The following is a 72089-nucleotide window of genomic DNA, read 5'->3' as shown; positions in this document are numbered from 1 at the left end:
ATTTAGATGATAATTTGCATGTCGGCGCTGTTCCGACCACGAGAATTCACAAAGACCACCCTTTGGAGAATATTATAGGTGATGTGTCCTCCGGTGTACAAACCAGAAGTAGCTTGAATGAGCACACCTGTGTTTATACAAGCATTAAGGAAACGGGTATAATGAACGAATGTTTGTACTCATGCTTTATTAGCCAGATTGAACCGAAAAATTATCAAATGGCTCTTAAGGACAGCTCGTGGGTCGAGGCCATGCAAGAAGAGTTGGCTCAATTTAAGAAGATGGAAGTTTGGACCTTGGTTGAAAAACCAAGGAATGTGCATGCGATAGGCACAAAATGGGTGTTTAAGTGCAAGAGAGATGAAAAGGGGATTATTATAAGAAACAAGGCGAGGCTGGTCGTTAAAGGTTTTAATCAGCAAGAAGGGATAGATTATAATGAAGTGTTCGCTCCGGTGGCCAGGTTGGAAGCGATAAGATTGTTTTTGGCATTTGCTGCTTTTAAGAAGATGAAAGTGTTTCAGTTGGACGTGAAGAGTGCGTTCCTCAATAGGAAAGTTGATGAGGTTGTGTATGTTGAGCAACCTCCGGGTTTTCCTGACCCAGACTTTCCTGATCACGTGTACAAGTTGAGCAAGGCGCTGTATGGATTACATCAGGCACCTCGTGCCTGGTATTCAACGTTATCGGACTACTTGCTAGAGAATGGTTTTGAAAGGGGTTTGATTGACAGCACACTGTTTGTGAAGAGAGATGGAAGTGACTTCCTGCTAGTTCAAGTCTACGTGGATGACATCATATTTGCTGCATCAAGAGTCTCCATGTGTCAGGAATTTGAGGCCGTTGGGATGTTCATTCATCAAACAAAATATATTCATGATGTCCTCAAGCGCTTCAAGATGGAGGACTCTTCTCCATTTGACACTCCAATTTGCGTCAACCACAAGTTGGGAGCTGAAATAGACGGTGACGCAGATGTGGACCCAACTCAATATCGGGCTCTGATAGGTTCTTTGATGTATTTGACTGCTTCTAGGCCTGATATAATGTTTGATGTTTGTCTTTGTGCTCGTTTTCAGGCAAACCCAAAGGAATCTCACATGAAGGGTGTGAAGAGGATTCTGCGGTATCTCAAAGGCAAGCCGAAGCTAGGGTTGTGGTACCCGAAGGGAGGAGACGTGGAACTGGTTGCTTATACGGATTCTGATTATGGAGGGTGCAATTAGAGTCGGAAGTCGACAACAGGAGGATGTCAGTTTCTCGGTGGAAGATTAGTTTCCTGGCAGTGCAAGAAACAGACATCAGTCGCAATCTCTACGTGTGAAGCTGAATATATGGCAGCATCCAACTGCTGCTCTCAGGTTTTGTGGATTCAGCAACAATTGCGCGACTATGGTCTGAATTTCTTACTCACTCCTATTTTTATTGATAACACTGCTGCCATCTCAGTAATTAACAATCCCGTGAAACATAGTAAAACTAAACATATTGACATTCGTCATCATTTCATACGGGATTGTGCTGAGAAGAAACTGATTAAGGTCGAAAAGGTCGATACGCTAGAAAATTTCGCTGATTTATTTACAAAAGCGTTTGATAAATCCAGATTTCAAAACCTAATTGAGCTGAACGGGATGATCAATCCCGAGTAACCATGTTTTTTTTTTGTTTATTCAAAAAAAAAAAAAAAAAAACGTCACTATTGCTTAAAATTAGTCGGTTACCTCAGTTTGATGGACATATCCTCGGATATGTTTTGGTCCTCGTTTCTACTTGTAGAGAATGAGGGTCGCCATTAACCAGATGACTGAAAGTGACCGGGGCGGTTATGATGTGTTTTCTTTCTGTCGCTGAAAATTAGTCGGTCATACTTAGTTAGAAGGACACATACTTGTATGTGGTCGGTCCAGTTGATCCATTGGATCTTCAGGATTGCCGTTTACCTGAAGACTTTGACGTGATCGGGGCGATTGAAGTCAAAATTTTACGGGAAATGAAATTACTTTTCAAGTCTGTTACTTCGTAAGAAGTTAGTTAGCTATGTTGAACTGAAAATTGATCCAACCATGGAAAATTATAGATATACTAACTTTGTGTGCTTAACTAGTGAAGTTATTAGGCTTAAAAGGCTTTAGGACAATCATTGTATGTCATGGTAACTTTTTATGGTGCGTAAAAGTAGAAGTGATACAAATTAAATTTTACTTGATTTTATGTGGAAACTCCTTAAGAGTTTTGCGTGTCTTCATGTATATCTTTCCGCATGATAGGCAGAAAAGTGATTACCCAGTCATACACGAGCCCGTAAGTGTTCTGATTCCCGTGAAGAAGGCGTTTCAAGACACTGCAGTGATCCAGATTCGGGACTTGCAGTTGTTTATTACTCTGAAGTCTATAAGTATGTTTGTTAAAAAAAAAAAAAAAAAATTTTGTACTTATGAGTTACTGTAACATTCGAGAGTTCAAGATATCGAGACTTCTCAATCATGGAGTAAGAATGAGTACGGGAAGCAGACAAAGAATACTTACAAGTTAATCAGACACTATGGGTCGAAGTCAATTCGGGGTGACTTGGGGAAAGCCAAATACGTTTTGAGGATAGATAGGAGGCATCAATATTTCTGAGTTGTTGCCCACTTAAATTTTAAGGATTAATTGAACCTAACTCGTATCACAGAAACGATGAAAACCATCTTAAGTATATTACCTGCTTACAACCTGTCTCTATATGTCATAATACAGCTAAACACGGATCTATGTGACAGTCACGTAGTTAGTATGATTCCTGTTCGGATCTTTTCTAAAACGTAGCAGTCCCTATCGAGACTGAAATTTGATCCCTTAAACTTTAAATTTTTTACGTTTTTGTACTTAGATAGCTTTATGATTTTTTAACTGGTTACTTAGAATTGATCATGTTATTTATTTCTTAAAGGACAATTTTTAATTTAATTGACAACTGTTAAAATCTTAAGGGTTAAATTTTGAAATTTTAGGCGATGTTGTGGATAACTTCGCCTAGGCGAAGTTATCCGTAACTTCGCCTGTATAACAGAGCCTCTATATAAAGGATATTAAGGGTCAAACTGTTCATCAGAAAAACAAGCGAACTTATTCGAGAAATCAAGCGAACATATATCTTTCCGGCGAACTTGATTCGTTTCTGATTTCGATCCTTTTTCTCAGTTTCGTTCATCGATTCAAGGTGTGTGTTATCGATTAACCGTATATCCAAAGACAGTGATGCTTTTCATAGGTCGTTTTGAACGGTTTCGTGACCTCGGTCCGGTGACCTTTCAAAACCGAGATTTACAAACTTGTATTACGTGTTCATGGACGATCTTTTCATCTAACCATCCGTAATATCATGTGTTAGAATCGCCTGGATCGTCAAACTTTGCCGAATCATCGGATTCCGGCTGTTAGAATCCTAACAGTCGCCGATTCAGTTCAGGCGAAGTTAGGGTTTCGGCGAAGTTATCCGCAACTTCGCCTGACGATTAAATTCGCCTGAGGCGAAGTTATCCGCAACTTCGCCTGAGGCTTAATTTCGCCTAACCCTTATCTTCGCCTGAGGCGATGTTGTGAAGAGGCGAAGTTATCATTAACTTCCAAAAGAAGAGAAGATCAAGACGATGATCCCAATGCACCGGAAGGTGCAGGTGGTGAGTTGCCAAGAACTTCTATAGCTCTTGGGGCTTCCACAGCTGAGGGGGAGTCTACAGCTGGTGATGATGTGGTTGTGGTTGAAGATGTTGAAGTTGTTGATGATATGATTGATGCGCTGAAAGAGATAGACGATATGTTAGAGGAGGATGAGTTGATAGATGAAGATGATGTTCTGCCAATCGATGAGATTGAAAAGATTGGTGCAAAAATTGTTGTTGAGAATGTGATAGAAGAAGGAGAGATTGTTGAAGAAAATGTAGAGCATGAGATCCCTGTGGTTGAACAGTCGACTATTTGTGAAGATGCTGCGGTTGACAACACTGAGTGGGAAGATCAGCCAAACTGGAAGGAAGGCTGCGCTCAGTGGTTTGTAAAGACGAAGAAGCCAGCGGTACCGACGATGTTCAAAAAGTCGTATAATATAAAGGGATATGCAGAATCAAAGAAGGGAATCATATGCTGGTTGTACGATGAAGAGTTGAAACTATTTGTGATCAAACGTTACGACGGCATTCAGTACTTCAAGAAGATGTTAAGATCCCTGAATACCTTACCGGCGTGTAAGGTGAAAGACTTAGCAAGACTGGGGCTGATAAACAGAAGCGATGATAACATGGCTAGAGTAATTGGGAAAATCGTTTGGAAGGAGGCCATTAAAGACAAAAAGTTTGAACTTCTGAAGCCTCAGAAAGGGAAGTTAGTAGAAGACAAAGATAGAGGGATGAGGGCAGACGGCAAACCATGGATGGTTATGAAGTATAAACCAGTCCGTCATTTAAAAGAAGTGCCGATGAAGGTGATGCCCAAGAATGTCTTGAAAGACTTGAAGTGGTGGTACGTGGATTGTGAAACTGCTGAAGCGGTCATGGAGGATGAGGATGAGCAAGAGATCATGAGAGTGTATGATCCTATGCACTTAGTCAATCTGTCTCAAGCTGACTTGCAGGTACTACATGCTAAGAAGATTTTCTACATTCTTGCTTGGAAAGAGGAAGCTAAGAAGTACCAGAAGTTGGTTTCTGTATGTGTTAGACAGGGAGTGCATGCTTGAAGAGATGAAGAGAGAAGACGAGAGATTACAAGACACAAGCTTTGAAGATCAAGATATGAAGCTACTGCCAAGGGGGAGTCTGTTGGTACATAAATGTCAGTAGTTCATAGTCTAGCGTTTGTAATCGAGTCTGTAATGTAATTATGTTTAAGTTTATGTTTATGTATGTAAGCGAAGTTGTCAACAAGTTCGCTTAGGCGAACTTGTTGAACAAGCGAAGTTGTCGACAAGTTCGCCTAGGCGAACTTGTTGAACGAGCGAAGTTATGGACAACTTCGCCTGAACATATCAAGCGAAGTTGTCGTGTCTTTATATACTGTAGCCGACGGTTTGTTAAAAAAACGAGAGAGGAGTCAGTTGTTGAGCTCAGTGAACGTGTCGAGAGTCTGTAATAGACGTGTTTCAAGTTATAATATATAACGTGTTCGTTTGTATCGCGTGTGTTTTGTCCTACGTATTCTACGCTCGTAACTACCTACGCAGGGATTCCGCACCTACGTAGATAGCGATATCCCGTGTAAGATCCGTCCGGGAACCTACAGAAAATCGCCTGGAAGGTGAAGAATGCCGTCTACGGTCGTCAAAACGAATATAACATGCAAACCCTAACTTTCCCGTCTGTGCGACGCGATGGTCCCCTCCTCTAGTCCATCGCGCTACGCGATGGACCAAAAGTCAAAGCATCATTAAATCAAGGGCATCGCGTAGCGCGATGCCCTGCCTCCCACACCCATCGCGCTACGCGATGGGTCACTTCAGTAAGCAAGTCCACATGAGTGCCTTGGTAAGCGTGTTGGACATCCCGGTCTTCATTCCATGCTCGTACAGGTCCAAATTAAGTGCGTTAAGTACCTGTGACCTGAAACACAATAAACATGTATGAAGTACCATAGTTCCTAAACTAAACGAGTAAAACGAGTAAGTTAACACACATAAATATGTACAAATAAACCGAACATCACATCCCCACACTTATCTTTTGCTTGCCCTCAAACAAAACTCTAAAGTAAACATTAACCGCCATCATAGGTCAACCAATTATCACCATTAATACTAGCAAGGTTTAAGGTCATACCTAGTCGGGTGATTGCAAAATCGGGGCTTCCACTAATTTCTGTTTCAAAATGTCAAAGGCCTTAGCACATTCCTTATTAAAATCGAATGGGGCATCTTTTAACAATAGGTTACATAAGGGTTTGGTGATGTCACTAAAACCTTTAATAAACCTTCTATAAAACCCAGCGCGCCCGAGGAAAGATCTAATGCCTTTGACATTTTTGGGACGAGGTAGAGTGGAAATAACTTGGACCTTAGCCCGGTCCAACTCGATCCCACGACTCGACACAACATGGCCCAATACAATCCCCTCCTGGACCATGAAATGGCTCTTTTCCCATCTAAGAACCAAATTTGTTTCGACACATCTTTCTAGAACTCTCTCAAGTTGATGTAAACAAGACTCGAAGGATGTGCCAAAGATTGAGAAATCATCCATGAAAATTTCTAAAGACTCCCCCACCATATCGGAAAAAATACTCATCATGCACCTTTGAAAGGTGGCGAGGGCGTTGCATAGTCCGAATGGCATTCGCCTGAATGCGAAGGTGCCATACGGGCATGTGAACGTAGTCTTTTCCTAATCTTCAGGATGAATCGCTATCTGGTTATGACCCGAATAACCATCTAAAAAACAATATAATTTTTGACCCGATAGCTTTTCTACAATCTGATCGATAAACGGAAGCGGAAAGTGATCTTTCGATGTTGCCGCGTTCAGTTTTCGATAATCAATACAAATACGCCAGCCGGTTACCGGCCGGGTGGCAACCTCGTTACCTGAGTCGTCCTTGACGACTTGGATGCCCGCCTTCTTTGGGACTGTCTGAGTCGGGCTCACCCATGTGCTATCTGAAATGGCAAAAATAATTCCAGCATCGAGCCACTTTAGTACCTCCTTTTTCACAACTTCCCGCATGTTCGGGTTCAACCGTCTCTGTGCATCATGCGCGGGTTTAACATCCGGATCTGTCAAAATTTTGTGCATCACTATCAAAGGACTAATCCCTTTCAGATCCGCGATGGTCCATCCGATCGCCTCCTTGTTCGCCACCAGCACCTTCAGCAAAGCAGATTCCTGTTCCAAAGACAAGTTAGAAGCTATAATAACAGGCAATGTGTCATTCTTACCCAAAAACGCGTATTTCAGATGCCTTGGTAGCTCCTTCAGCTCGACTTTCGGTGCTTCCAGTAACGATGGTTTCAACCCGGTATCAATCTTCTCGGGAAGCGGTTCCACCTGAACCGATCACGGGGGTCGATCTGCCCGTAAAGCTGCAACCTCCAGCTTCTTCTCCTCCTCTTCCAGCTGCTTAACAGTCTCCACCTGTAACCTGTCAAACATAAAGCACGTCTCCATTGTGCAGTTAGGATCCACGACAGATTCGTATAACGGAATGCACTAGTCAATAATGTCCGCTATAAAGCATTCATCATCGACCGGAGATTTATTTACATGTGTGAAAACATTAAGTCTAAGCTTATGGTTACCAAATGCCACGTCTACAGTACAGGTTCGACAATCGATTTTGGCATTTGCGGTGGCCAAAAATGGCCTACCGAGGATAACCGTGGGCTGTTTGGTTCTCTCACCCGAAACATAATCGAGAACCAAAAAGTCAACTGGATAGTAAAAATCTTCCACCTTAACAATCACGTCATGTAACATTCCCCGGGGAAGTTTCGGTGTCTGGTCCGCGAGAACAACCGTAGTCGCGGCTGCCCGAAGTGAACCGAAGTCATACTGATCGTATAAACTTCCCGGGAGGATGCTAATGCTAGCTCCAAGATCTAGGAGTGCCCGTGTCATTTTAAAATCACCCACCTAAATGGATATAATGGGCGTTCCTGGATCTTGTAGCTTAGGTGGAAGAGCACCCGAAAGAATTGCACTCACATTATCTGTTAAATCAATCTATTCAGGGATCTTTCGGTTCCGTTTCTGTGTGCACAAATCTTTCAAGTACTTTGCATAGGCGGGAACTTGTTTTATGGCATCTAAATGAGGAATATTAATTTTAACCTGTCTAAACGTTTCCCACATTTCTTCCTGTAGTGGGCCCCGTTTAGATGCCATCTTTGCCTTTGATGGCGACAACAAGGCATCGGGATAGGGGACGGTTTTGGTCTTTCCCGTGTCCTTAGACTTGTTTTTACCATCCTTCAGAACCGGTTCGTTTATTTTAGATTTGCTTTTATTAGTTTCAATTATAGCCGGTTTTGGCTCGTCATCACTGACGACTGTCTCATCGACATCTTCCACCACCCCATCAACCTGATATGGTGGACCCCCAACCTTATTATCATACTTTTTCCCATTTCTTAAAATACTTACCTGACTGACGTGCTTCATCGAATTCGAACTCGAACTGAGGTGTTGTGGGTTCATTGTGGTATCACTCGGTAATTGACCCGCGGTTTTCTGCAACTTTGCCATATCTGCTGCAAGCTGACCAATCTGCTTCGACATTGCTTCTGCTACTTGTCTCTCAACTCAAACTGTTTCTGCGTTTCCTTTGAATTATCAGTCACGACCTTCAACAACGCATCTAACTTTGAATGTATCGACTCGTCTGAATTTCCCGAACTACCCTTCTGCTGGTCCTGATTCTGATTATCCGACGAACTGTTACCCCGGTAACCATCTCTGTTATATCCCCGACTGTTATACTGACTGTTCGAACCACCCTGTCGGTAGCTGCTCTGCTGTCGGTTCTGACTGGACCCCCGAAAGTTCGGGTTCGACTGATTCAATGCGTTCCCGTACTTGAAATTCGGGTGATTCCTTAGGCCTGGGTGATAAGTGTTCGAATTGAACCCTTGGCCCTTGGACTCCCGTACGCGTAACTGACTTTCTCCTCATCGGTATACTCGTCATCATCTAACCCGGGGCAATCTTCAACCTTATGCCCCAATCCACCACAATCTGAACAAACCGGGAATTTCACTCCAACTTTACCAACCTCCTTCTTTTTCTCTTTCCGATAACCCGCGAGTTCCCGTTCCAACTCTGCAATTCTGTCTGACTCGCTCGAGGCTGATTTAACTGTTCGGGTGACCCCGACTTTTCGTCTTTGATATGTTGCTGCCTATGCCTTGGAATCTTCACACATAAATTCCAAAAATTCCTAATCATCTTCCTCGGGTTGATTCAATAACTGACTATTACACGAAGCCTTCAAATGCTTTCTGTCTTCATATGTCAACCCATCAACGAAACACTTAACCAACTCCCACAACTCGATCTGATGGTGCGGGCACTTCCGAATCATTTCCTTGTAACGAGTAAAAGCCTCGTGAAACAATTCACCCCGTAACTGTGAAAAGTGTCTAATCTCCATTCGGGCCTTGATAGTCTTCGACTGTGAATAGTACTCGTTAAGGAAAACCTGTTGCATCTCGGCCCAGCTCTCAATACTGTGCATCGGTAGCGAATTGAACCAGTGTTTTGCTTTGTCTTTTAATGAAAACTGGAACAACCGCAACCGAACCTCATCCTGATCGTATGTACCATCACCAATAGACCCGCAAATCGCTAAAAAATCTGACAAGTGTGAATACGGGTCTTCTGATCCCAGTCCGTGAAAATGGCGAACTATGTTGATGTAGGACGGACGGGATTTAAATGTCGGTTGTCCCTGCACACACACCTGTGGGACAATCGGTGATGCACCATCTGAAATAGCCGGTCTGAACCGACTGTTAACACCCTACCGGAGGCCTGTAATTCCTTTGTCTAGCCCTCGGTTCCTCAAAACCTCTCCGATTAACCTGAATCGGCTGTCTTTGTTCCTCCCGATACCTGCCTATACCACCTCGATCAAGATTTCTGTTCCTCCACCTGTTACCTCTCACCCTAACCGGTTCCTCAACCTCATCAACCTCTTCAACACGCAAACCCGCATTTTCATTTGTCGGGCCAAATTCCTTCTCATTTCCCTCTTATTCATCTTCAGTGTGAATACTGACATAGTCAAACTCTTGAATAATCGTCCGTCGATGACGAGGGGTATTGTTCGGGGCTGATGCCCCGGGTCTTTCAAGGTTTCGGTTTCGGTTTCTGGAGTGTCGGGCTGAATTCTGAGATTGTTGATTGGTGTTTATTGGTGGTGGTGGATCATTGTTTGGTGGATTCAATTCGGGTTGGAAAACTTTAATTTTGGGTGGTGGGTCTTGATTTTGGTTTTGGTTCTGACCTTCCATATCTGGCTGTCTGATCTGAGCTCGGTTTGCCGAGCTAACCGTTCGATTTCTGGCTCGTAAATCAGTGGAGAATTTCTTCCTGAATGGCGGGTGTGCATAAACCTGCTACCTGCACAAATAACACACCCCGCGTAAAATGGGAAAATAAAACTAAACTAAAATTAAAAACAAAAACTAAATTAAACTAAGAAATCAATTAACACAAAACACTAAGCGCACTAATTCCCCGGCAACGGCACCATTTTGATGATCGTCGTTTGAGTCATGCAAAAACCTAATTAACCTAAGCAGCTAGGGTAAGTCAGGTATCGTATCCACCAGGAGTATGTGGTCAGTGTGAAGTGAAATCAATTCCTAAACTTATGAAGTAATTCAATTAACTAAGTGCTGATCACACTAGCAAACAGTTTGTGTTTTATAATAAACGAACAATTAATCAAGTATTCAATCAATCAAACAAAGCAAATCACATCCGGGAATCCAAGTAAGCAATCAAACAGCAATCTCATGCAACTTAACAGATTAGCTATCTTGTGTCAACTACAGGCTGACTAACCGGTTAAACCTTAGGCATCCACGCTCGCTAACACACGGCACTGGTTATCAAACGGTCCCTGCCAGTGTGACTCAACTAAGGGCAAACGTATGCTTTATTGCAATTAACAGGTCAAACAATCCTATGAGCAATTATTATAGCAATCGACAAACTAATCGTTCTGATCGAAATAAACCTAAACCGACTGATTGTACAAACATACTAAACATCAATACTCATAGATTAACATCAAAACAATTACACTTAGTTGTTCTAGTACATGAGAAATAAACTGAAAGATTACAAACTATACATCCCGAGTATGACTCGAAGGAACTAGCCGCGCATCGGCATCTCTCGGGCCTCGGTTATGATCTGGTAGGCCATGTATGATGCTTAGAGATGATTGGAAGTGATGGGGGCTTTCTCTTATGCTCTGAAAATTTCCTGGAAGGTGAAGAATGTCGTCTACGGTCGTCAAAACGAATATAACATGCAAACCCTAACTTTCCCGTCTATGGTGACCATCGCGTAGCGCGATGGTCCCCTCCTCTAGTCCATCGCGCTACGCGATGGACCAAAAGTCAAAGCATCATTAAATCAAGGGCATCGCGCCCTGCCTCCCACACCCATCGCGCTACGCGATGGGTCACTTCAGTCAGCAACTCCACATGAGTGCCTCGGTAAGCGTGCTGGACATCCCGGTCTTCATTCCATGCTCGTACAGGTCCAAATTAAGCGCGTTAAGTACCTGTGACCTGAAATACAATAAACATGTATGAAGTACCATAGTTCCTAAACTAAACGAGTAAAACGGGTAAGTTAACACACATAAATATGTACAAATAAACCTGTCACACCCCGACCAATGAAGGCAGAAACATCGAGGCGCGACATGATTGTTCATTGCACAATGACACTATAAAGTTACAATATTTAAACAACTCATTTAAATCCATATCATCATAAATAACACAACAATTGTTCATACAAAATGCCAAATAGATAGATAAACAAATAACTTGTTCTTTTATTTTCTAATATCCTAAAGCCAAGATAATAAGTTTCTTCAAGTAATCCAATCAAGCTAACATCAAACCTGTAACATTGCATAAAATAGAGTTTGTCAACACGAAGATTGGTGAGCAATTTTCATAGTTTTGGACAATAAGTATATAGTATGAAATCCACAACTAGTATATGAAAACAATAAATAATAGCAACAATTTAGATAATAAAACCATCAATAAGAATACATTGACGACAATAATGAAATCGTCAATAAGAATACATTGACGACACCTTTCTATATGGGGATACCATATATACACGGAATTAACGTATGATCATACTTTGATGAGGCTACCCGCCTTAGCATTCAAGAGGCTACCCGCCTTAGCATTCAAGAATTTGCACATAATCATGTAAAGCATATAACACCAAATCGAGCATTTATTTAAGTAAACATATACAATACGTGTTGTGGTTTAAGACTCAAGTATAAATCATTTGAATTTGAATAAGTATGCAATGCCACCCCCAAAATGAAAGATGGAAAACGGGGGATGGAAAACGGGGGATGAAAAAGGTACTCACATTAACAAGTAACTTGAAAGATAGTGTCGTGAATAATCGGAGAGATCGGTTTAACGAGCAAGACCTGTATTAAACGGGTCTTGTGTTAGTAGGTAGTCTTGGAAGGGTTTAAAATAAAATACATGACAAATAAAATAAATAAATAAAGTTTAGGATTTAAAATGTAAATATTTGAGAAATTAAAGAAACGAGTTTTGTAAAATAAGTTTACTCGAAACCGGGTCTCGGTATTCTATTCATTAGTTTTTTTTTTACTCAACCTGTGACATCTGCCCCGATCCGACCCGACCTAGGTACCCGTTTCTCTGACCCGATCTCTTTCTTTTGTGATTTAATGTTTATTTATACTTATATTTTACTTTTAATAATAATAATATATTTTCCTTCCCGCCTCTTTTTCTCTCTTTCTTTCCGCCGTCCCGTCCCTCTTCTTCTCTCTTTCCGCCTTCTTTTCCCTCTTGTCGCCGTCCCGCCCTTAAGCCTTGAACCCCTAACTGTCCTGTTCCTTCCCGCCTAAGGTTGTCTGCGCAGCTCCACGCGCCAGACTCCTTACAAGGAAGCCTGCGTGAAGACCACCTGTTACTGCGATACGCGAGACGAACTGTCCCCGCAGCGCGCTAAGGATTTTAGTTCTTCCCGCGGCGCGCTATGGATCCCGTTCTTCCCGCGACGCGCTAAGGAATATAGTTCTTCTCGCGACGCGCTTAGAATTGAAGTTCTTCCCGCGGCGCGCTTAGAAATATAGTTCTTTCCGCGGCGCGCAAAGGTTGGTTCTGTCTGCCTTCGCGCTCGCGCTCTCTTGACCTTCTGTGTCTGCCTTCGCGCACGAAGCTTTCTCGCGCTGTCTTGTGTCCTTCCTTCTGTTTTGTTTGCTTTTGATATCTTATCTTTTGTGCTGTTGACCTAACCTGTCTTATGTCTGAAAAGCCACTTTTGGCGCAGCATGCGCACCAACCCCATTGGTTGACAGGAAAAGTGACTGACATAATCTTTTGAGATCTGCTTTTCCATGCTTGACCAGTACCTTTATCTGACCCTCCCATGCCTGTTTACTGTTACCTGTCAGCTTTTCCTTGTTCCCTGCAGCTGCCATATCTTTTGATATCTTTTGCTTTTGGAATCTTTTACTTTTTGGAGATCTTTTCCCCTTTTCTAGGGATTGTGTTCCCTAGGGTTTCCCTATAAATAATAATGTTAATTTTCCCTAACACTACACACACAAAGCACTTAAACTCTCCTGTTCTCTCTTGCTCCTTGCTCTCTCTGCCGTCTTCCTCTCTGCCTCCGTCTTCCTTCCTGTTCTGCCCTGCTTTTCCGGTAATATATATAATAATTTACTTATTAATTATGCTAACTTATAATCAAGACTTAAAACAAATCATTAAAACAATAATCTTATTTATAGGTTAACTTGTGCTTGTTTAAAGTTGGTTCTTGCTTTATCTTACACCGCATCGTTTATCAAGTGAGTAATCTCGTATCTAATCCCTTTTTGCTTTTAATGTTTTGGGATGTTCATGTGTTCATACAAACTTAGAGTCTTAAACTGTTTATGAACTTTAGTCGCGCAATATCCCATGTGTTGAGGACGTAGACTTGGCTGTTTATTTGTATGTGTGGATCATTAACCGTCTTGTCGGTCTATTCCGCAGTTCTCATGGTACCATTAGATGAACACGGGAGAACTATCGTTTATGATTTTCTCTTTTGTTTACACTTGCACAGTCTTTCTTGTTTGTGAGCTCAATTGTGAGCACTGGCAGTCTATGAATCTTAGAGTTGGTCCCGATCGGATTACACCCTTGTTGAAAACCAGACATACACATGTTGCGCGCAGATTTATAGTTATCTATGTATTGTATTAAACTTGATTTCTCACCAACACGCAAGTGTTTGACGTTTTATTTTAACACATGTTCAGGTTTGCAGTAGCTGTTTTGGAGCTTGTGGACACGTAGGAAGTTTTCTTTATTTTGGACCTAGATTAAAATGTATCAAGACAAGTTTTTGCTGTTCGAATATTATGATTTATAATATATTGATTTATGATGATTTATGTTATCTTGTTTACCTTGCGCGTGCGCGAATGAATGTATTTATTAAATATTGACACCCAATAGTGTCACGAGTAATGAAACAATATGTGGCGCCCCGATGTATAATCCGCCTTTGGTCGGGGTGTTACAGATTGGTATCAGAGCTCGCTGACTTTAGGATAGGTGGTTAGACGTAACGGCCTAGAATACCTAAGAGTCCCTTCTCGCGCATGAGAGAAATCTCATGTTTGCGCGCTTATTGTTAATTACTCGTTATTTATAAATATGCTTGCGCAGACGCAGTATATGATTTTATGTTCTATTCCGCGATATTTCGATTTTTGTTGAATTTCGATTTTTATTGATTTTACTTACATATTCGTTTGTTGGATTTGAAAATCCGAAAAGTCATGGTGATACATGAATAGTTGATTTTCAATTTCCATTTACGATTATGTTCTGAGGTTGGAGACTTGAAAAGTCATGGTGATACATGAATTGTCAACCTCCAATACTCATTTTCTTGTATATTTTATATTGAGGATTGAAAAGTCATGGTGATACATGAATCGTCAATCTCCAATACTCGTTGCTCGTATATTTTAAATTGGGAATTCGGAAAGTCATGGTGATACATGAATTGTCGATTCTTGATTCGAATTTGTTACCTTTATTAAGTCTGCATTTAGGGTCATTTATTTTACTTTAACTTTTGACAGTAACTGACTCCGTGAAACCAAGCTTTTCGAGGTTATACTTTGCGCTAAAACCAAGATATTAACTAAAATTAAAACTTTTATAGAATGCCTCCGCTATCTCGCCGCCATCAGAGGAGAGAAGCCTCGCGCAGACGATCGCTGCAACGTTCCCGGGAAATGGCCGCCGCAATAGCCCAAGCTTTGAGCCAAAACAATACCAACACCTCTGGTTACAACATTAAGTCCTTTAACGCGGGTAACCCTCCAAAGTTCACAGGGCTTGAAGGAGCCACCGTGATGCTCCAATGGCTCGAGAAGATTGAAAACACTTTCCTCCATACCCAATGCCCTCCTGACAGACGAACCCTATATGCTTCCAGTGTCCTGGAATCTAGAGCGCTTACATGGTGGAATGGAGTAGCTCATGCGCGTGGCGCAGAAACTGCTTCTAGCATGCTCTGGGAGGAATTCAAAGAAATTCTGACGCGAGAATTCTGCCCTCCCAACGAAGTTAAGCGCCTGGAGGAAGAATTTTGGAATCTTAAGCAATACAGCGGTGAAGCGCGCGAGTACGCGACGCGCTTCCATGAACTAAGCCTGCTTGTCCCTCACCTTGTTACCCCTTCCCGCCGAGCAATAGAGAAATTCCTTGGGGGTCTCCCCATGGAAATTCAAGATTCTGTATGGGCCAGAAACCCAGTAACCCTCTCTGACGCCATCGAATTGGCCGCTGTGCTCAGCGACAACCATGTCAGAGCAGGAACCCTGTTCCTGCGGGGATCTGAGAAGACCAAACCCACCAAAACTGTCCATGAACCCGCAGAAACCAAACCAGAACCCTCAAACCATAACCAGAAACGTAGGCGCAGACAAGCTTACGCGCTTACCAGCCCGCCCATAGTCCAGCAACCCGCCTACCAACCTCTAGTATACGCGCCTAACCCACTGTCAGCCTACCCAACACCTCCTGTAGTCCACAACTATGCCCTAACCAATCCAGCACACCCTGCCCCCGCCAACTAAGAAACCTTACACAGGAAACCACCCCTTTTGCCCAACCTGTAGACTCCACCACCCACCTCAAGTACCATGTCGACTTTGTAACCGATGTGGCCGCGCTGGTCACCTTGCAGAAAACTGTAGAGTCCTTCCCGCCAATCCAATTGCGCCAACACCACCAGTCTACCCGCAGAACCCACAACCAACCTACCAAAACCCACGACCCAGATCGTGCTTCAACTGCGGTGATCCCAGTCATTTCCGGAACGCATGCCCGAGACTACAAGTTCAGATTACGCAAGCGAATCCGGTGAACCAGATTTCGAACCAAGTGACACGCGGGCGAGCTTTTAACATAACCGCGCACCAAGCGCAAGCGAATAATGACGTAGTTAATGGTACATTTTTGCTTAACGGATTTTATGCTTCTGTACTTTTTGATACTGGCGCCGATCGAAGTTTTATTTCTCACGCGTTTGAGCAGAAGCTTGCGCGACCGCGCATTGATTTAAAAGAAAATTTTTCAGTTGAATTGGCTAATGGCGAAACTGTTTTAATTAACTCAGTGATTAAAGATTGCACGCTTAACCTTAACGAAAACAATTTTCTGATCGACCTCATCCCCATGCCTCTTGGAAGCTTTGATGTTATTATTGGTATGGACTGGCTCTCGAAGAATCGCGCCGAAGTTATTTGCGCCAAGAAGATGATTCGCATACCTCGAGAAAATGGTGATCTTCATATCTACGGCGAGAAACCCTCCCGCGGTCTTAAACTTATGTCTTGCGCCGAAGCCCGAAGGCTCATGCGGAAAAGGTGTATTGCATTCTTAGCCCATGTGGTTAAACCCGATGAAGGAAAGAAGAAGCTTCGCGATATCCCTGTTGTGCGTGATTTCCCTGAAGTTTTTCCTGATGATGTTCCTGGTATCCCTCCCGTTCGTGAAGTCGAGTTCCGTATTGATCTTGTCCCTGGTGCTTCCCCCGTAGCTAAATCTCCTTACCGTCTTGCGCCCGCTGAGATGCAAGAATTGGCAAGCCAACTTCAAGAGTTGACTGCTAAAGGATTCATTCGCCCTAGCTCTTCGCCCTGGGGTGCTCCGGTGTTGTTCGTTAAAAAGAAAGATGGATCGTTTCGCATGTGTATTGATTACCGCGAGTTGAACAAACTCACCATTAAAAACCGGTATCCCTTACCGCGTATTGACGACCTCTTTGATCAACTCCAAGGTGCCTCTTGTTTCTCCAAGATCGATCTCCGCTCTGGCTATCACCAGTTGCGCATCCGCGATGAAGATGTTCCGAAGACTACTTTTCGAACTCGTTATGGCCACTTTGAATTCTTGGTCATGTCCTTCGGTTTAACCAACGCACCCGCCGTTTTTATGGATCTAATGAATCGGGTGTGTAGACCTTTCTTGGATAAATTCGTGATTGTGTTTATCGATGACGTTCTGATTTATTCTAAGACCAAGGCCGAGCATGAGCAACATCTTCGGTTGGTGTTGCAAAAGCTTAGAGCCGAGCAGCTATTTGCCAAGCTTTCCAAGTGTGAATTCTGGTCTGATGAAATACAGTTTCTTGGCCATATTGTGAACAAGATGGGTATTCATGTCGACCCATCCAAGATTGAAGCAATCAAGAACTGGATTACGCCGACCACTCCTTCTGAGATCCGTTCCTTTCTGGGCTTAGCTGGTTATTACCGGCGCTTCATTTCGAACTTCTCGAAGATCGCTTTGCCTTTAACAGCTCTAACGCACAAAGGTAAACCGTATATTTGGGGCTCGAAGCAAGAAGAAGCCTTTCTGACGCTCAAGCGATTGTTGTGTGAAGCTCCTGTTCTTGCGCTACCTGAGGGTAATGATGATTTTGTCGTGTATTGCGATGCATCCAACCAAGGTCTCGGTTGTGTTCTTATGCAACGAGGCAAGGTTATCGCTTACGCATCAAGGCAACTCAAGGTTCATGAAAAGAATTATACAACTCACGACCTCGAACTTGGTGCAGTTGTTTTTGCCTTGAAGATCTGGAGACACTACCTTTATGGTACTAAGTGTATCCTCTACACCGACCATAAAAGCCTTCAGCATATCTTTGATCAGAAGGAACTTAACATGAGGCAACGCCGATGGAACGAACTCATCAGCGATTACGAATGTGAGATCCGGTATCATCCTGGTAAGGCTAATGTGGTAGCCGATGCGCTCAGCCGAAAACCCTGCCAGCTTAACTGTATCTTGCCGCGCACGCAGCTTCACTTCGCGCCGATCCAAAGCAACCTTGAATCGCGCATTCGTGACGCGCAGCGCGCATCCATCAGTAATGGTAACCTTCGCGCCGAGTTAGCGTGTGGCGCGGAAGCGCACTTTGTCCCTAATCTGAGTGGAATTCTCTGTTATCTTAATCGCATCTGGATTCCCTTTGATGAGAATCTTCGCGCTGATATCCTGAGTGAAGCGCATAAATCTCGGTATTCTATTCATCCCGGCGCTGATAAGATGTACAAGGATTTGCGCATTACTTATTGGTGGCCCGGTATGAAAAAGGATATTGCTGTGTTCGTAGCTAGATGCCTGACCTGTTCTAAGGTAAAAGCTGAACATCAACGCCCATCTGGTTTGCTCGAACAACCAGAAATTCCTACGTGGAAATGGGAATGTGTAGCGATGGACTTCATTACCAAGTTACCTTTGACAACAAGCAAACATGATAGCATTTGGGTAATAGTGGATCGATTGACTAAGTCTGCTCACTTTCTGCCCATTCGTGAAAACTACCGTGTTGAGCAACTCGCGCAGCTTTATGTCAAGGAAATTGTCTACCGCCATGGTACTCCTTTGAGCATCATATCCGATCGCGATGGCCGTTTTATATCTCGCTTTTGGAAATCTCTCCAATCTGCGTTAGGAACTCGCTTGGACATGAGTACGGCATATCATCCTCAGACTGACGGTCAGTCTGAGCGAACTATTCAAACTCTTGAGGATATGCTCCGATCTTGTGTTCTTGATTTTGGAGGTAATTGGGATTCGCACCTGCCTTTGATCGAGTTCTCTTATAATAACAGCTATCATTCCAGTATCGGTATGACCCCATTTGAAGCACTTTACGGTTGTAAGTGCCGCTCCCCGATTTGTTGGAGCGAAGTGGGAGAAGCTCAAATCACAGGACCCGAACTTATTCAAGAGACAACCGATAAAATCGCCAAGGTCCGTGATCATCTGCTGACTGCCAGAAGCCGACAGAAGAGTTACGCAGATCGCAGGCGAAAGCCTCTCGAATTCCAAGTTGGTGATCTTGTTCTCCTCAAAGTGTCGCCCTGGAAGGGTGTTGTCCGCTTTGGGAAGAAAGGTAAGCTTGCTCATCGATATGTTGGACCATTTAAGATTCTCGCGCGTGTAGGAAAAGTTGCCTACAGACTTGACCTGCCGCCCGCGCTCAGTAATGTGCATCCAACGTTCCATGTATCCAATCTCAAGAAGTGTTTAGCTGACGAGAACCTTCACATTCCACTTGATGAAGTTCAAGTTGATGAATCTATGCATTTCGTTGAGAAGCCTGTTGAGATTATGGATCGTGAGGTTAAGCAAACCAAGCGCAGTCGCATCCCTATCGTGAAAGTTCGCTGGGAGTCCAAGCGCGGAGCCGAGTTTACATGGGAAAGGGAAGATCAAATGAAGATCAAGTACCCGCACCTGTTCTCTGCGCAACCTACTTCGAGATAAATTTCGGGACGAAATTTCTTAAAGTAGGGGAGACTGTGACATCTGCCCCGATCCGACCCGACCCAGGTACCCGTTTCTCTGACCCGATCTCTTTCTTTTGTGATTTAATGTTTATTTATACTTATATTTTACTTTTAATAATAATAATATATTTTCCTTCCCGCCTCTTTTTCTCTCTTTCTTTCCGCCGTCCCGTCCCTCTTCTTCTCTCTTTCCGCCTTCTTTTCCCTCTTGTCGCCGTCCCGCCCTTAAGCCTTGAACCCCTAACTGTCCTGTTCCTTCCCGCCTAAGGTTGTCTGCGCAGCTCCACGCGCCAGACTCCTTACAAGGAAGCCTGCGTGAAGACCACCTGTTACTGCGATACGCGAGACGAACTGTCCCCGCAACGCGCTAAGGATTTTAGTTCTTCCCACGGCGCGCTATGGATCCCGTTCTTCCCGCGACGCGCTAAGGAATATAGTTCTTCTCGCGACGCGCTTAGAATTGAAGTTCTTCCCGCGGCGCGCTTAGAAATATAGTTCTTTCCGCGGCGCGCAAAGGTTGGTTCTGTCTGCCTTCGCGCTCGCGCTCTCTTGACCTTCTGTGTCTGCCTTCGCGCTCGAAGCTTTCTCGCGCTGTCTTGTGTCCTTCCTTCTGTTTTGTTTGCTTTTGATATCTTATCTTTTGTGCTGTTGACCTAACCTGTCTTATGTCTGAAAAGCCACTTTTGGCGCAGCATGCGCACCAACCCCATTGGTTGACAGGAAAAGTGACTGACATAATCTTTTGAGATCTGCTTTTCAATGCTTGACCAGTACCTTTATCTGACCCTCCCATGCCTGTTTACTGTTACCTGTCAGCTTTTCCTTGTTCCCTGCAGCTGCCATATCTTTTGATATCTTTTGCTTTTGGAATCTTTTACTTTTTGGAGATCTTTTCCCCTTTTCTAGGGATTGTGTTCCCTAGGGTTTCCCTATAAATAATAATGTTAATTTTCCCTAACACTACACACACAAAGCACTTAAACTCTCCTGTTCTCTCTTGCTCCTTGCTCTCTCTGCCGTCTTCCTCTCTGCCTCCGTCTTCCTTCCTGTTCTGCCCTGCTTTTCCGGTAATATATATAATAATTTACTTATTAATTATGCTAACTTATAATCAAGACTTAAAACAAATCATTAAAACAATAATCTTATTTATAGGTTAACTTGTGCTTGTTTAAAGTTGGTTCTTGCTTTATCTTACACCGCATCGTTTATCAAGTGAGTAATCTCGTATCTAATCCCTTTTTGCTTTTAATGTTTTGGGATGTTCATGTGTTCATACAAACTTAGAGTCTTAAACTGTTTATGAACTTTAGTCGCGCAATATCCCATGTGTTGAGGACGTAGACTTGGCTGTTTATTTGTATGTGTGGATCATTAACCGTCTTGTCGGTCTATTCCGCAGTTCTCATGGTACCATTATATGAACACGGGAGAACTATCGTTTATGATTTTCTCTTTTGTTTACACTTGCACAGTCTTTCTTGTTTGTGAGCTCAATTGTGAGCACTGGCAGTCTATGAATCTTAGAGTTGGTCCCGATCGGATTACACCCTTGTTGAAAACCAGACATACACATGTTGCGCGCAGATTTATAGTTATCTATGTATTGTATTAAACTTGATTTCTCACCAACACGCAAGTGTTTGACGTTTTATTTTAACACATGTTCAGGTTTGCAGTAGCTGTTTTGGAGCTTGTGGACACGTAGGAAGTTTTCTTTATTTTGGACCTAGATTAAAATGTATCAAGACAAGTTTTTGCTGTTCGAATATTATGATTTATAATATATTGATTTATGATGATTTATGTTATCTTGTTTACCTTGCGCGTGCGCGAATGAATGTATTTATTAAATATTGACACCCAATAGTGTCACGAGTAATGAAACAATATGTGGCGCCCCGATGTATAATCCGCCTTTGGTCGGGGTGTTACACAACCTATGTTAAGTAATAATGTGGGTTAAAATGCGATATTGCAAAGCCCTTGGTTATAAGAATACCCAAAACGAGGTTTAAACGAGTGTTCGGGTTTGTCGGTTCGAGACTTGATAATTGACCAAGCTCACAGTTAACTTCCCAAAATAATAAATGTTATGAGATAACTCAATAAAATCAAAATAGACTTAACCACGTATGTAGTTCTATTGTGAAGAACCTTAACGTTCGTTAAGCGAGTATACGACCTTATCGGTTTGAACTTGTTATAAGATCAAGTTGGTTACCGACATGCCAAGTATGTTTAGAAATTAACTAAAATTGATTTAAAATATAATCTTGAAGAAAAATATGAGTTTTGGTGGCTAAAAACACACTTGTGTGTCTTAAGCGAGTGAACTCGGTTTAGTTCGGTCTTTGGTTCGGTCCTTGACTCGGAATACGACCGAGGATCGTTACCACATACCCAATTACCATGGAACTTGTAAAATAACTTATAAATAATAATACTCAAGTTTTACATTCAAAAAGTTAACAATAAAGTTTTTAAACAAAAGTTCGGTTTTTGGTTCGGTCCTTGACTCGGAATAAGACCGAGGATGGTTACCACATACCCAATTACCATTGAACTTGTAAAATAACTTATAAATAATAATACTCAAGTTTTACATTCAAAAAGTTAACAATAATGCTTTTAAACAAAAGTTCGGTTTTTGGTTCGGTTCTCAACTCGGGATGAAACCGAGGCTAGTCACCACATACCCAATACCATGGAACTTGACAAATATGAAAAATAAACTAAAATATGTAGAATTTAAGCAAGTATAACAAGTTATATGGTTAGATTTGTTAAATATATAAACAAGAACTACAAAGTCCTCCATGTAACCTTGCCTTACTAGTCCGACATTTCAACCGGCCGAGACCGGAGAAATGAAAGACCGAAGGTAAACAAGGAGTGTATATTATATATATGTTGTAACATCAAGCTTTAAGTGTTGAGAAGTTAGTTAAAATGAAAGATTAGCTTATGAAGAACAACCTTAGAATTCAAGAATTTGATTGAGAAATGAAGAAATGAGCAAGCACAAATGAAGAAGATGGGTGTGTATATATAGAGTAAGTTGAATGGGTCTTTCATAAAGAGTGTTTCATGAAAATGGGTTGGTTATAGACCCAAGAAGCATAAACTACAAATGGGTCCTTCAAGTCTCCATTTTGGTAGTTTTAGTCCCTGTAGTTCGTTTTGAGCGTTTTCGGGGAATTTTAAGAACCGAAAAGGGTGTTTTTTTTATCCAACAACTATAAAACAAATATTTAACATACAATTCATCATTTTGATAATATCGAAAGGTTCGGGATACAAAACGGGTCGGGTTTACATTAAGAATACAAGTATAAAATAACCCGAAATTGACAAATGTCACAAAACCGAACATCAAGAATCGAACTCAGTGCCTTGCGTTTAAAATGTTTGTGGCTTAACAACTCAACTAGGATGAATTGATGTTAACCTTCTCTTTTTCTTAATGGGTATAGATTCACAACCTTCCATTTTATTTTATTTTTTTGATCACCTGTGTATCACACGGGCTCTATACTAGTAAACCATAAAGTAAAAACGGATGAGTCTTGTTTAACTAAATTGAAGAAATAAAAAAAATCAGCGTTAAAAAAAAAAGACAATTTGAAAATAAATAATATCATCTTATGTTTATTGGCCAATAATAATCTCACATTTAAAAATCACTACCAACGGTCCAACCTTTCAACTATTTTTGTCTCAATGGTCCTGCGTTAAAAAACACTTAACGCTGTTACGCTTTTTTCCCGAGTTTTAAACCGATATTTTAGGGCTTTTGATCGGAAGAAATAGACGAGTCAACTGAAGAATACAAGAAAACATTAAATAAATAATATTTAAGGTTTAACTATTAAAGGTTGATGTTTCATGTGTGTATTTCTTTTCCTGACTTGCTTTTTTACTTTTAAGTCATCTTCTTTCTTTATCAAAAGAACGTGCAGGTTTTTCTAACACTTTGTATCTCCTGAAAATTTTCCGATCAATCAAAACTCACATTATTTTTCTTCTTAGTGGTTTCATAAGTTTAAGGAAAAAAATTATAGGAGGCGCTCGAGAATTTCACGTATGCATAACACTAATAACGAAAATTTTAAGGTGGACTGTCGCCCCCTCTATTAGCTTTAGGCCCGTCCCTTGTTAGAGTTGCATCTCCACTCATTCGATAATATTGTAACACTTGTGACATATTTTAATAAAAATAAAGTGCTTATAATCTTATATGTTATGAAGAGCATTTTGTTGACATATATAGTTTGAAAATAAATCCCAAACATGGTTCTAGAAAATAAAAAGAAAGGCCTGGTCTCACATTTGATGATTCCTTTTGAAATGGTGGTTGCACAATTAGCTACGTGTTGCAAGTGTAAGCACTAAATTTTAGACATTGATAACCCTGGTCATTGATTACATACCGTGTATCAGTTCATTGTTTGCTTGATGTTAACCAATGTAACTAGATAATCAACACTTTGTAATTTGTATGCTTGAATGCGATATCATCACACTTTTTGTGTTTTTATTCTTATCATAAATATATACACATTTATATATTTCATAAACTTATGCAGAAGATATGTGTGGTTAATATGAGTAAATTAATAATTTAAGAGTATATTATGAATTGTTCTAAAAATTAAAAATAAAAAAATAAATATGTTGTATAACATATTTTTCTATACTTTTGGTTGCTATCATGTTTCACAACTAACTTGATTCTTTGCAAATAAGTTGTGAGGATGGACCGATGGACCACCTGAAGTACTACATACATAACCTCCAATTCTGAAAAAGCTGCAGGGTACGACACATGTTAGAATGGTTGAAGTACTACATGCATAACCTCAAATTCTGAAAAAGCTGCAGGGTACGACACATGCTAGAATTGCCCAATCGCTTATTTCTTCACAATAATAATGGCTAAAATATTTTCAACCATTTTGAGTGTTAGCTTTCGGTTAACAAACTTGACGGAAACCGATCGAATTTGCATAGACTCACAATCTCAACACCTGGGTTCAACAACGTCGGGTTTTATCAACGCTCGAGTTTTACTCACCGACGCCAGCCATTGGTTCACCTCAAATTTTATTTTATTTTTTGTTTTAGTTACAGTACAATAACGCACGTAACCAAAACCGACCAAATTCGCGTCGATTTACCGCCTCAACGCTTGAGGTCGACAATGCTTGGGTTTTTCCAACACTCGAGTTTTACCGACTTGCTCTTACGCGCTTAATTAGAAATAAATAGAATTGTGCTAAAGGCTTGAGTAGTTTAATCTCGGAATATAAAGTTAACCTCGAGTAGTTAAAAGATGTCTAATGCTATTCACGGGACAACTTTGTAGAATATTAATCAAGTTTCAAGTTTGTTCCAATTAAGTCACTCATATTTTATTTTGTCTTAATTAGGTCACTCAACTTTTAATTTTGTCTCAATGAGGTCACTCAACTTTCAATGTGTCTCAATCAGGTCACTTAACTTTCAAATTTAGCTTAATTAGGTCACTCAACTATCTTTTTTACCTTCATATTATATGTTTATAAACAACTTAAACGACATTAAAACCAACACTTTTTTTATTTTTTATTAGTCAATGTATCACTTATGATAATACAGTAGTTGTCCCTCTCGTTTTACAGCACAAATTGAAATTTAAGTGACCTAATTGAGACAAATTGAAAGTTAAGTGACCTGATTGTGACAAAACAAACTATGATTGACTTAATTGAAACAAACTTGAAAGTTTGTTACTATTCTATAGCGTTTTCCCTGATATTCACACCCGTAAAATAAAATAAAACGTGAGCTCAAAAATAAATAAAAATATCCAAAGAAAAAAGAGATATTCATTTAACCTTTTTAGTGGCATTTTGGTTATTAGAAAAACAAAGCAGGGGTAGTTAAGGCCTAAAAAATACCCAACAATTGTTAACAGTCCATCTTCTTCTTCATTTTAGCAAGCAGCACCCATCCCATACCATACCATACCATACCATTTCCTCTATTCTCTTAAAACTAATATAGCAGCATATACACACACATAGATAGATACATCGATACACAGATATGTGGCGGTGCGTTTCACGTGGTCTTCGCATTCCTTCCCGGAGATCCACCTCCGGCGCCTCTAGATTCTTCTCTTCTGAATCGGTAACCTATTATTATTACTACCTGCCTCTGTTTTCACTTATTGCTTTGAATCAATCGAAAGCTAGGGTTTGTTACGGTACTCACACGGATCTACGATATACGCACCTATTTATTAATATTTAGATCATGCAATTAGGTTTTTCTATTGATTTGATTACTGTAGCGTATTTTAGAATTGATTATATGCAAATTGTTCAGTGTAGATCGCTGATTGATTGATTGTTGAATTTATTATATAATATTGTTACAGTGCTAGGTTTTTGAGGTTTAGACGTGTGTGTTTTGATTGTGTGTTTTGGATGTGTGTAAACAGAAGGTTGGAGGATCAGCGTATACGATAGTTGATCATACGTATGATGCGGTTGTGGTTGGAGCTGGAGGTGCTGGTCTCCGAGCGGCGATAGGGCTATCGGAGCATGGATTTAACACTGCTTGTATAACCAAGCTGTTTCCGACACGGTCTCACACTGTTGCCGCGCAGGTTTGTTGTATTTTTTGTTCTCTGATAATCGTTTGCAAATTTATTGAATGAAGCTGAGATCTAGATTGTAGGCTTCATGTGATCCTACAAACCTCCTTTTACAATTGATTTTGGATAGCCTTTGAATAGAAGCAAAAGAGTTGGGCAAATAATGAAAAAAGGGAAAATTGATCACATGACTCTTGTTTCAACACTTCATTTCATGTTACAGTTTGAATATCTGGTGTCATGTGGACCAAATAAGTAGTTTAAGCATAGTTTTATATCTCAGTTCTCACTTCTGCAGTTTTTATTTGGAATATTAAATCACAAACACGACACTTCTTTAAAAAGTGGCGTAAGCAATTCTATTTGCTTTTTGAACATGAAAGTAGAGTGAGACGATCATGGATGTGTTGTAAATAAAAAATATTTTATTGTTCTGAGTGATCTAGTGATAAAATCAAAGACTACTTTTTCATCAAGACGTTGGACAAACTTATGATGGAGGCCGAGTGTTTCTCACAATTTTTGGAATGAGTGCTTATACAGTTTTGGGTGATAATAGATAACCAGTTTTCAACTTTTCATAATGGTATATATTGGGATCACACTCTACAAAGCATGATTAACATATAATAGATTTTGCACTAAGCCCCTTTGTCTATTGAGCAAAAAGTAATAGTCTGTTACAATGTGATGCTGTAGATTTGTAGTAAGAGTACAAAAAGTTTAAATTGTTGGGCAAACAAGCTATTTTATTTACATTGAATTGGCTGCATTTCTTATCTCAAATGAGTTAATACTATTCTATTCTGTTATAAAATGCCCAATTGAGTTGCATTTTGTAAATGCATGCAGGGTGGTATAAATGCAGCATTAGGAAACATGACCGAGGATGACTGGAGGTGGCACATGTATGACACAGTTAAGGGAAGCGATTGGCTAGGTACTTTTTCTTTACAAGCGATTGACTCGTATGGACTATATCACAAAAATGAACCACAGTTCACCTGTGTTAGTGTTCATAAATTATTTCAGATTCAAACAACTCGTTTTCTTGCTCGTTCTCTTGAAACTCATGTTTTATCTTATAGAAAATATTGTTGCAAGAGATTTTTTTTAAAATTTTTTATGATGACAAAGCCTTTTCATTTCTATAGGTGATCAAGATGCTATCCAGTATATGTGTAGAGAAGCACCAAAAGCAGTTATTGAGCTTGAAAATTACGGTTTACCATTTTCTCGAACTGAGGAGGGAAAGATATACCAACGTGCATTCGGTGGTCAGAGTCTCGACTTTGGGAAAGGTTGAAATGATGGCTTACAGATAATTATACGGGTTATAATATTATAGAAAAACTATGCACCTGTAACTGTCTCTCTGTTAATTTACAGGTGGACAAGCATATCGGTGTGCTTGTGCTGCTGATCGAACTGGGCATGCATTATTGCATACATTGTATGGTCAGGCCATGAAACACAATACACAGTTCTTTGTTGAATATTTTGCTTTGGATCTAATCATGGGTAGTGATGGTATGCCAAACTTTCCTTTATATTTTGTGCTCTGTTAATTATGTTTCAGAAAACAATTTAATGATATGAGTTGCTTTTATCAGGTAGCTGCCAAGGTGTTATTGCTCTGAACATGGAGGATGGAACATTACATCGCTTCCGTGCTTCATCAACAATATTGGCAACTGGGGTGAGACTTTGTTAATTGAGCTTAACTTCGTTTCTATATAGGCTATCTTACTATTATCTTATCAAACTTTTTATTTGTTCTTAGGGTTATGGTAGAGCATATTTCTCAGCAACTTCTGCTCATACTTGCACTGGAGATGGAAATGCTATGGTTGCACGTGCAGGCCTTCCTCTTGAGGTATACTGGAGTTTGTTTTGTTTCAATTTCCATATATTTCTGTTGACATTTGGATGCAATTATTGTTTCAGGATCTTGAGTTTGTACAATTTCACCCAACTGGTATATATGGTGCTGGGTGCCTCATCACTGAAGGTTGGTGTAACTTTTGTCATTGTTAATTAAAGATAAATTGAAGCATATTATAACCTAGTGTATCTTATTCTTTATGTAGGGTCACGTGGTGAAGGTGGTATTTTAAGGAACAGTGAAGGTGAAAGATTTATGGAACGTTATGCACCTACAGCAAAGGATCTTGCATCAAGAGATGTTGTTTCAAGATCTATGACCATGGAAATCCGTGAAGGTCGTGGTGTAGGTATGTTTAATAACCAATTTCATCTTAACTGCCAAAAGTAGTTATTGCATCAGTTATTTGTTAAGCTGTTAACCTTTTTTATTTCAATAGGACCACTGAAGGACCACATTTATCTTCACTTGAATCACCTACCACCAGAGGTTCTCAAGGAGAGACTTCCTGGTATCTCTGAAACCGCTGCCATCTTTGCTGGTGTTGATGTTACAAAGCAACCAATTCCAGTTTTACCCACTGTTCATTACAATATGGGTGGAATCCCAACTAATTACCACGGGGAGGTATATATTATCATGTACCATTCTCTTTTGAGTTGTTGATGCAACTGCATTATTGAAACTAATTATTTGATTATTGTGTGTTGAAGGTTGTTACCATTAAAGGCGATGATCCTGATGCGATTGTACCTGGGCTTATGGCTGCTGGAGAGGCAGCTTGTGCCTCTGTTCATGGCGCCAATCGTCTCGGTGCTAATTCCCTTCTTGACATTGTTGTTTTTGGTCGTGCATGTGCAAACAGAGTTGCAGAGATTCATAGACCAGGTGGTTTTTCTTGCAATTTTTAAGCATATATTATATAAAATTCGTCCATACGGCTTAATATTACTGATGTACAGGGGAAAAACAAAAACCATTGCCTAATGATGCTGGAGAGAAGACTATTTCATGGTTAGACAAAATTAGGAACTCAAATGGTTCACTTCCTACCTCCAAGATTAGGTTAAATATGCAGCGAATTATGCAAAGCAATGCTGCTGTTTTTCGCACACAAGAGACACTAGAAGAAGGTATACCAAAAATCAAAATTACTTTTGTGAGCCCACGTAAATGGACTGGGTTTTGTGAAACAGTACATGTGCACCGCAGACCATCTACATTAACATCAAAGTGGTGTCTTGGTGTAAAAATCGTCTCCCACCAAGACAAACCCAATTTTGTATGATAAAACATTCATCTTTGCTACCAAATTTGGTGCGACATTATTCATCATATGGCTTAATATTAACTTATTGTGTTTTAAGTTAATTACATAACTGGTAAATATTCAACATAAAAGTTTATTTTAAGTTAATCCCTATTGAAATCTCGCATAGACCTTTAAAATGAGTCCAGTATTGAATAAATTATTTAGTTTATTTTATTTTTTGTTACTCGTTTATATTTTTTGTAAATATAAATTTAAAGGTACATAAATGTGAAAGCACACTTTGGGTTTTTCATAGCATTCTTTATTTGATGAAGATAAAGAGCAAACCATTCTGGATATAACCTAATTCTCTCTTATCCATATTTGCTCACTTTTCTGAGTGTTGCAGGTTGCAATCTGATTGATAAAGCATGGGAGAGTTACCATGATGTTAAATTAAAAGACCGAAGCTTAATATGGTAAATCTTAACATTAGTTTATTATTATCATTATTGAAGTACCTTTTTCAGCGACTTATGTAGCTGAAAATGTATTTTAGGAACTCGGATTTGCTGGAGACCATAGAGTTGGAAAACCTTTTGATTAATGCGTGTATCACCATGCATTCAGCTGAAGCTAGGAAAGAGAGTAGAGGAGCTCATGCCCGTGAAGATTTTACGGTTAGTTTAAATTCAGTATCTTCTTTTTAAGTTGGTTGATCTCTTCATAATTTTTTCCTGTTTATCTCATAAACTATAAAATTATATGCTTTTGCAGAAAAGAGATGACCAGAATTGGATGAAACACACACTAGGGTAACTCTCTCTCTCTCTACACACACACACATACACACGTATATACAGTATAAAAGGTTGATATGGGTTATATTTGATCTCAAACGGGTCAAGTTAGAAACTTAGTGATATACATCATTTTATTTAAGAAACCTAGATTCTTATTTTAACAATCTAATTTAATATTTAATACTTAAATTAAAATTTTAAAATGGGCAAACGTAAACCGAGCTGTTTTGTCGTTACTTAACCCTCAAGCTTCATATTTTGTTACCACAACTATACAAACAGGCGTACTCTTTTGCTTGTATTGTTATCGACTTATTGCAGTTTGAGGTGTTTATTATTAAAAACTGCAAGAATCTAATTGTGTTTATATCTTGTACATTGCAGATACTGGGAAAATGAAAAGGTCAGACTGGATTACAGGCCGGTTCACATGAATACTCTTGATGACGAGGTCGAGACTTTCCCGCCAAAAGCTCGTGTGTATTAGCATCATCACTCAATTGCAATAATCGGATGTCTTTCTTAAACAAGTTACCAGTTGTATTGAACTGCAAAGTTTTGTTAATAAGTTATTGCATCCATTATTTGATGCACAATCCTAAAACCTGCACATAAGTTGTCTTTGCCATTGTAGCTTTTGTTTGTAACTTTATTTTTAGACTTAGAGAGAATGCTTTGTATGTTGAATAATTTTTAAAGCTTATGGCTTTGGCTTGCCATGGATTCCCCAACTTTATCCCAGTTTGTTTAAGAAGTACGTACTTACGAAGTTTTTAAAATAAACACAAGTTCTGTTTATGAGCCCGTAAAGCTTTTACCAAGCTCTTGTTAATGAATTTGACCTGTTTTTTAAGAGTGGAAAGTGGTCACACATTCCCTAACTCTACTTTTAAAGTACACATCTTTTTGACAACCATTGGACTTAAACGTTCACAATTTCAAAAAGAAAGCTGGTCTAAACTTGTTTGATGACTATATGGTAATTATCCGTAGAGTAATTGCCATTATAGCATGTGTGTGGCCTAACCCATAAAGGCCATGCAGACTTTGACATCATTGTGTTACAAAAATAGGAGGAAACGACTTAACATTGGTAGAATGCTATGTGGTATACCTATGAGTTTCATATACGCATAAAATAAATCGGATATATTAGACATCGTATATATTTAAAAGAAATCGGGTTGGTATGAACTATGAATATAATTAGATTTTTACATACCGTCCATACTTAAAATAAATAAAAAGAAAATCATGTCCTATATCTAATTTGGTAAACATGTATATGTTATCAGGTAATCACGTCTCGCGTAAATGGCTGTATCACCAAATTTCATACACGTGAAAAGTTTCAAAAGTGGTTTCATTCCCGATTATCCGACTCTATACCCATCCATATGTTTCGGGCTTGGGTATTTCATGTCATCCCAAGATGAAAGAGAGTAAAGAGAATGAGATAAAGAGGAGAGAGTTGAATTTATATGTTTTTAATTTCTTTTACAACGCTTGTATATTCTGCATTAATGTCTTGTACGTAAGCTAAAAAGACTAAATGTTAAGTTACTAGAAAAAAATGGAGTCACTTAGCTAGATTCAGATGATAACAAAATGCAAGTCACAATGTATCCTTGCCCAAATGAAAACCCAACTTATAGCAAACGACACGAAATAAAAACTAAACTTTTTAACTTTTGACTGATTCTTACTTGTTCGCTCGTTTTCCCCACTAACAAAATCCTAGATCCAGATCCGCCATTTATCGTACCAAAAACTTTTTATGTTTATCTAGTCTTTTATTAAATTATTCAAATTCAACAAAATATAAAATAAATTTATTTTACTTTTTTATAAATAACTACGAAATCATGCTAATTTTTGTTAATCAGTTCATTATATCCTCATTAATCATGCTATAAATTGTATGTGGCTCAATGGTAGAGCATTCACTTTATTAGTGAGAGGTAGGAGGTTCAAACCTCATTATCACTAATTTATAGGGGAGCTATGAGGGATGTCCCTGGCTTGCCAGGGTTCGAGTCCTGATCTCACCTGGTTTTACCGGCTCCTCGCTGTCGTGCCGTTTGGCGGGCGTGGGGGTCGGGTTTTATCCGGGGAATCCCTCAATAGGTGGACCGCAAGGGGTTCCGTCCGTCCGGACTCATGGCCAGCTCGGGCTACCTTTAGCCATTGGGGGCCGCGTACGGAGCATCCAGCGTTACTTAGTTGGTCGTTAAAAAAAAAGTCATTTGAAAGGGGAAGCGAACCGTGGGGTCATGGGGGCCAGTGGTTTTGGGCATTCAACATCAAGTCCATATCTTCCGGTCAACGCCGCCAACTTGATGGGAGACAAAGGGGCAAAATTGTCCAAAAATAATCAAACCTGACCCACTGGCTACTTCCCACTAAAGTTTATCTCTTCCAACCCTAAAGCGACGGCCTCCTCATCTCATGACCACCGATAGCGACGACGAGGAGATCAATCCCGTCACAATGCTGTTACTTGACGAAAAAGATAACCATAATAATAATAATAACAAACCTGAAGCAGCAGTGCCTTCAGCCGTTGAACACCAAACCTACCACCTCAACTCCACCAACTCCGCCGTCGTAATCCGCCAACTCCCTTCCCAAGGCCTCTCCTTCCAGCTCTGGCCAGCCGCCACTACCTTCATCAACCTCCTAGACTCCTACAACCCTTCCAACACCGACTCATTCTCCACCGCCATTACCTCCGTCAACAACCGTCAACCACTCCGCATTCTCGAGCTAGGTTCCGGCACCGGCGTCGTCGGAATCGCCGCCTCCGCCATTCTCGGCGCTGACGTCACCGTGACGGACCTGCCTCACGTGCTCCCGAACATCACGTTCAACGCCGGCGCGAATTCGGACGTGTTGGCGCCACGTGGCGGCGTTAAGTTGGGGGAAAGTTGAGGAGATGGAAGCGGTTGGGCGGGAGTATGATATAATTATTGGTTCGGATGTGGTGTATCATGATAATTTGTATGAGCCTTTGATTGAGACGTTGAGGTTTCTGTTGTTAGGTGATGGTGATGGTGATGGTAATAAGGTGTTTCTGATGGCGCATTTGAGAAGGTGGAAGAAAGAGTCCGGGTTTTTTAAGAAGGTAAAGAAGTATTTTCGGCTTGATTTGGTGCATGGGGATGGTCCGTCAGCTGCGTCTAGAACCGGTGTTGTCTACCGTTTTGCAAGGAAAGATGCTGTTTTCAGATAATGTTTTCTTTCTATATGCGTTTCGTACTTGTACCGTACAATTATTCAATACACAACCGGCTAAAGTTGCAATCGAGCCGTGTTTTTAGCGTTAATGTAAGGGGTGTTTTCCGTTGCATCATCACGCGTTTTAGCCAAAAAACACATGTAATGGTTAATGCCCCTTTAATTCAAGCCACATATGACGTTATTGTAGAAACGCCCATGCCTCTTCACGCTCCTATAGTGCTCAGGGGTGGTGCAGTGGCTTTATTTGCCCCTATAATGCCCCCATTACAGACTAGCTTGGTTACATATTATTTAGATGGTAGTTGGAAATATATGGGTTAAAACGATGAGTGATATATATATATATATACAAATTTACAATTTATTTAAAAATTTAAATAAATAATAAAAGAACACAAGAATGGCAGACCAGTTAAAAGTTGGAAAATATGAGTCTTATCGTCTCCTTAGAGAAGAACCTTTTTTCGAGTTTTGGGAGTTCCGAAAGCAAATAAAGTGAACAATGGTGTCTCCACCGGGGTACACTGCAAAAACACTGGTTCCTATGTTTTTGTGGCAAAGTGAACATACGCTCTTGGTTGTGATCTTCAGTTCTGCTTGTCTTTTGATATACAGTTCGTCTTTAACCTGTGCGTCATAATTCCACATGAGTTTAAATGCATTTACCCGTCGTGGTTTCAAAGAAGATAATAAATCTCCATCTAAAGTTACCATTAGCGTAGATTCTATAACCAAAACCACGCATCCCAACTTTGTAAGTTTTCCTTTTATATAATTTATAGAGAAGTTATTAATCATAATAATAGCATTTGCAAAACATACCTGAAGGCTCTCATATTGTCTCAGGCTCTTGATCACTGCAAAGTTTCGATATGATTCACTGGTTTTTCTCATGAGAGGTCCAAGAAACGGATATATCTTCTGAACAATCAAACAGGAAAAACAAAGCCTCAAAAGCCAAACACAAAACGACAATAAAACTAAGTCTAAAGTTGCAACTTCTAAAATACATTTCAAAGATAAATAAAGAGTGTGGCTACAATATTATAAATTGATGAATAGCAGAGAAAGTATAGGTGTTACTTTTAGGTTAGTCTCTATGGGCATGAGTCTCAAGGCCTTCGGCCCGTGAAACCGGTCCCACCTCTTCCTCAGTACGTCAAGAACCTCATCAAGCATGATTGTGGAATTTTCCTCATCAAAATCACTTTTCCCGCCATCACTGCTACTTGCCTTCATTCTCTTATCTTCCGCACCCTCAATTTCTACAATTTTCTTACCTAGCCCTCTTGCCTTACTTTTAATTGTTGACCAACCAACCTTCCAATCATTCATCGGTGAAGAAACTAAACTTTTGATTTTTTTCTCAATTCTTGTGTTTGTTCTTTGAGGATTCAAATAAACTTGCAGTAAAATTAGGTATATGTTACCCTCAGGTCTTCGATTAACTTCTGATTCATACAAGCGATCACAATACGATAGTGCAAGTTCAGGAAGATTAAGCTGAAATAACAAGAATCATATTAATACAAAAAACAAAAACAAATAAATATGATGTTCAAATGCTCATTTTAAGGTTTAAGCGATACCTTATGTATGTATATGGACAATGCAAGTTCGTGTTGGTTCATTCTCCCTAGTAACAGTGCTCTTTCTTCATATAAAGCATCTACCGGGATTTGCTTCAATAAAGCCTCGGGATTATATTCAGAAATATTCTGCAATGCAGCTATGAGTTTTTTCCTAGTTGGGGTATAAGTGCTTTCATCCCATTTTTTCTGAAAGATAGATTTGCACCTGCAAACACAGTATCATAAATTTTTACAAACACTATAGTTGCATAAAAGCATGGAGGGAATGTTACCATTTCATTCTGCAAATTCCATGACATTCCATTCTCGTTTATTGAGAGTATGTGTTCCAAATATGTGGTCTGCATGCTCGGGGCATGCTGTTTTAAGTAAGAATTAACGAGATCTGCAGGAATATTTCCTGATAAAAAGAGATCAATAGTTTGAGTTGGACAGTTTTTTAAGCATTGAGAATTCCAGCACAAGCATAGGGTCAATCCCACAGAGAGGCTGCACATGACAAAACATCTCAGATATATTCTAATGAGCACCATACAAATTCAAAGCTTATTACTTGAGAAATTACATAAATTTATCATGGTAAACACTAAACAATTACAGAAATTACAACATAATCAAGAGCATTGAACATCTAGTCAAATGCCATTTTATGGATCATCAAAGAGATTGGAAGGAGTCAAAACTCAAAAGTTGCCTAAAGAGTAGTCAAATGCTTATCTCCCAAATCTTTTTATTAAAGAAAGGTTTAATTTTGATTTTAATTTTTGTTAGGCCTGTGAATGCACGGAGCGCTCAGTAAACTGTTCGTGAACTGTTTGCTAAGAAGTTCTTATATGTCTGTTCGTTCGCTATTCATTTGGTTATGTTCATTTATGTTCGTTAGTTTATGATTGTTTAAGTTCATTTGTTGACGCTGGTTCATTTTGTTAGTTATGACTGTTTAAGTTCGTTAATATATTTATTCAAATTTTTTAGGTTCATTGCAATTTAGCCTAATTTTATTTTACTTTTTAGGCCCAACATATTGATGTTCGCGTTTACATTTAATTGATTTTTGCTCAGTCATATTCGTTCATCTATGTTCAGTTATGTCCGTTCGTTTATGTTCATGAGCTGTTCATTTATACTCTTAACGAACAAACATGAGCACGAACACATTCATTTTCTTAAAAACGAAAAACACGAGAAAACCCCGTTTGTGGTTGTTCGTTTCGTTTACAGGCCTAGTTATCGTAGTACATTTTGATATTAACCCCTGTCTAGCGTGTTACCCAACCTGCCCATTTTGCCACTACTGATTCAAACAAAAAGGAGGAAAAATAATGTGATATCTAAAGAAGAACTTACTTTGAACTATTCTATTATCATCTCAGGTTTGAACTTTTTGGGGTGCGTGGTTTTAGGTTCATCTGACGTGGCATCATCCACCAACTGATGAAGAAGCTTGAGAGCTTCACGATGCATTGAGTTATATTTGTAAAGCTCTAACAAACAAGTATCATGATTTCCTTTCTGCAAGATCTCCTCGCATATATTCAAATCACAATAATTAAAACCTCTCAGTAAATCTATGGCTGCAGCACTCTGTCCAGTCAGCAGTATAGCCTGCAAAAGTGCAGTGTCCAATATTGCCGCCATCTCTCTCGCACCTGAATCAGTAGGGACATTAACTCGTCCCTAAACAGCCAAAAGAAACTACAGTTACAACTACTACAACATAAAACCATATATAGGATTCTCTTAAAAGCTGTCAAAGGCTTGATAAAAAATTTATAACATATGTTCAAAAATATATGCAGAAAAGACCACACCATTTTCGCTTTATATATAGGAATGTGCTTTCATGGTAAATTTTGTTTCCCAGCTCTACACATTGTTATATTAATTAAAACTGAATTTGATTAATTTACAAATATGTAATTTCCTGAACGATGAGTAAGATATATCAAACCCACTATGCTCTTAAAGCTCAGTTACAATTAATTATATAACTGACAAAATCTAAGGAAAGAGAAAAGGAAAAAAAAAGAGTGGGGGGTGGGGGCGAGGCGTCACGACAAATCCTGATTATTTTTCACCTTTTTCATTTAAATATTAGTTATTAAAGAATATTTGGTTAAGTTATTATAAATCTGTTTAAAACAAAAACAAGATATGCTAGATTTTACTGTTTTAGGAATAAGCTTTTTATAAATTTGATTTTATGTAAAAAAAATTCAAAATCACCTTAAAACTAGTTTTGTAAGGCATAAAGATGTATACGTACGTCTACATTGACATTACATGTGAAAATAGTTCAACACATAAAAAGATTAAATAGTATATAAAATTATAAAACTGCATGTCTGCATCTATATAACTATATTACTTAAAAGAACACAGCATTCTTCTCGACAATTATTAAGACCATATGCAACGTTCAATCTTTACTATATGCATCTGTGTCAGTGTGCATGTAAGGAAACATATACGGGGAAGTTCTTGTTACCTTGGTTGATTTCTTCTTTCGATTGCTTTCATTATTGACAAAGGTTTGTCCAACAATCCAAAACAACCTCCTCCGTGCTCTCAGCAGCCGCCTTTCCAACAATGTTAGGTCTGTTTTTAAGCAAGAACTTAATAAGAGCAATTAAATTACTGTTGTTCAATTTCTTGGGTTCAAGAACAGGACTGTCATCAGATTCCAGTAGCCCGGTTGGAGAAGAGTTCATGTCCTCAGATTCCACTAAATTGCACTTTTTTTCTGATTCAGAAGGCAACTTGGGAAGAACAACAGATGGATATAAAGAGAGCACATGGGTTATTTCTACTTGAGATGCCGAAAAATGCTCCATTGCCTCCTCATATCTTTCAGTTTCAAACAGATTGTGTGCATATCTGTACAATTGGATAACAACAATAAGCATAAAAAATTTCCCCATGCCTTCTCGAAAATTTATAAAATAATAATTACAATCAAGGAATAAAAGGATGTAACTTTTAGCTGCAGATCATAAAAATGTTTCTAAAAGTGTCCAGTTATACTTACCTAATATGAATTGCCTGCTCTTTTGAGGCTCTTAGACTTGAATCTTCTGGTGGAAGCAACCTACACAATACCAATGCTTCCTCAAAGTTTCCAGAAGCTGTCAGTTGTATGATCTGCATTGAATATACAGTATTTCGATTTTACGATTCATGCCCTGGTGACAGACTGACAGTTTTATAACTTCATTTAGATTGATCCGAAACAAACCTGTGCACCAAGAGCTACAGGAAACAATCCAAAAAGAGCTTGATCCAAGGAAACAATCACGCCATTATTTCCTTGTTGAATACCACGTACGTTGCGTATAACTATAGTTTGCATCAGTGGGTAAGGGGCCTGCAGAGACCGGATCTGCAAGACTCCAGTGGAGTACAAAGTATAAATTCTAATAATTACAAGTGCCTAATGCAAACTAAAAAAATTCCACACCACATACATGCAGTTAATTGCATTATGTAGCATGGAGATTTTTGGTCTTCTCACGAAGAACGAGTTTTCTCATGATCATGTCCCTAAATAAGAAATTGCAAAGATACCTCAATGCATTTTGGTAAAAGGGCGATAGCATAAGGTTTCTGGATGACAACTGCTGAAGGCGCATCAGACCAACAAATTCTGCCTTCGGGAATCAGTTTGCCACTTTGATCCACAATCACACTTATATTATCCTGACAAAAAATGATATGAATACAACTTGGGTACACTAATAATAATCTTTCAGGTATTAAAGATAATCCAACAAAGTAATCAACACAATTGAGAGTGTGTAATACCTTCCCTAAAAGTATTTCTCCAGGTGAAAGGGGCACCACTAATGGTGGAGCAGTTCTACCAGGTGGGAACACCTCTGCCATTACACCATTTGTGGTATTCAATATTATGTATCCTCTTCTAATTCCCATACATATATTCTCACCACACCAACACATTGATTTCACTATATCTGGAACACCATATTCTTTAACCTCCACAAATCCCCTACCTCCTACATAACAACACACATATTAGGTCTAAAACAAGCCAATTTCAACTATTTGATCTTCTAGACTGTAACAAGATAGTATACATCTAGCAATTACAAGTTCACATATCTACTTGTTCTCAACTGGATAACAAATTGTTGGGTTCACAGGCCTTTGGGCCAGTTTCTACCGAGACACAGAAAGGAGAAGTGGCATGGGGCTACCGGCAACTGGCCCTAATCTTTTAATCTCTATATAAAAAAGAAGGAAAATTGGATTTTAATAATCCTAAGTCCTAACCATAACATATTGGCCATTAATAATTCATACCTACACTTTGACCGATGATAATCTTAACTTTCACTTTCGTTACCAGCATCAATCCCAGTAGCACAACTATAATAGATTTATGCTTGATTTTCACTCGATTTCTGTCACAATAAAGAATATGGACGAAATGGAAAACATACTAGCGAAATCGAGTACATATCACATGTAAATTGAGTGTAAAATGTATGATGATTATACTACCGGGATTACGCTTGGCAACAAAAGTAAAAGCTAAGATCAGCATTGGTCAAAATATAAGCATGACTTATTATCGGCCAAACCACGCTAAATCCTTGTATTCGTTTATTCGCTTTCGTGCTTAATATTCAATGAGAATTTACCATTATGTCTGAAAATGCAGACTCTCTTTTGCCTGGCAAAACACAGGAACCCTCTCCGATCATCCCACGCGTACAAATTCGCTCCCTTAGCCTTCGAAATAACCGCCAACGTCTCCAAATTCGGCAGCCTATGAAACACAATGTACTCCGATAACGAAAGCAGAAGGCCTAAGGAGGCCAAGACCTCCATTGCCAGCACCTGCTTCTTGGAGAATCCATTGACGGTCCGTTCGAGGACGTAGAGCTCCTTCTTGAGGTCTAGGGTTTGAGAATGAGAAAAGAGATCGGCGGATGGAGGACGGGTGGCGGATTGAGGACCGTAGATGCGTAAGGATCCGTCGGCGCAGGCGAGGAGTATGTTGGAGGCGTGGTATTGGATGGCGTTGATCTTCTTAGGGCAATCGTTGAGGAGTTGGATTGAATCGTACGCAGTGTGCACCATTGTTGTTGGATCATGATGATGGTGGGTTAGCAAGGAAATGAGGCTCTTGTTTTGGCTTTCATAACTGACTCGTCCGATTATGGCTGACGGTTGGTCTCGTGCATCTTTAGAAAGCGTTTACGTACCGTCACTTCTCATGCTATTCGCCAATGCAGCTCGTATAGGGCTAACTCGTGTCATTTTGTGTTTTTGTCAGAAGTGAAGTTTTTTTTTTGTTTTTGTGCTTCGTATAGCTTTATACTGGTTGTATAGATCTATACGGGTCGTGTGTGTGTATAAATACTAGTTTTAAAGCCCGTGTTACACACAGGATAATTCAAATTATAAAATTATAAGTAAAACAAATAATTACATGGCGTATATGAAAAAAAATGTATTACATCTATGCTTGTATCTATACAATGTATACATAAATTGATATTATTTATATCACAAAACGGTTTTTTTTAAATGAACTTAATAAAAAAAATCTGTGCAAAATCGTATCCGAAAATGCTTCTTTCTATTGAAAAATTCATTCTCGGTGTCATGTATGTATAATTGAAAGAATTTTTGTTATGAACCAATTTCAAAAATAAGACTTCCGATAGTAGTTCTAACCACTCAGCTTAAATACAAAAGAGGCGTTACCTTTATTGATATATTTATCAATTTACCACCCATCAAAAGAAAGTAGGATATTAAATTGTAACAATGGATGTTCTTCAAAAACTATGTTTTTCTGAGCTACACCATAAAAAAGATTTTGATAAGTTTCAAAGGGCTTCTAGACTTTGTCATAATGACAACATAAAAAATAACATGTTAACCCATTCAATTTTGTGAATCTTTTGTTTCATTTGAGCATAGTTTTGCATAACATGCTTCCCATACAACGTTCTGTTCACCATTGAAGGAAAAATTAATGTTGGCATAAATATTTGAAATTTGATAAAAATTAGAAGCATTGATAGACATGGGGGTGGCATGTCGAAAGTGTTCGCAATCTTTTCTTAAGTTTTAATAGTTGAGGGAAAAATAGTCAATTTGCCAAATCTCAAACCTTTTGATTATTTCAAAAAATGCCCTTAAAAATAATCTTGAAACCCGAATCATGTTTAAAATTCCAACTTTCATACTTTTGACATTTTAAAGTCAACACTTTGAATCCATAACAAATTTGACGATAAATCTATTTTGCATTCTAAAACTTTTAAAAATACCCAAAAATTTCATTTTTGACCCGTAACTAAATTTGACCTAAACGTAGTTAACTTGTACCAAATAATCTATTTACCAACTTTTGACTCATAAAATCAAATTTAACTTCCACAAAAAACCCAAAACAATTTTCATTCGAGAAGCATGATTTGTTGATTTTTGGAATTCATCAAGTATTTTGAAATATATAGTAAAATAATATGTTAATATTTATATTTATAAAAATATATAGATATTATATAAATATAATATAAAAGGAAAGCGAATAATTATTGATTTATTACATATATTAGGGTATATTAGTTTTGGAGGGAAAAAAATTGTGAGAATTAACCAAAACATGACAAGTGTCTTCATTTATTTTATTAGAATATGTGTGTGTGTGTGTGTGTATATATTATAACTAATTAAAGGTATATAAGTTTTTATTAATCTCAGCTGTCGTCTTTTGGTTGCTACCGTTCCCAGCTAAAGTATTGGCTGCTGATGGTTCCAACTTTTAACGTATTTGTTCCTAACGGTCTGCGAGTTACGGAATTTTAACGTTGTTAGTTTCAGGTCGCCGGAAAAACGTTTTTTGCCAGAAAACTCAATTTTTTTCCGGAAAACTCAACATTTTCGTCACGAACATCTTGGTAACTTTGTATCGGACCTTTAGAAACATTTTTCTAGTAAAAACCCTAAAACCATCGTTGGAATCAGTTGATGGTGCTCAAGTGGTGGTAGTTGGTTGGTGGTGAGTCAATTGGTGGTGGTGCCGGTGTTCGGGTGGTGTTTTCCGGCAACAAATTTGACTTTTCCGGCGACCTGAAACTAACGGCATTAGGATTCTGTTAGTCGCAGACCATTAGAAACAAATATGTTAAAAGTTGGGACCGTCAGTAGCCAATTAATTAGTTGGGACCAGCAGTGACCAAAATGCAATGGTTGAAATTAATAAAAACCAATATACCTTAATTAAAATTTTTATACAACCGTATAGACCGTATGCAAGTCGTCCCTAGCCCTTCATCAGGAGTAGCCTCCGCTACCCCTCAACTTTTCGTCAATAGTATAAAAAGTATTTTTTGGGCAGGTTTTTATATTTCGTCACCCCTGAAAAAATATAATGTTACCCCTATTTGTTTAAAGCTCAACCAATTTAAAAGTTCAACTAAAGAAAAGCTCAACCAAAATTTAAAGCCCAAACCGTTGAAAGATGTTTTTCTAAAATGAATCTATCAAGACGGATTTGTGCAACTGAATGGGTGATGAGTATTTGAACAATGCTTTAATTTATGCGGTCGAAAGAGAAACGCTTGATAAAGTAAAAGAAAAGGATGTAATATCTCGATTTCAAGCTTTCAAAAACCAAATAGGAGAAATTTGCTCCCTATGTGTTTAAATGTATTTATTATCGTGTTTCCCTATATATCAAGGGCGGCTATGAGGCAGGGCAAGATGGTCGGTCGATCCCGGCCCGACATCCCGACAGACCTAAATTTTTATATTTTTAATTATATATATATATATATATATATATATATATATATATATATATATATATATATTAAAAAATATGTATTTTAATGTTTAAACCCAATTACACAACTAATTTAAGGGCCAATTTTTTTCGCCTTCGGCCTAAAAAGTTTTCGCGATTCTCAGAGACGGCCCTGGTTTACTCTGTGTGAAATACAGTAAAAAAATTTTTTTTTAAACGTTACCCCTGAAATTAATGTCTAGATCCGCCATTGCAAGTCGTACAGGTTTATGCTGTATTAGACTCTATATGAGCTGTTGAAGACCTATACTGCTCGTATGTTGAATTTGTGTCCTCTATGTACGTTTGTCAGTTATGTGTGGCCTATACGACTCATACAAGCCTATACGAGCCGTATAGGCCTGTACAATCACCATGTGTGTGGTATATGAATAATCAATTTAAAAGTAAAAATTGTTATGAAGACTATCCTAGACTTTGTCAATATTACAAGTTTTATGGAGTCGTGTTATATCAGTATATATAATGTAATGTATGCATAAATATCTAGTTGAGATTTGAGTAGAAAACGCAAAGAAGAGAAAGATTTTTGTTTGATGAAAAGAGAAGAATTTATGAATTTGGAGTGTTAAATATGAATTTCGATCGTTAGTCAGAAAAGAAGATGACCCAACTAACGTGATGATAGTTGTGTTCGTCACCTACACAGCCTAACACTACTTGACATACCAAATATCAATTAGGGACCATGAGCCAACTGTGGTCAGAAGTTTAACTCCCGAACTCATATTCAAGTTTCCCTCTGTTGTATTTCTAATTCTAAACAAAAGACCAAATATAAGAAAAGAAACTAAATAAAATTTAAATATTAAACATCCAAACATAAACCATTTCAAAAGGAACATTAATTATAAAAACAATAATAGTCAAACACAAACATGTTAGAAAGGGGCTTTGTCACAAGAGAAGGAGAAAAAAATCCAAGTATTATCAACGTTTGACGGACCATACTTCCATAGTGATGATGGCCTGATGGGAGCCAAGATATGGCTCAAATCTAGTCGAACCCATTATGCCTAGTCGGGTCCAACTTCACTCATTTTAACTTACACAAGAAATGTTCGAGCCTTGGTCTTTAGGAAAGACATTCAGACAAGCTGCACTAACTTGAGCGACCCATATAACGGTTGTCTTGTGAGAAACGTCTATCTAGAGCTCACTAAAAGAGCCATAGACACGTCAACTCATGGTACGCAAACCAAATCAACAAGGTTGGCCACCTGTTAGTTCTCAAAACAACAGTTAAGCTGCGCATCGTTTTACTATCTTTGGCCAGAATTTTTACATCATTAAAGACATAATAATTGTGCTGTATTGTAAACCAAACTTGATGTTTTAGTGTAAATAAAAGTATGTCTACTATTACTCTTAATTTAATATAACCCTCAAAAATTGGTATACTATAATATAACATCTACTCAACAAAAGTTATATTAGACGATGTTTTAAAAACCGGTTTTTTACTCATACCGGATTGAGTTAAAAAATGGTACAACCGGTTGAACCAGATTATACTGGGAGGTTCAACTGATTGAATAGTTTATCTTATAATTACCTAAAATGCAACTTGAACTTCAAAAATAACCCAAAAATAAATGATTCATGATAAAAAGTAATCCAAAAGTTAATCCATATTAAAAAATAATAATACAAAAGCACTCACTTTTAAAAATATAGTCATAAAGTTTATACGTTTCAATGTTAATTGTTGGGTTAAAAGTAACCTTGAAAAAATATGGGCCGAAAATATCAAAAATTTCTTGGACTTAAAACCGGTATTTTAGAAAAAACCGCCGGTTCGATGTTCTAGCAAACCGGCCAAAAATACCGGGCTTAAAATATCGGCTTGCTATGCGAAATCCGGTTTAACCGGTTCAACCGGCCGGTTTGAACCGGTTTTTAAAACACTATCAGATATACCTATTTAAAAGATATTGACATTAATACCTTCATCATAAGACTCGCAAATATGACCTCGAATGTGACTCTAGTAACCAAAAATTCAAATAATACATGGCTACACGCATTGCCTATCAAGTTGAGCCCATGCAATACTATTTCAGATTGCATCACACAATCTAGATATAAAAGTTGTACAAAATCGTGAATTCTTGCAATTAATCAAGAACATAAATACGCGAAGCAATATCTTGAACCAACCAATCAAATCCCTCCAGCAACCCCTCTCCAGTGTAGGCACTGCAGCCTACAATCCTCCAATGTCGAGTTTTATCCATGGCATCCAAATTTAATACCTTAAAATAATCAAGATCAAGTAAACTACATTAGGAGCTAAACGATTTTACAAGACACTGCACAGTATCTACAGTTTCAGCAGTAACCCAAATCTTCACCTTACAATTGGGTCGATTTGGGTTGTGTTGCGTCTTAGGCTAGTCAAATCTAAAATTTTAGCTAAAAAGGAACCATTAAAAGTTGCCTTTAATGCATATGACGTCCGAAATAGTCTAACTTGATATTTTTTTATAATCATAATTAACGCAATAACTATAAGAAAAATAGTAATAAAAAAGTGGTTGTGGGTCAACCCAGTGTTAAAAATCACTTGCTTGAACCCAGACACGGTTTGGTCCATTACCCAACACGCTTGACCCATCCATATTGTCACCTCAAGTTTTGTCCATTTCCCCTTACAGGGGTCCATGAAAATCGGAAAATGTGCCTTTTGAGTAACAGTAGACTTACTTTAGCTATTTCATCTGGTGAAAGAGCACCTTGTATATCCTGCTTATTAGCAAAAACAAGTAGTGAAGCTCCCGACAGCCTCTGCATTAACATCAAAGATAAAATAAAAAAAGAATAAGTCTGAAAGATGCATTAACAGCATTCCCAACTATATTGTTAGACATGATATTTAGCTTTTGCTCAATGATATAAAGCTAAAGACAGACTTTGCGATAGACAAGTTCAAGGGCTGCAAGATCATAATATTCCTTCCTTCAGAAAGTAAAAGATTGGTTTGACTTTGACTCAAACGCGATAGGCAGCAAGCCCAGATATTAAGATTTGGGTCATTATGGGTCTTTACTGAGATGCGTTGGGTAAGTTTGGACAACAAACAACTTTTTACTCATTTATTGGTAAGCCTCGGCTGAACAAAATCGAGTTACTAATTTTGACAGGTCAGAATGGGCCCCAAAGTGATTGCTCCCATAATAGATCTGAAATTAATTTATACAATTATAGCTACTATTATATTATGGGGTTGGTTTCATTAGTCTAACATATCATTTCACGTTTATGGAGGATGATAAACATGTTTGATTAGTACTGAAAATAATGTTATTAACAATATACCTAAAGTTCCTAATATTTTTGTGTGTATTTCCATCATAGAATGTGACTGATCGGGATTAACAGTAGTTTCAAAGATTGCTGATTATATTATTTGGCAGTCAAGCAACTTGTACATCTTGTGCTTGCTTTGATGTTTCAAAGATCATCAAGAACAACGCATACACAACAAAGTGACAGATGCCAATCCAACTTCGTGATTATGAATGCAAAAACAACCATTTAGTCCATTTTACCAGCACAGTCATCTTTCTACAGTGATGTACACCTTATAAAAAATGGCATCAGACCAGCTTAAATTTAAGACATACGTAAAGGCTTGTAATTTATATACAAAGTTGAAGTTACCTCTTCCTTTAACAGATTATCAAGCTCAAATTTACAGTCATCGAGCCGTCTAAGATCCGAACTGTCAACAACCCATACCAACCCATCGGTCTGCTCAAAGTAGTTTCTCCAGTACGATCGAATCGTCTTTTGCCCCCCTACATCCCATATGTTCAGTGTATACCTACATTTCATCATCTTTCACTTAACACTAACAACACACACACATAACATCATCAAATCACAAAATCAAATAAACCGAGCATATACGTACTTATCGTAAGTCATGGTTTTGATATTAAAACCAAGCGTAGGGCTAATAACACTAGTGTCTTCACCATTGATTTTCAGTACTATTGTTGTTTTCCCTGAATTATCCAGTCCCCTGTTGATTCAACAATTCATACACACACACACACACACATATGATATAATATAATTGGGGAAAATGAAAACATACACCATGAGAATGCGCATTTCCTTTTCTTTTCGCTTGATCTTCCGAATGATGCTGAGGAGACCCATTGTCAGTGGAAAACCCTAATGGGTATGGATTCAAGAAATGGGTTTTTGGATCTGATTACAATACTTTCAAATCGATGGTGTAAAGGGTTTGATTATTATAGGTTTGTAAGAAATGGGAAAATGACGATAGAAGTTGGGGTGCAAATAAGCAGAACTACTCTTACTCGAGATCGACTCGTGAAAAAGCTCGATTGAGTCGAGCTTAATTGAGCCTGAGCCCGAGCTTCACTTATCAAGTTCGAGCCGGCTCGCTAGCCTAAACGAGTCTGCCATTTATATAATTTTTTAATATATATTTAATAATTATTAATTAATATATACAATGTTATGAAAAAAATAACTAAATAATATATATTATTTTATACATAAAATTATAATTGAAATATATATATATATGTGTGTGTGAGATTATAAATATAAAAAAGTTAATTAATAAATAAAAAACGAGCCGAGCCCGAGCCGAGCTCGAGCTTGAGAATCTACTCACGAGTCGAGCTCAAGCTTTGAAAATATAGCTCTAAACAAGCTGAGCTCAAGCTCAAGTTCCATATAAGTTAAACGAATAGAGCTCGAGCTTAGTCGAGCTCGGGCTCGGGCTCGGGCTCGGCTCGGCTCGTTTGCACCCCTAGATAGAAGCGAAGAAATGTGAAATGATCTGATTTTATTTCTTATTATTTTGAATCTTTCTTTAACTAATATATGGTTATAATTTATAAATTATGACTTTAGATTCAAGTGATAATATTCACGAAAAGGAAAATTGCAACTTACCTAAATGTTACGTATGATTGTTGTTTGTTTTACACTTGACGTGTGGGTTTATTGGCTAGTCATATCTCATAAGAGGCAGCCTCAGCAAATAGAGACGTGCACATGCATATATGTGTTTACACATTGAACACACCAGAGCTATGGTTACCCTCCTGATAAGTTCATGACACGACGATGGGTGGGCTCTTACGCAACCAAGGGCGCCACAATGGGCTTCGAAAGATGTCTATGTGACATTACACTATAACTATAATATTTACTACTTGATTAATTCTAAGATCTACAGCATACAAACATTCATCTAACGCTTAAATTAACGACTAAATATAAGAGTCTCTCTTTCTCTTAATGTTTAATAATTAACAAACTACAAAAACAAAAGGTTACTATTTTGAAAGTTGTGATATCAAACTCTCAATGTGTCAGATTTGTATAAAATATAAACATTTCATCTACAAGATGAATAAATTTAAAACCTTCCACAGCAATAATACATGTTCTTTTCGTTACTCATATACTCGTCTTCACAGCAAGTTTGTTTTCAATGTCAGATTGTTACACAGCAAAATAATTAAAAAAAAATGCTAAGTCACTTGGATAAAAAAAGATGCAGTTTTTATGTGACCGACAAACTTGAATATATTCTTCATATTCCTAGGACCAAGTAAATTTCATTGAAAATCGATCGGAAACAAGAAAAGAATATACATGTTCATAAATTTGGGCATCTCAAAATTGGGCTATTCTAGTTAGTTTAACTGGTACAACATTCATTATGTTGGTGGTATGGTATCTCTGCTCACTTTGGCACTTTCAGCAAATATATGCTCTTCACAAAACCTTTTCCAGCTTTACCACCATCTTTCAGCATATCTGTCACGTTTCTCTTCACATCACGCTCATCTTCTCCTTCTTGTCTCCTCTTCTACATAAAAAAGAAAGAAAGAAATCATTTCACATTTCACAAAAACTGATAACGAAATTAATTACTAGAACTTCAAAACCAGAGCTAGCATAATGAAAATTGGTTAAATTATTGAATACCTTCAAGTTCTCCTTTTCCCATGTAAGGCCAATGGCATCACCACCTAAAGAATCATACCACAACTTGAACGTGTCGGGAAAAGCACTCTGCAATAACAACAGACGACGAAGCGATTAGTTATCACTACGGATCAAGTATTATGCAAGAAATGTTTTTACTTGCCTCCAAATCTTTGACATAACACTTCAACGGATCAAAGTTGATATACAATTGATCATGAAGATCCTTTGTGCTACCATTGGCCGACATAAAAGACTGAAAGCCCTTGCTTCCATTTCCTTGTGCCACAAGCTTCCCTGCATAGTACATGTTTCTAATTAGAACTAATTGTCTCTATCTGGATTCGTTTTAGCTTTTACAAACGATTAACGTAAATGGTATTATACATAACATACATCAAAGATTTATTTACAGAATTTATTATACCTTGATTAAGTTCAGATGGAAAGAGAAGACGTTCAGGATGAGACAGTTTGTCTCTATGAAGAAGAATGACTGCATCATAATTGTTCAATGGAGTCCGAAAAATGCACTGTGGATCACACATTATGTTTTAACAACGTTTTAAAGTTTAAAAAAAATAAAAAATTTTAAATTAAAAGGATAACTAAATCAGTCAAGCTCACCTCCCACACGTAAGAATCTTGTTGACCTTGCATGATGAGTCTAGTCAGCAAGTTTGAGCTGCTTTTAGCATAGGCAGACAACCTTTTGAGCTCCTAACATAAGAAAAGTTGAAGATAGATATTCAGTAAAAACTAAAATCATATGCAACCATTCGATGTAGGGATATACTCACGGTTATGTTTGGGCTTGAACTGGTCCACATTTCAGATCCCTTATCATAAGCTGTAGCTATGTACATGGTAGATATTATACTTCCCGTCCCTTCTTCATAAGCTTTTCTACTTAAAGAAAACTTATCCTGTACATTGAAATAATTTTTATTTATTCTCCCGCAATTTATAAGGAAGTTGTTTGGCACTCAGAGGATCACTTACGCTAATCTCTTTTTCATCATCTGGTGTCATGTTCTCATTTATATCAACAATCATAGGAGTAAACATCCAGTCGTGTTCAGATAGTACTCTCAGAAACCTGTTACCAGAATATATTTTCCAAGTGAAGACAAACGCTAAATATGTAAAAATAATAAAACTTGGAAGACGAGAAACCTTAGAAAGCCAGAAATTCGTGAACAAGGAGCTGAAAAGGGCAAGGCTTTTTGAAAGATATATGCAACCACAAGCTCAATCACTTCCTCCGGTATAAAAGCTGAAAATAAGTGTGCAGCAACCCATCGTTTTGCCAACCTTAAACAAAAGGTAAAACAAAACAGGATATTATTCACTTTCCCTTGTCTTTGTGTGTAAGATAAAAACTAGGATTGTAGTTTAAAATTTAAAAAAGCACTCACTTAACGACTGGTCCGTATAATGGATAGCGACCAGAAAGACCATTAATCATGCTAGAATGCTGACTTCTCAGGAATAGATATTTGTCTGTTGGTGAAACCCTTTTTACTTGATAACTTTCAGCTGCATTAGAAAGAAACCCGTATCATTTAATATTGAAAAAATATCAAAGATGATGTTATCATATTCAAATGACGATAAAAAAAACTTTGTTCTTTACCTTGTCCATTTAACAAGTCGAGGCCCCTTTCATGCAAAATTTTGAGACGGAACACGTAGCCAGACAAGAAAACATCAACACCTTCCTCTGAAGGACAATATTTCATTCCATAATCCTTCTGAAGGCTATCAATTACAATTGCAACACAATCAGAAATATTATTCTTACTACAATACAAATGAACACAATATGTACTATAATGTATCAACTCACCATTCTCCAATTCTTAGCAAGAAAGCAGCTTTAGTTTTCTCAATTGCTGCATCATCCATTGGCCAGTTCCCTGAACCTTCCAACTACATTATAAAACAGAATTAAGTCTATAAAATGCTGCAAATAATAATAATTGATGATTTCAAAAAGTTTTAGCAGCAAGTATGCCTGAATCATAACTTCCATCGATGGTATACAGGTTGAGCTGATTCTATTTCCAGATTTGGTTCCACTAGCCAATGGATGCGGTCGAGGAGGAAAAACAGATGTGTGGCGGAAAGCTGTAAATATTCGTATAAATAGTACAAAAGGTATATCAATGACTTATTGATGATCATATGTATAAATCGGTATCGCAGGGTGTATACAGGTGGCAAGATGACAAACAAATAGAACTACTCAAAATAGTATCAAACCTGAGTCTAGAGGCTGCACACTAAAGACTCCCAAAGGAACATCACTGAGAAGACGTAAACGTTTGGACAGTGTACCAAAACTTTCAAGCAAACTTCCGTCAGAAGCCAGATCTGTATCACATGATGAGGTTCAACTACTGTAAAGTTTAAATCCATGAAATTCACATTATAGTATGTAAATTCTTTTAAATACCTCCACCATCACAAGCTAATGAAAAATCAAGTTGGTCGACCGCATGCATAATCTTATCTTCTGCCAAGGAAAGATGTCGCTTAAGCACATACTCAGTGACCCTTTTTATAATAAGATATCTCTTCTCAGGCTTGCACTCCCAGACTATCAAAATTATAAAATAATCAATTGTTGGTTACAGAAAACAAACCAGCCTAAAAAGTAACAACTGAAAGCACACTACTTACAAACACATTCCCGGATCCCACTTTTAAATTGGTACAACTCAGACGCATCTCCCCAAAACATCCGAAACTTCAAAGCCTGTAAACAAAAAATAATGCAATTAGTGTCAACCAGCATATTTATAAAATTAATATGAAAAACGCACTCGCCTCTTCTTTATTCGCATGTAAGGGACCCCTCGTGTACTGATCATATGCCTCTGGCAAGCTGACAGAAACTCCAATCGTTAATGGCTCTTTGTCAAGAACTGACAAACCCTAAAATGTCATGTTAGTCAGTAGTTTGAACTCTGAAGTCTGAATGCATATGAAAACATGGCATATATGATTATATTCACAGGCGTGAAATCACATACTTCATTAATACAGCTTGTTAATGTTGTATTCTGCCATGTCACTCGTACAAGCTTTACTCTCTCTCCTAAGCCTTCTTCAAGCAAAGAAAGTACCCTTTCCTCGTATAGTCTCCAACATTCATTATCCATACAGAAACCTTGTGCAGAAACTTCAGTCTTCCCCTTCAAGTTCAATCTAAGTAACATATAAGCAAAAGGTCAACAAAATTTCACAAATAAGTAAACTATGTTGATGATAAATTAATAATTTCATTACCTCATACAATAGTCAAATTTAGCAGGAAAGTCAACCTTGGTCATAAATAGCTCAACAAAGCCTCCCTCTTGACATTTATCAAAACACCTAAGTGCCAAAGCAGCCTCTGCTTGAAACTAAAATTCAAAAAGGTAAAAAATTAAACTAAAAATAGGGAAAAAAATTGTTTTGCAAAACACAATAGATACCTCATTTAAACCACCTCTTGTCATTCGATATGCTATATTGTAATGAGCTGATAAATCACATATAACCGCTGGATAATACTCTACATATTTCTTTCTTTCCTGCGAAAAAGTCAAATGTTAAGCAATTATATATAACAATTAGCAACTTTTTATATATAACACTTAGCAACTTTGATTGCATTGAAGTGTTGTACTTTATGCTGATTGCGTTGTAAGGTAGGTTAAAACATTTGTCGCTTTCACATGCTGGCGTGTGGATCGCAGGTTTGATACTGCACCTTTCTTTTGTTTATAGGTTTTAGTTTTCCTTTTCTCTTTGGACCATTGATGGTACAGGCATCATCTGCTTTTTGAACCAAATGTCTTGCTTTTTGACTCAGCACTAATTCGGTCTTATAATGATATTGCCGGTCCAGATTATGAAAAGGCTTGTCGTTCTTATGTTGCTCTGAGGTTGTCACCCTTAGCTGGTATGTTTATGTTTTTTATTACGGTTGATTAGCTTAGGGTTTTCTTTGTGCTTCATTTTTATATTATGGTTGATTAGCTTTGATTTGTTTAGTTTTAGTTGTGACCATAACCTGCTTGAAAATATGCCTCCGTGTTTGTTTTTTCTCGCATGTGTTTGTATGTTGGTTGTCTGTAATTATAGTTTGCTGTAGGTGGGCTGTCTGTAATAGGTTTGCTTCTTTGTTTTTCTTTTTCTTTTTTTCTTTTTAGTTTTTTTGTGCTCACAACCTGTTTGATGAAATGTCTCTGCTGTTGACTTAATTTTTTGTTGAATGATCATGTTTTCATTAACCAAATGCTATCTACCCAAGACAAGTGTGCTACGGCTTGGTCTGCTTTATGAAAACAAATACATTAGTTGATGTAATCTGATGTGGTATCTACCTGACATAAGTGTGCTCTGATTTGGTGTACTTTATCTAAACAAATACATTGGTTGATGAAAAGAAAAGTGGTAAAAATCTACAAACAAGAGTTATAATCAAAACCCCATTTGTAAAATAAGTGTCTAGCAAGGCACAAACTTAAAGAAGAAAAGTTAAGTGTCTTAGGGCAAAGTACCACCATTTTACTGTTCTACATTGTTAGATAAGTTTATTTCAATAAAAAAAATTTCTGGTTCTCATATATGAGATCTGATCCTACCTTAGGCAAACAGGTCAGTTTGTTAACGGGTCAAAAATGGCAATTTTTTATACGGCGAGTACTTTATGTTAAATCCTGATGCAATCGATGCTGTCATATTAGGTACAAAGGGCAGTTTTGAAAATTCAAGATTTGATATCAAGGGCAATTTCAGAATAATATTTTTGATTTGCTGCAAATTGTTTCGAGTTATTAAAGACAGTTTGAAAAGGGGGATCTACAGATTGCGGGCCTAATTCAATTGCAGGTCAAAGTAAGTAAGCATATTGTTTAGGGTCAAACAAGCAATACGGAAATATTACAAGAGTGAAGTAGCATCACACAGTTGCATTGACGCAGTCAGTCACAATTAAAAACAATGTGATGTGTGTGCGCTGCTTTAATGTTCTGTACGGCCCAAATACCAGGAAGTTTGGTTGTATTTAGAAACAATATGAAGCTTTTTAGGAATTGTGACAGTCTTGACTTTTGAAAGTCAAAACCAGAATCAGCAGCAATTAATGGGTCAACATATTGGACTCAGTTTTGCATCAGATTTTGTTTTGAGCAGGTTTAATGTTTTTGATTTAATTGCGGGTCATTTATGGTTTCAGTACTTACAAAGAACTATTGAAAATATGATTTTTTATGGCTTTTGTTTACCACTCAAGTGTTTGTTAAGTAGGTTTGAGCCGCCGCGTCACGCAGGGTGTCATACTAGTTTTATTACAAATAACAATAACAAACATCAAGAAAATAAGGGCAGTGTCAATCACATACCTCCTTAGACATATCACTTTCTCCCTGAGGCTTGAAGAAAATCCCTTTGCCCCACAACTTTGAAGAGGCTGCAAAACCCATAAAACAATATTTTAGCAATAATAATTTATACAAAATACTGAAACAACAGTTACAAGGAAACACACATACCAATAAAGTCCAGTGTGATACGGAATATCTGCATTGCTGTCATTGACTTGTTAAGGCGAGCTTTACCAGATTCTGAGGCAAGGTATGCCATTATGACTGATATAAGGTACCCGTTTATAGAGTCATAAGTGTGTAAAGAATTTCTTTGTCGAGCCCAGACCTATATCATAAAAACAAAACCTAACTTTATTTCACATTATCATGGAAATGTGTATTAACAGTCAAAATTTAGTTGAATGTTATCATACTTTAACCAAAATTAAAGCTTCTTGTAGCGCCTTCCATCCTATAAAAGTTGTTTTAACAAACTCTGCACCTTGTTCCATAAACATGTCCTCTAACAAACTGTTGTTGTACAAAGGGGTCGCTTTAGAAACACCTTAAGCACACAAAAATTCATCAGGTGAGTATAATCTCAAATGCAAATGAATTCAGATGTATTCAAATAATAATAATAATAATAAATGCAACCTTCACTCAAAGTATGAAGATTGTTGCGCTCTATGTACAACTTTTGGACATTAAAACGGGATTCTGCTGTTGGAATTAACCTTGCAAAAAACCCTGGAAGTCCAGCTGACTTCACAACTACAGTATGCAGAAAATATTTTTGTCAAGTAAAATGCATTGAATTAAAAATTGCTGTACAGCTAAAAAATAATAATAAATCAAGTTACTGACCAGGATGGACAACAAGAATAGGTTTTCGGGCTTCGTTTTGAAAGAAGGACCATTCTATTTTTTCAGCTATCGAAGAAGATTCCAGATACTTCTTAATAATACAGAGATACAGGCATCTTTTGCCATGGTATCTATGATTCAAGAAGTCTTTCTCATGGAAGCACTCCTGCAAACACAAATATCATAGAATGTGAAACAAGAATATATAAAAATGAAAAACAATCTTACAAACATGCTACTTATATAAAATATCAGCATTTAATCCTATTTTTTGTGCATTTATTAAGAGGTGCATGGGCCAGTTCGGTTCAGTTAAACCAAATACCGAAATGTCGGTTTCTGCGTTTTCAAAAACCGTTTGGTTTCTTTTTTTCGTGTTTTTGGTTTGGGTACAGTTCAGTTTCAGTTTTGCCATTTCGTTTTGAAAATTTCGGCTGAAAAAAAAAGGTTGGCCAAAAATAATGTATTTGGGCCTAAATCTTTGGTTACTGAAAAATTAACTGCTTATTATACATTTGAGCTAAAATATTTTGGGTTAAACTATTATAAATTACCTAAAATTTATAATAAAAAACAAAATATCTATAAGTTCGGTTCCTTTCGATGTTAGTTGCACCCAAAAACCGAACCGAAAGTTCGGTTTTTACACAAACATTAAACCAAACCATCTGTTTTTGTTTCAGTTCGGTTATATCGGTTTGGTCTTTTCAGTTTCATGCACACCCCTAGTCCCACTTACTGTAATCATTTGGTTATCTTAACATTACTGATTAATCATTTTTATCTAAATCAGTCCCAGTATACTAAATAATGTATTACTTCTATCATATATTTACAGTTAAAAAGTTTACAAATATTATCTTTATGAACCTATTGAATTAATTCAGCACAGAAATATATAAATTACCTTCGGCATTCGAACGTAAAGATCAACATTGGCATCCGGTTTCACGACACACCGAATCGAATAGCTTCCGCCAATTTGAATCGATTTCGGCCGCTTAAACTTAAATTCAACTTTGTCTGCACCAATATCTCTAACAAATTTCGGTGCCAGCTCAGCCGTGACCTACCAAATTCACAAAAATTAAAATTTAATTTCTTGTATTTAATTAAAATTTAAAAATGAAGAATTAGGGTTAGGGTTTATGGTTTAAAGACCTGTGTATCTTCAGGTATCTTATTGATGCATTGTTTGATAGAGGAGATGACGTCATCAACGGTTTTAGTGGTAGCGGATGAGTAATCGAGCTGGACTTCGTTCATAAGCTCGGCTACCTTTAAGCTCATGGTGTCTGTGTACTCATCGGCGGCAGCCATGGCTGTAGCTCGGTAAGATTGGCGGTTGTATTAGTGTAGAAGAAGAAGGGTTTTAAGTTCTAACTGAGGTTTATAAATTGGGCCTTTTTATGTGTATTATTCTTGCTTATTGGGCTATGTAGATTATGTTACAAATTGGGCTTTTTAATTTCCGGTTTCAGTTATGGAACTAGTTTCGGATATGATAAGGTATTGGAAAATCTGGTATTGGTAATAACCGGATCGGGTTCTAGTCCGGGTATTGTTTTTATGTAACATCCGGCCCCTCACATCATCAATATTGTCCGCTTTGTCCACGAAGAGCTCACGGATTTGTTTTTGGTTCTCCATGTGGAGACTTACCTAACCCATCCTACTACTACTCCCACCTGAGCACGCTTAACTGTTGAGCTCTCCTCTCGTCCACTACCATTAAGCCCAAAACGCGTTGGTAATTTAAGAGACGGAGCATTTACTTATGAACTAAGGATCTCTCATGTCCACGGCCGATGTAGGATTTGCCTAGGGTGTTACACTTTAAAAATCATATCGTATGCACCGGGGTTGGGTTGGGTATAGAACCGGGTATTTGCATACTCTATTTTCCAAGTATTGAAAAAACCCTATTTTCAGGTTTTTTTCCCGGTATTTTTCTGGTATAGATTAGTTTTTTTATGAGGCTGCACTTTTTAAAGTATTTTTCGGGTAATTTTGGGTATTTGAAAAACCCGGTTTCAGGTATTGGAAAAACCCGGTTCCGGGTATGAAACTGGTTCCGGTTTTCGGGTATTACGGGGTACAAATCGGGTCTAGTTCGGGGTACGGATTTTGGTACTGAAATGCATACCTTATCCGTAATCTACGGGTAGAATCGGGTACACCCATTTCACATAGATAAAAAAAGTAATAATAATGACTTATGTATATATTTGACTTTCTTCTTCTTTTATTTTCCTTCCTTTCCCTTCTCTTAAGATTTATAACACTATTTAAATACCGAAAGCAATGTTATTTGTTTACAACTGGTATTTTGTTATCTTATAGTTTTGCAAAAATAAACTTGTAATTACAAATAACCAAGGCTGTAAAAGTCATTAGGTGGACTCCTAACGATTGAATGAGAAGTTGGGTGCACTCAGAGTACTCGGGGAGTACTCAAACATGACAAATATAAAGAAAATTAATTTTTAGATATTATATATATGCCAAATATCATAAATTTACTAATATTTATAATAAAATAGTTGAATATAAATATAAATAAAAGAAATACTCGATAATCATTAATTAAAAAATGATATTTGTTCTTTAATATTATACATATACGAATTATGTTTTATTTTTTAAGTCAAAATCGGCAAAGTTCACCGACTAGATGCGATTCAGACTGAAGTTAACCACCTTTGATCGATTTTTAGTCACTAAACGAATTTAGAGAACATTGTCTTGAAATATACCTTATAGCATTAACTCGGAAGTCGGGATTACCCGACCTTGTAAACTTACTTCTACAATAAACCGAGGATAAACAATTTTATACCATAAACGGCATCCCATCATCATCCTCCTCCTCCTCCTCCTCCTCCTCCTCCTCATCATCATATTCTTAACCCTAAAAGCATACATTCACCACCGCACCTGATTCATCACATCCCATCACATCACCGTCACTCACCGCCACCGTCAACCTCCCAATGGACCAACCCAAATCCCCACTCAATCAACCACCATCACCCACTTCCGATAATCCCCAAATTACCCCTTCCAACCCTTCCAAAATCCCAATTCGCCCCCAAAAGATCCGTAAACTCTCATCATCTCCATCAACCAACCCACCAATCGAACCAATCAACCCTCAATCCACAATCGCTGAAGCTGACGCTTCCAAAACCATCGTCGTCTCACCCACCACCACCACCACCGCCAAAAACCGCCGTCGTAACCCGTCCCGATCGACCCAAGATTTACTCAAAGTCATCAAACCCTTATCTGCCTCCGGCGAGATCTCCGCTGCCCTCGAACACCTCCGATCCGTTGACCCGCTTCTCGCTAACTTAATCGACACCCACCCGCCGCCCACATTCGACTCGAACCAACCGCCTTTCTTGGCATTAACAAAAAGCATACTTTACCAACAACTCGCGTATAAAGCCGGCACCTCGATATACACCCGGTTTGTTAACTTATGCGGAGGCCAAGACGGTGTCCTTCCCGAAACTGTTCTTTCGCTGACTTCGCAACAGCTTAAGCAAATTGGGGTTTCGGGTCGGAAAGCGAGTTATTTGTATGATTTAGCGAATAAGTATAGTAACGGGATATTGTCGGATGATTTGGTTGTGAAGATGGATGATAGGTCTTTGTTTACGATGCTGACGATGGTTAAGGGGATCGGGTCGTGGTCGGTGCACATGTTTATGATATTTTCGTTGCATAGACCGGATGTGTTGCCCGTTAGTGATTTGGGGGTTAGGAAAGGGGTGCAGGTTTTGTATATGTTGGATGAGTTGCCTCGGCCTTCGCAAATGGAGCAGCTTTGTGCGAAGTGGCGGCCGTATCGGTCGGTTGGGGCGTGGTATATGTGGCGGTTAGTGGAGGCGAAGGGTGCTCCTGCGACTGGAGCGGCTGCAGCTGCTTTAGTGAGTAATGGGATTAATGGGCAGCAGTTGGGGCAGTCGGAACAGCAGCAGCAACAACAACAGCTTCAGTTGCAGCTTTTGGAACCGATTAATAGTATTGGGAATCTCGGGTTTTATTCTAATACCTTAATCTCCTTTCTTTATATTTTTTTTCGTATCTTGATTTATTGTTCATGTTAATTAAGTTTCTCTTTTTGTGATTGTGTCAACCGCCATACATGAATATTTTTGCTTAATTACCTACTCTGTGTTAGTGTCGGTCTACCTTGCATTAAAGCTTTACATTGCTTCTGTTAGTGTACGGTGTTCCTCGTTATTATTTCTAGTTTTTCTAGTAGATAAAATTCCTTATTGCAAGACGCAAAGTGTGAATGGCATGTATGGTTTGGTCAGTTACTAATTGCTATTATATGGTCTATAAGTGTTAAGTTTTTACTTCATTTGATTATATATATATATGGCAACTAACAAACAAACAAGCGAAGACACCCAATAAAATCCCACTCATAAAGTGTGATGTCTGTTGACAGGCTGCGCTTGTTTAGACCCGTGGCCCAAAAACCTTTTCTTGACATGTGAAGTATAGTATTCAGATAACCAGATGATAACATAAAGTGTCGCACAAAACAAAACAAACCGTAAGTACTACAAATAGTTTTAGTAAACTACTGATAACGGACAATTTTTCGCTGGTGCTTGGTTCAACGGGGTCGAACCCTGCTTGCTTCAACCTAAACTTGAATTTCCATTAAAGATAACACGCAAATGCCTGTTAAACCTTAAGTCAGATGCATATTTTCCATTGATTAAGCTATCCAGTCCACTTATCATGGACATAAATGACTTAAAGCTGGATACATAAATAACGAGGGAATAATTTCGATATTTGTATTTTTATTTTCTTGTATGTCATTTTCTCTTGAAGCAAGTCTAGAATATCTAATAATTAGCTGGTGCTTATCCTGTAATCTTGGTTCATATGATGTTTAACCGTGACATGTTTGATTATAAAACTTTGTTTTCCCTGGAGTCTGTTGCTACTTGCTTATTGTGTGTATATTGATTCAATCCCTCTCAAATAACATTATTTTGGTGGTTATATATGCATATTATTTTCCCTGTGGATTCGAGCCGGGGGGGGGGGGGGGGGGTCTCACCGGAAGCAGCCTCTTTATTCCTACAGGGTAGAGGTAAGGCTGTCTATATCTTACCCTCCTCAGACCCTACCATAGCTTTGCTATTGGTGGGATATACTGAGTACGATGATGATGATGATGATGATTTTCCCTGTGGATGTTGGTTAACTGGTAGATGCTCTATGAATGTGGATGTGTGTTATGTTAACGGGCCAAATGGGAAAAGAAAAGAAACCATAAAGGAGCGTTTCAAGTTTATGTAGAAGCATATTATAATGCATGCAACTTCATAACTCGATGTTATGTTTAAAACATTTGGACCCGTGTATTAAGATTTAACGATATGTTATGTGTGCATATGGCTACGATTAGAAAACCAACGTTTGACTAGCTAAAGCTTTATAAAGTTATATAATCTGGTGCCTTGTTTCTGTAGGGCTTGCATTTGGGGGTAATGACATGGAGATCTCATCAGCTGATTCGGTTGAAATAATATCATCTGTAGGATTACATAAAAGCTATGAAGATCACTGGCAGGTGTGTGTTAATTCTCAAATGGAGTATTTGGTCTGGGATTTAGTATTGTAAATGGATTGTCACACTATAAAACCTTTATTCCATATGCCCATAATTTTCAGTTATTTTCTTTTCTTTTTCAAGTGTGTGTTTGCCAATAATCTACAAATCTTGACCCTGCATTGTACATATTATGACATCGAACTATTTCCAACCGTTGGATGAGGGCTAATTTCATGGAGTAGCATTGAATAAGATGCAATTTTTTCCCCTAAGAGTCGGGGCAGGGCTGCCATATGCAAAAGGTCTGACATGCCATCGTTTCGTAGACGTTTTGTACCTTGCTATCAGTCTATTACCCTTGGTTAAAGATGTTTTGACACTAGCAGTGTAAATGTACCGAGCTCGAGCTTATCTAAGCTTAAACTCAGCTCCTTTAACTCAAGAGAACTTGACCTTGGCGTGTTGACAATTTTTCAAGCTTGAGCACGTCCCAAGTTTGGATTGTTTATTTTTTGTTAATGATCTAATTTATATATATATCTATATGCATTGATAATTATTTTTATATATTTATATACTTTAATGGAATATTTCACATAACAATAGCGGAGTTTCTTTAGGAGTCCACTAAGGTCTTTGACATTTTAATGAATGTTGAATTAATTTTAAAGTTAAGTGATATTAGTGGAATATATATTAATTTTTAAGAAGTAATTGTATGATATAAGTTTCATTTGTATGTTATAAGTTTCATCTATATTTCGTTAAAAGTTGTTACCTTTTATTTGTAAAACGTATTCGCAGCAAGTCAGCAATGAAACAACGATAAATGAAAATTGAGTTATTTTATATAGTTGAATAAAAGTATGAGTGATTTTATTAGAAAAACATTGAATCATTTATTTCATCATTTTATTTGTATTTGCTGTTATAATATGTGTATATATAACATGGTATTTGCTATAGCACATTAGTATGCCTAATTTGGTTATTTTTATGTTATAGGTTCGCATGCCAATTTCAGCTAGACAAGCAACCGAGTTTGGGCTTGTGTATTAAATGAGCCTGTTTAAACTCGCTTTTGATTCAAAGTTTTAGCAAGTCGATCTTGAATAATTTACAATCCACTTGTCTTGTTTACACAAAGTCTTAATGGTTGTGAGTAGAGGTGTACAAAAAAACCGGTTTTAGGCAAACCGAACCGGTTTGGGTTTAAAACCCGTTTCACCCAAACCGATTTCCAAACCGACAGATTCATGACCGGTTCCCCTTAAGATCGACCAAACCGGTTTTAAAACCGAACCGGTTTGAGAAAAAACCGGTTTAAAACCGACTAAACCAGGTTTAAAACCAGTTAAACCGGTTTATAAACCGAACCGAACCGACGTGACCAGGTCGACCTATCTTGTGTCTAAACCGGTTTATAAACCGAACCGGTTTGAGTCAAACCGGTTTTGACCAACCGTTGACCAAACCGGTATGGTTTATAAATCGGTTCGGTTTGGGTTTAAAACCGGTTTTATACACCTCTAGTTGTGTGTAGCCTCTTATTGATTCCATTAAGAGGCTACTTTTGAATCGGTCAGAGGTAGAGATAGAGTGTGCTTTGTTTACCTAATACACATCTCAATGATTCATCGAGCCTCTTAATAGTTAAGTTTTAGAAACATGGTGAAGATTCATAGACTACCTATTAATCGGTCAGGTCTCTTAATGACTCAGCACAAGGTTACCAAACAGCCCCTTAGACAAAGTTGATCTTGTTTACACCTAGTCACAAGTATAATTGTTTGAAGAAATTGAGTGGCGTGACCGCGTGGGGTCTAAAGATGATTCAATATTCAATATTCAATATTCAAGTGCCCATAGGGATCAAATGGCATACTTAACATTTAGAATTTGGCCAAGTGTCAAGATTTTTATATGGGACTACAAAATACCAAATTGCAATCCGGTGTCTACTCTGTTGGTCTGTCTCTTTAGTCGGAGAAACTTTGAAGTGGTGAAACCCAGTGTCCATTCTGTCGATCTATTGTTTTGGTCAAAGAAACTTTTTAGTAGGATTGGTTTTGCTATTCAAAATGGGGTAGCGACGCAATACTTCTAAAGTTATATATATATATATATATATATATATATATATATGGAGAGGATCAAGAGAAAACTCACCTTTAGAGAGAAAACTAAAAAACTCCTAAAAACTCCTAAAGAATTATTTTTAATTAAAAATAAAAAAATATTTTCAAAATTCTGTTTTAGCCATTATTCTTATATTTTCTTATATTTCACTCAAAAAATATAAAAAAACATAAAAAAACCCGCTGTGATGCACATACGTATTACTGTACGATACCGTTGTATTACACATGTGTATTACTATGTACTTTTGAGTTAATAGTGTTTTATTGCATATATTCAATATTTGTGTATTGTATATGTGTAGTAGTGTTGTATTATATGGAAAAATAATAATAATAAAATAAAAGTCGATGTGGTGCACATGTGCGTTAATGTTGTATTACACATACGTACTAATGTGTATTAGTCTTATATTGCATATATACAATAGTGTGTATCAAATATGTGCAATAGTGTTGTATTCTATGCAATACAAACACTTTTGCATATATGCAATGCACACTATTACACATGCGCACTATACCGACGAGGTTACCGACAAGTTTTTTTTTTTTTTAATCAATAACAACATATAAGAATAATGGGAAAAAAGAAACTTTAAAAAAAATTTAAAAAAAAAGTTAAAAATAGTTTTTTTAGAAGTTTTTAAGTTTTCTCTTTAAGAGGAGTTTTCACTAGAACCCACCTATATATATATATATATATATATATGGTAAGGTTAAAATGAAAACCCACTTGAGTTGTGAAAACCCACGAAAACCCTATGTAACATCGTTTTTTTTTGTTACATGTAATATATGTTGTAACATTTAATACAAAACATCGAAACATAAAAAAAAATGTTTTGCTATTTTTTAACATTTTTTTTACTAATTTTTATATATGTTTTCACGAGAGAGAAAAAATCATATTTATATTTACATTTTTTATTCACTTTAATTGTGGACCACAAGATTTAAACATTAATTAAAAACATGTGGTTGAGAATGGGTTTCTAGAGTTTTCACAACTCAAGTAGGTTTTCATTTTATATTTAGCCAGAGAGAGAGAGAGAGAGAGAGTCCAACTTGACAGCTCAACAACCCCTTAATGATGTAGGCTCGAGTTCAGGTTAATAAAATGCAAAATGTCTTATAACCGAGTTCATTTCACACGCAGAAGCAGATTGGGTCCGATGTATTTGGTTTTGCGATTCAAAATGGGGTAGCGGCGCAGCTTGTTGCCCGCTTGCCTTCTGTTTCGATGTAATCCAATAAACAATTAATACGGCAATTTTATTGTTGATTCTCAACTCTTTCTATAATTTTCTTGGACTCGCTAGAAGGTTAGACTTGAGCAGTTTAACTAGTTTGAGCTCAAGATCGAATACTTCATAAAAAGGTTATTAAATTTACATTTTGCCCGTAATATGCTGCTATTTTATTGCAGATCCATCTTTTAAAACTATTTATTTTACTTCAAATAATGAAGAAATAAGAATCTGGTACTCTGGATGGCTTTTGCAAATACTTCAAATGGTATAGCGGCTATACTATATTATTACTTGGGTGATACCGGACACCCTCAAATCAGATCTTTCATTTGATTATAAAATAGGTCTATTTTTAAATAAAATGGAAAGATTAATTTAAAGTTTCATTTCAACAATAACAACAAAACCTAGTTTATAACAACAATATCTAGTTTGGCCTCAGACATAGCAAGCAAACCGTTGTTAGATTTAAAGAGAAAGAGGATGGGATATATACAAACCATGCCTATATTATAGAGAATATAGAAGCTGGTGCTAGTGAGAAAACAAAATTTGCTAACATTATACAGAGTAGTATACTAGATAGTTACTAACAACAGTAACAGACATGACACCATAGAGAAACGAAGACGAGAAGAAAGTAAAATGCAAAGATCATCAATAGTATATGAAAAACATTACCCTTAGAAGTCTGAAACATAACTAAGGTGGTGTTTGTTTTTTTACAAAAGATCTTCCTGGCCTCTTTTGTCTGCAACGCGCAGACCACGCGCAGACATTGCCCTCTGCAGACTGTTTGTTTTTTTGAAGACATTTCATTAAAAAACGTATGCGCACCCTCTTCTTGGTGCAGACTTGGACCATAGTCTTCCAACCTCTTCTAAACTCATTATTTCCATCAGATATCAATTAAGTAATTAAATTTTTGTTAATTGAATTCTTGTTAATTGATTTGTTTAATTGAGTTGTTAATTGATTAGTTTTTTCTTTGTTGTTCAATTATAATTTTGCATAATTGTTCAAGTATTATTAGTTTTTAATTGAAAAAAGTTTGTAGAAAGTTAAGGATTATAAAAAGTCTATAGAAAGTTTTTGTTGAAAAAGGTTTGTAGAAAGTTTAGGTTTATGTTATCGGCTTGTGAGTTGTTTTAAGCTCGAGTTTTGGCTTGTTTCATTCGTTTGTATGAACTATCTACTTTCGAAAACAATTAAAGAAACTTTTAGAGGAAAAAACATTCATGTGGAAAATTGTTTATGTAAATTTTATAATTTGCTAGTTCAGATGTATAAAATTTGGATTTATATTTTTAATTATTGTCAAATAATTTGTGTTTTTGGTATAGAAGCTTATATTGAAAGTTTTTAGTAGTCTGCAGACGTTAAAAAACAAACAGTTTTCTTCTTGTAAAGTGCAGAGGTTTGGTCCACCTCTTATGTAACATTCGTTACTTTTCAAATCTGAAAACCCGACCCATTTCAAATTTTCGGTTTTTGTTTATAAATATATATATTATTAAAAGATTCTTAAGTTTCACTTCAAGTGACATTCGTCATTTTTGAGTTAGTATTGTGTTCGTTAAACCGACCCGGTTTTTCATTTTAATGTACTCTTGTTCGTCGTTTATCATACCTTCATTTTCTATTCGTATTGAATTCTGAGGATTTACGGTTATCATTTGTGGCTTTCAATTAATTTTGCGCAATTAACGAAAGTCAATGTTTTAAAGATAAAACAATTTGCTGACTGTGCGGGTAAAATATAAAAATATCCAAGTTATATAAATTCTATTTCATATAGATTGCACCTCAAAGTTCAAGGACTAAAGAGTAAATATATTTTGAAAACTAATCCATTTTATTAGTCGCGGTGATCCATTTAGTTATAAATACAATCATATGTTACATATTTCATATGTAATAGTTTTTCCTAAAGTTATTTAAATATATTAACCATTACTAATATATATATATATATATATATATATATACTTTATTCAAATGTCGCATAGATAACATTACTTACGTATAACCAAAGTACATTTTTTTTTTATTATTTTATTATGTCACATTTTTTTTTACTTAGTTGGTTTTAAAAGATGAAGAAAAATACATTCCTACTACATTTAAATCTTGGTCAAAATTCTTTATGATGATAATAAATGTGTTTGAATATAAATTGTAGGTTACAATTTAATTTTTATGACCAATTACAAGTTTTAAATGGCATTCATGACCCATTAAGTATTTTGACCAATTTGATACAATTGAAACAACTCTAGCTCACTTCACTTATAAATAGAGCTCCATTATTTCTCATTTTCTCACAACACAATTTACAAAACATTCTTGTTATTCTCTCATTTTGGTGATTTTCACCTACTTTGATTTATGAAGTTAAACCGTGAAGTTCTCTTCTTTTATTATCTAAGTTCTTGTTCCGGGTATGTTTTTTTAGTTTCTGCTTGTTCAGGTCGTTTAGAACTTAATGTTATATTATTTAATTAACATTAGTGTTAGTTCATCAAAAACGATCTTGACTCGCTTATGTATTTATTTGGTTCGGTTTAGTTATTTTATTTATCCAACATCTAAAACTAATTTTTTTCATCTCACTCTCTAAAATATAATACTTTTTACCATGTCGGAAACGAACCCAACCTAAAGTTGAGTCCGGGTCCGACCGGAAATGAACCGAATTCTTTTAAGTCGTCTTTATTATTAAATAAACCAAATAAATTATTAAAAATTATTTTAAATCAAATAAAATCATTTTAACATAAATAAATTACTTATAAATTTAAGTTTAACATTTTTCACCTAAAAACTAACGTTCACCTTCATTAAACCCGATAAAATTATTTTATTTTTCCATTTCGTTAACTATAGCTCGTTCCTTTTTATAAATTGTAAACATAAACATTTTTTCGAGATAAAACTATAGTTAAAATCCGTGATTCGCAAATATTATAATTCATGTATTAGCGTTAAGTTATTAATAAAATATTAATTTAAAACGTTAAAACCCGTTAAAGCTTAAAAAATATTATTATAATATAAAAATGTCATAAGAAAATAAAATCTACATTAAATAATTCTTAACTCCGTTAACAAAATAAATTGAACCTTTTCAATCCCGATAGTTAGACTTTGCTTTTGTTTTAATTATAGTTTGAGAAGTTCAATCGTTTCGGATTTCTTTAACGCATGTTCGACCGCTTCGGTTTCGTTATCATGCTTTCGGTTTTCATTGCAAGGTTTATTTTCAATTTCAATGTGAGTTTTTCACCACCCCTTTTTAATATTTTTATTGTTTGGGGTATCATATGTATCCATATTGAAATTCAAGTATTGTTACTTTTATTACAAAACTACAATTCGTATATGGACTTGTGTGTTACTTGTATTACTTGCACGAATATTACTTGCACGAATATTACTTGCACGGTTGGGAAGCCTCATTAAGTATGATCATACGCCCCCCTTTGCACTCCGGTCCATTTGTATCGAGTGGAAAAGGGCCTCATTATCCGAGTACGTTGATTGCTATCAACTGGAAAGGACCTTACTTGCGCGATTTCCCGAGTACGTTGGTTGTTACCAATTGGAAAGGACTTACTTGCTCGTTTATCACTTGTCCATGAGTTGTATGGTTTTTACGTACGTATTTAAACTGTGGAAGCTCACCAGCTATGTTCGTAGCTGACTTTATTTTATACATATGTTACAGGTGTAAATATACGAGGATGAAAGTTAGAAGACACATAGCATGCCTATAGGATATTCAAAGAATAACTTATCATTTGTTTATTTATTTGTTACAACTTGTATTATTTGATAAACTTGTGTTACATGAAGATTTAAATGAAATAATGTTATTATAGTCACCTAATAGTGTCACGTGTGTTTGAGCAATCTGTACGTCACACTCAGGCGTTTCCGCTTTAGCCGGGGGGTTACATCTTATGCTACAGATGTCTGCAGATGTGGTCCGCAGACTGCAGACATTTTACCTCTGAAAAAACTAACAGCACCTAAGACACATCTGCGCGTTCTTCTCCTATAAGAGCATTCACATCCATTTCACTATCTTTAAATTTAAAATTACACTAACAATCACTATATTTTCTCTTTTCTTTCATTTAAATAATATTTTTTATACATTTATCATTACCTATTATCTCCTTTACTCACAACCACATTAAAAAATGAGTTAATTGCAAATATGGCCCCTGTGATGGAACCCAAAACACAAGTTGCAACCCCCGTGGTGTTATTTTCGCATATATGGGCCCTATGGTGGTCCTTTTATTTTACTTTTGGTTTTGCGTTAGTTTGACTGTTTCTTTGACCGTCCAAATAAAGGACAGAACGGTCTTTCACACGTAAATATAATAATAATAATAATAATTATTATTATTTCGTTAACTCATGCGTTAGTTTGCTGTAAACGAACCGAACAAACACGAACAAGGCTTTGTTCATGTTCGTTCGCTAAGAAAATAATGTGTTCACGAACGGTTCACGAACACAAATAAAATTGGCAAAGCTTAGAGATTGAGACCGATGTATTCATCAGCGTGAATAATGGAAGCCTGTAAAGAATAGAATGAACACGAACAAGGACATGTTCTTGTTCGTGTTCGTTCATTTAACTTAAAAGAACACGGACACTTAATTGAACAAATATTTATGTTCATGTTCGTTTATTTAAAAATGGACATTTGTGTTTGTTTGTTTGTTTATAATCTAAACGAACATAACTGAACAAATATAAACGAACATATATGAGCAAATGTAAATGAACATAAATGAAAACACTTAAATGAACACAAATTAACAAATATAAAACCTTTAAACAGATGACCTATCAAGATAATATTTTATTATTTTCTATTAATACATAAATGAACATAAATAAACAGACATAAATGAACAAACGGAACATGTGTTCATGTTTGTTCGTTTAATTAAACGATCACTAATTTTTTGTACATGTTCATTCATTTATAAAATAAACGAACATAAACGAACTTCCCGCCGAACGGTTCACGAATAATTCACCAAACGTTCGGTTCATTTACAGGCGTATTTACCATCACTATTTTCCCTTACAATTCGCCATGGAAGACGATCTTAAACAACAACCTTTCATTTTCAACCTCAAAACCCTCAAAGAAGCTTCAATCAACCTTCACCAATACCCTAATCCAAATCACCCGCTATTAAACCTTTACTCGATCTCACCATCCCATACGACCCACAATTAATGGCCTTATCAACCCACTTAACCCATCTCAAAACCCTCATCACTCGTCACCAACAACAACCCGGGCGCAAATCATTCCTCACCTCCGAATCAACTCACTTAAGTTCGAAATTGACAACTGGATCGATCCAACTCCAACGACACCACCACCACACCATTCCAGCACTGCCGCTACCTTTTCACCACACCACCATCCTTCACCGGCCACCACAACCGAATCAACTATGATGGCTCTGTAGAGACGGCGATGCTGATGTTGGAGAGGGTATAGATGATGATGTGAATCTCTTCTGTTCATTTAATTTCATTCAGAGGTGTTGGGTACCACATGGTAAATTGGTTAGTAATCTTCTACAAGCCCACGATAATATTTAGAGTAAATTGTGGTTTCGTCCATGTTGTTTTGTCCAAATCTCCGGTTTCATTTCACTTGCAATTAAACCCGACCCTACTAACCCCGTTAAGTCTGGTTGTTAAATCCATCAGTGTGCCCACATGTAAGAGGCAGTTTTGTCCTTTTTCTCCCTAAATAAACCCCAACCCTAATTTGCAAGCCCCCTCACATGAGGGGTTGAGGTATATTTGGGAACAAAAAAGGACAAAATTGCCCCTCACGTGAGAGGCACGCTGATGGGTTTAACCATCAGGATTAACGGGGTTAGTGGGGTCAGGTTTAATTGCAAGTGAAATAAAACCACAGGGATGAAAATCGCAGATTTGAAACTGTTGGACTAAAGCCGCAGATTTGAACAAACCACAGGGACGAAAACCGCATTTCACTCTAATATTTAAGAATCTTGTTTTTAAATGTTATTATTAGGGGTGTCAATCGTGTCGGGTTGGCGGGTTGATGGGATTTGGGTTGGCGGGTTAGTGTGTTGAGATTCTTCAACCCTAACCCAACCTATATATTTATTCATGTCGGGTCGTGTCGACCCATTTAAATTCTTGTTGAGTTCGGGTTGTGTTTCGGGTCAACCAATTTTACGTTCATATACGAATATGAGTAATACCTATTGACTTAGTAATAAATTAAACAATTAATTACTCTTATTCATATAAAACTTATTAAAAAACTTATTCACAAATTGAGAAAATTACTGTTTGAGTCCCTGTGGTTTTAAGGCGGAGACACAATGAGTCCCCAAAAAAAATTTTTGAACTGGTTGAGTCCCCGTGGTTTCAGAAACGAACCACTTGAGTCCGGCCGTTACTTAACTTTCGGGGAACTTTCATTTTACTGAAACCACAGGGACTCAAATTGTTCATTTCTGAAACCACAGGGACTCAAATTGTTCGTTTCTGAAACCACGGGGACTCAACCAGTTCAAAAAAATTTTTGGGGACTCATTGTGTTTCCGCCCTAAAACCATAGGGACGCAAACAGTAATTTTCTAATTGTTTTTGTGTATTTAACTCTTTTTCCCGATTAACAAACCTAGGTTCACATATTTGGCTCAAGATAAGAACACGAAATAACCATAGAATGGACAATTAGAACTAATAAAATAAAAATGTTGGAAATAAAAAGTAGATAAAAGTAGTGTAAAAAGATATTAGTTTTACTTATAAAAGTTAATTGATATGCGAAAATTAAAAATCTATGTATTTAACTTTAAAATTTAAAACTTCTTATCTTTAAAATCAAAATATTAACTTCTCTAAAATTGTTAAATGGGTTAATCGCTCAACCCACTTTTTAACGAGTCGGATTCGGGCTGACCTGTTTAAGAAACGGGTCATGTAAGCCGACCCAAAACTATATTTTTTTGTGTCAGTTCGTGTCGGGTTTCAAGTCTGTCTGGAGCTGACACCGCTAGTTACTATAATAATAGTATTTACTAAAATCTTGTTTGTTAGTGGCTTAATCTTGCTGAAGATGTTGTCTGAGTACATTGATACAAACACTGTTTTGCCAGCACTTTCATCCGAGGTTATTCACTATGTACTTGATATGTTGAAATTCTTCAACACGAGGATATGCCAGCTTGTTTTGAACTCAAATCTGAATGGTGAAGATGATGATGTTAGAGAGGGTATAGAAGCTGGTGGTGGGTGGGTTATGATTTGAATAAACATAAACAAACTTTTAACAATAGTCATTTTAGTCCAGTTGTTTGCGAGTGTTGTGCTTAAGATGGCTAGTCCCGGGTTCGAAACCCATTGTGGACGGTTTTGTTATTATTTTTGAGGGATTGTTAAACAAAACGAGGGTCCAAATTGCATTTATTTAAAAACTACAGGGTTGTAAATTGCAAGGGTATTACGTTGTGACTTGACGTGGGCCAAAAGTGAAAAAAAAAGACCCTCGCAGGGCCATATCCACAAAAATGCCATCACATGGTTGCAACTTGTGTTTTCGGTTCCACCACAGGGACCATAATTGCAATTAAGTTTTCAAAAATTATTAAAAAAATTATAGAGTGCTACGAGAACTTTTCAAATATACAGAAAAACCACTGCATTTTCTCTCTCCTCTACTCACAACACCCTAAACTGTTCCCTAAATTATAAAAATCCCACTCACATAATTTGGTGAGTAGAATGTGAATGCTCTAAGTCATGAACCTTAATCCTGCGTCCGCACAAATTTCTATTCTCGGCCATATCCTCATAGAAATGCAAGTTATTGAATCCACTCACCCCAAATCAGTTTGGATCTACCTATATTCCTCCTCTCCATAGTGAAAAATTCCATGGCTCTAATCAACGTTGTCGTATGTACCTTTTAACATGTTCAAGCCATTTCATTATCTCTTTCTTAACTTATCTAATATAC

The 72089-nt window shown here is 37.4% G+C and overlaps 4 protein-coding genes and 2 pseudogenes across 5 annotated transcripts; 3 read left to right on the top strand and 3 right to left on the bottom strand.

Moving 5' to 3' along the window:
• Nucleotides 1-25644: 25644 nt before the first annotated feature.
• LOC143576009 (succinate dehydrogenase [ubiquinone] flavoprotein subunit 1, mitochondrial) lies at nt 25645-30895 on the top strand. Its single transcript, XM_077060220.1, has 16 exons — nt 25645-25767; nt 26081-26248; nt 27089-27176; nt 27391-27537; nt 27626-27766; nt 27850-27935; nt 28020-28112; nt 28184-28247; nt 28327-28470; nt 28561-28748; nt 28835-29009; nt 29084-29254; nt 29783-29852; nt 29933-30053; nt 30151-30188; nt 30561-30895. Exons 1-16 carry the CDS (start codon nt 25684-25686, stop codon nt 30661-30663), a joined length of 1881 nt encoding a protein of 626 aa, XP_076916335.1. The 5' UTR covers nt 25645-25683; the 3' UTR covers nt 30664-30895.
• Nucleotides 30896-32600: 1705 nt separating this feature from the next.
• On the top strand, nt 32601-33408 carry LOC143576006 (uncharacterized; annotated as a pseudogene).
• A 411-nt stretch (nt 33409-33819) lies between these two features.
• LOC143576017 (vacuolar sorting protein 39-like) lies at nt 33820-40111 on the bottom strand (annotated as a pseudogene). The gene is made up of 12 exons (XR_013142875.1): nt 39670-40111; nt 38810-39021; nt 38573-38704; nt 38244-38387; nt 38037-38149; nt 37497-37885; nt 36356-36685; nt 35281-35497; nt 35006-35213; nt 34500-34919; nt 34239-34337; nt 33820-34043 (listed from the first exon to the last, which is right to left on the bottom strand). The product of XR_013142875.1 is annotated as a vacuolar sorting protein 39-like (transcript).
• Nucleotides 40112-44971: 4860 nt separating this feature from the next.
• LOC143576016 (ADP-ribosylation factor-like protein 2) lies at nt 44972-47066 on the bottom strand. Its single transcript, XM_077060223.1, has 5 exons — nt 46957-47066; nt 46771-46881; nt 46518-46680; nt 45561-45641; nt 44972-45109 (listed from the first exon to the last, which is right to left on the bottom strand). The coding sequence occupies exons 1-5, from the start codon at nt 47019-47021 to the stop codon at nt 44972-44974; spliced, it is 558 nt and encodes a 185-aa protein (XP_076916338.1). The 5' UTR covers nt 47022-47066.
• Nucleotides 47067-48554: 1488 nt separating this feature from the next.
• LOC143576008 (uncharacterized) lies at nt 48555-56388 on the bottom strand. Its single transcript, XM_077060219.1, has 26 exons — nt 56225-56388; nt 55971-56132; nt 55064-55229; nt 54854-54970; nt 54631-54761; nt 54383-54542; nt 54233-54300; nt 52319-52417; nt 52131-52246; nt 51875-52049; nt 51669-51776; nt 51522-51597; nt 51295-51438; nt 51102-51212; nt 50854-50966; nt 50686-50768; nt 50473-50597; nt 50255-50375; nt 50013-50150; nt 49839-49935; nt 49637-49762; nt 49464-49556; nt 49264-49369; nt 49000-49133; nt 48837-48923; nt 48555-48717 (listed from the first exon to the last, which is right to left on the bottom strand). The coding sequence occupies exons 1-26, from the start codon at nt 56381-56383 to the stop codon at nt 48592-48594; spliced, it is 3141 nt and encodes a 1046-aa protein (XP_076916334.1). The 5' UTR covers nt 56384-56388; the 3' UTR covers nt 48555-48591.
• A 1668-nt stretch (nt 56389-58056) lies between these two features.
• Nucleotides 58057-61043, top strand: LOC143576005 (alkylbase DNA glycosidase-like protein mag2). The gene is made up of 2 exons (XM_077060217.1): nt 58057-59108; nt 60571-61043. The coding sequence occupies exons 1-2, from the start codon at nt 58057-58059 to the stop codon at nt 60587-60589; spliced, it is 1071 nt and encodes a 356-aa protein (XP_076916332.1). The 3' UTR covers nt 60590-61043.
• Nucleotides 61044-72089: the final 11046 nt, after the last annotated feature.

The sequence above is a fragment of the Bidens hawaiensis genome, unplaced genomic scaffold (genome assembly GCF_021521415.1).
Source record: "Bidens hawaiensis isolate Kalapana, Puna unplaced genomic scaffold, B.hawaiensis_p1.1 tig00027831_1, whole genome shotgun sequence".
In the NCBI taxonomy this organism is placed as follows: Eukaryota; Viridiplantae; Streptophyta; class Magnoliopsida; order Asterales; family Asteraceae; genus Bidens; species Bidens hawaiensis.
Note: the sequence above shows the minus strand (reverse complement) of the source record. Positions and strands in the feature narration are given on the sequence as shown.

Coding starts and splice junctions, on each gene's coding strand:
- LOC143576009 (XM_077060220.1), top strand. CDS start 25,684: ATGTGGCGGTGCGTTTCACGTGGTCTTCGCATTCCTTCCCGGAGATCC. Junction 25,768..26,080: donor GATTCTTCTCTTCTGAATCG/GTAACCTATTAT, acceptor GTGTGTAAACAG/AAGGTTGGAGGATCAGCGTA. Junction 27,767..27,849: donor TCTAATCATGGGTAGTGATG/GTATGCCAAACT, acceptor TGCTTTTATCAG/GTAGCTGCCAAGGTGTTATT.
- LOC143576016 (XM_077060223.1), bottom strand. CDS start 47,021: ATGGGTCTCCTCAGCATCATTCGGAAGATCAAGCGAAAAGAAAAGGAA. Junction 46,882..46,956: donor GAAATGCGCATTCTCATGGT/GTATGTTTTCAT, acceptor TTGAATCAACAG/GGGACTGGATAATTCAGGGA. Junction 45,110..45,560: donor CACCAGATGAAATAGCTAAA/GTAAGTCTACTG, acceptor GATTATTTTAAG/GTATTAAATTTGGATGCCAT.
- LOC143576005 (XM_077060217.1), top strand. CDS start 58,057: ATGGACCAACCCAAATCCCCACTCAATCAACCACCATCACCCACTTCC.
- LOC143576008 (XM_077060219.1), bottom strand. CDS start 56,383: ATGGCTGCCGCCGATGAGTACACAGACACCATGAGCTTAAAGGTAGCC. Junction 52,418..54,232: donor AAAGTGATATGTCTAAGGAG/GTATGTGATTGA, acceptor ACTTTTTCGCAG/GAAAGAAAGAAATATGTAGA. Junction 49,763..49,838: donor ATGATGAAAAAGAGATTAGC/GTAAGTGATCCT, acceptor TTCAATGTACAG/GATAAGTTTTCTTTAAGTAG.